Consider the following 72,089-nt stretch of genomic DNA (forward strand, 5'->3'; position numbering starts at 1 on the left):
ATCTCCCAAGAATGTAGTGTGGAGCTTGGATGGCGGTAGAAAAGGAAATGGCTTTATAGGGAGGGAGATACCAACTTGTCTAGAATAGACCCCAGCTATACATCCGGGGGTCTCCAGCATCTCTACCCTGGAGAAGGAGGGACCAAGAAAGGGAGAAGGGCATGAGAAAGGAGTTTCCAGGCTGAGGGTGTTCTTCCTGACACCACTTCAGAGCCAAATGCAAGGTGAAACTCACCTATCCAGGCTGGAAGATGATAGTTGGATTGAGTTTTGAGGTAAAAGTAAGCTCGATAAAGCATTGATGGGTTAGGAGGGGGACAGTGTTAGGAGGGGAACTCAGTTATCCATGATTTGATCATAAAATGCAAAGTATGTGTACTTGAAGGTAAAACAGGAGAGCTAAGCTGGGGACAGACAGTAAACAACTTTATATTACAGGTAAAGAGTTTTACACGTCTGGTAGTTGGTAGTCAATAAAGGAATTTAAGAACATGGTCAAATTACTTTTATTATATTATGTGTTGTTTCTACATACATATTTATTTTTTAAAAATCTCCAAATGAAATTATTTCTAATACTTATTTCAATAATTTAGAAAGAAATCCTTTCCAAACTTTATTAGTCTAAAAAAAATTGGTGTAATTTCCCCCACCTTGATTTTCAACTATACAAAATAATGATAAAGTTTATTTATGTTACTAATTTCAAATGAGTTTGGCTCTTTCAAAATTCAAAACCACTTTAAAAAAGAATATATATCACCATTGAAATTACTCAAACAAATTTCATTCCTTCCCTCCTTCCTCTTCCCATTTTTCCCCCTTTTGCTTATCCATTTTTCAGTCAATGTTTATAAGCAGCTACTTTGTATCAAATTGGGAAGCCCTCATAAAAGACAAGTGCCTGACCTCATAGAGTTTAAAGAGCTATGGAAGAAACAGCAAATAAGATAAGAATGGAATGGAATGAGAACTATGAAAGCAATCGAAGAGGGTGATAAGATAGTAAGTGACTGAAGGGAGAAAAATAATACTGTGGAAAGCTGGACCAGATAAGCTTCCACAGGAGATGACATTTAAATTGAGACATGCAGAGTGGAAAGGAAGAAATCATGCAGACTGCCCAGGTGAAAGATACAGCAATTGCAAAAGTCCTGAGGCAGAAACGTTAGTGTGTTAGAGCATCACAGGAAAGCAGACATGACTGAGGAGAGTGATCAAAGGAGCATGGCAAGAAATTAGTTCAAGAGTAGGAAATTGGCCAACCATGCGAGGCCCTGAGACAATGATAAAGAGTTTGGGAATTTTTTCAAAAAGTGATCGGAAATCACTTCAATGTTTTGAACTATGGAGTTATATGATCTGAATTACATTATTAAATAAAATTTCACATGCTGGGCCAATAATAAACTTGAAGGTGGATAAGAGTCAAATCATGCAAGTCATTTTGGACGTTGTTGCTGTAATCCAGGTTAAATATATTATTCACTAGGACTAAAGAGATAGCTGAGAACATGGTAAGAAATGCAAGTTTGAGATATTCTGAAGGTAGTCCAAATAGACATGCTGTTGTATTGGATGTGGAATTAGGAAAAGATTGAGTATAATTTTATGGGCTTAAGTAACTCATTGAATAGTAATAACTTTCCCCTGAAATGGGAAAACATGAGGGTCAGCAGTTTGGGGAAGGGAAAGGAAATGTTACCTTTTAAATATGTTAAGTTTAAAATGTCAAACAGATGTATAAGTGCACCTCTAAAATATACAGATGAATGTATGAGTTTTGTGGCTGTTAGCCTTGAAAATAGGAATTTGGGAATCTTTGAAGCCATGAAATCACGTAAGAATAGCTAGTGAGAGTTTTTAGGTAGAGAATAAAACGGCCAAGTTCTGTGTTGTATGACACTTCATCTTTTGGGGCTCAGAAAAAGGAGAATTTCACAAAGAAGCTTGACAAAGAGAAGGAATGAAGTAAAAGAAAAGCCGTGGGGCTGAGATTTCTTGAAAGCCAAATGCAAAAAAGTTTTCTAAAAGAAGGAGGCGATAAACACTCACAAGTACTGTTGAGAAGTAAAGTGAAATGGGGATTAAGAGCTTTGGAGCTGGTAGAATGGAAGTTTTTGACAATAACAGTTTTAGTGGTACAGGGTGAACGAAAAGAAAGCCTTATTAAGGACCTTGAGGAAAATGGAAGTGAAGTCAAATATTGTTGATTTCTTTTGAAGATTTTTGCTATAGAGATGGTAGACAAGTAGGGTAGTAGATGGAGAGAGATGTGGGACTGAGGAAATATTTTGTTGTTGTTGACATTTTTTAGCTGTTGTTGTTTTCAATATCTATTATTTTTTTTTATTTTAAATATGGGAGAAAGTAAGGACTGTCTGGATGCTGTTTGAAATCATCCCACATAAAGAAAAACTTGATAATGGAAGAGAGAGAAGAGATCACCGGAGGAGTCAAGTTTGTTTGTTTGTTTGTTTGTTTGTTTGTTTGTTTTTTAATTTATTGAGGTGACAATTGTTAGTAAAATTACATAGATTTCAGGTGTACAGTTCTGTATTACATCATCTATAAATCCCATTGTGTGTTCATCACCCAGAGTCAGTTCTCCTTCCATCACCATATATTCGATCCCCCTTACCCTCATCTCCCACCCCCCACCCCCCACCCCCCTTGGGTATGAGATGCAAGGATACAAGTGAGAAGAAACTGGCCTGAGAGTGGAACAGGAAAAGTCTTTTGCTTTTATTTTAAAAGGCAAAAAAGACAGTGAATGTTGGAACAGAAATATATAAGGAATCAAAGTTGGCAACCTGCTTTTCCATAGTTGTGGACAGAGAACAGAGGGTGCTCCACAGAGAAAAGTATGAAGCACAGACAGAGAGGAGAGATAGAAAGAGAAAAGTGTTTGCATTCCCCGCTGCCTGGATTCCTGATTCTGGTCTGTTCCTGATCCCTATGTGGCATTCCCATGTTTTCCTTCACATTCCCTTTTGTGGTTAAGCAAACTATAGAGAATGTCTGCTGCTTGCAACCAAAAAGTTGTAACTAATACAAATGGGAACTACATGTGCCATTCTGTGGATTTGATTCTTGGAAAAATCTAAATTCTTCACCTCTCTATAAGGTCCCTAGACAGGGCCCCAGGTTACCCCTTCAAGGGGGAGCACGCATAATCACATGTCTAGATTTCCCTTTTTAAAGTGGTTACTTGACAATATTTCCTATAACTTGTCCAAACACTGATTTCCTTTATAGTATGAATATTAAAATCATGTGTTGCTGATGTGCACAAGCCAATTCCCTTCAAGCTTTTACTTTATTTCATTTGACTTCCGTCCATTTTTTTAGACGTGCATGCTGACCTAATTATAGAAATATGACTAGCAGGGCCAATGGCAAACCCAGCAGCCCTATGGTTCTTAAACTATTCGGTGATCCCAAGAATTTTCTTTCTTTTCCAATCACACCAGTGAGATTGTCTTGGCCTTGAATCTGTGAGAACTGGGTAAAATCTGGGCCACTGTAATGTCAGCACAATGCATTTTTGTAAATCATTAAGTTCCTTGAAATTCTTCCACATGAGAGTAAAGAGGCTTTGTTTAGCATGAACAATGCACAGTGAATAAATATGGAGCAAGCTTGTGGTACACACACTAAAATAAATAACTTTATTTCTTTTCCACATTCTTAAAGGGAAGAACAGTAAAATCAGATACTGTGACTTCTAGCTAATTTACTAATAGAAACCCACCTTTGAGTCAATTTGCTCTGGTGTATCAGTTTTTGCTTTGTGTTCCTGGCCAATTTTCACTGAGAAAAACGGGACATTTTATTTTTTTTCCACACAATGCATCCCCAAGGAACAGTCTCCAATTTAATTATCTGGCAAGCCTTAAAAATCACCTTCGGGCTAGAATGCAGATGACAAAGGAAATCTCAACTCATACCTGGACCCCAAATTTGCAGTCATTAGGTTAGCAAGGGTGACTACTTTTGACAAGTAATTTGCTTGATCTGCCTGGAAAAATGATGGATGTGGAAAGTAAAGGAATATGAGTTTCGTGCAACAAGTTTAAGAAAACTTTTTATTTTATTTTATTTTTTTCCTGTTTTCCTAAGAATTCTTGGGGAGAATCAAAGGTCTCCTTTGGGAGTTAGGCCATAGGATGAGATTCAACCTAGGGTCTGTGAAAGTACACCCGACGTCACCTTTGGGAGAATGGTTTGTACTGAACCACAAATCAATGCAACTCAAGAGTATTGATCCATATTGCTCCTATTTCTGATCTTAAGGTCCCCTTCAATTTACTCTGTATTCATTGAAATCCTATATCAGAAGGGCAAAAATGAGTAAGGAATTGATTTAAATTTAGTAAATGTCAATTTGAATTAACAGGGTTTATTAAAATATTATTGTACCTAGTCAACATGCTTAATCATCTTATTTCCTGGTTGTGGCAAAAGGAATGTAAGCCAAGTTGTCCATTTACCTTCCTTGGGCAAATCATCTGAAACTTCAGCAATTGGAAATGGATAGGAGTCCTTTTTCTCCCTCATCACAATGTCAATGACAGGCTATATGTTATAGTGGACAACAGGATTTCGTTGGTCAGCAGGTACAACATTAGCCCTGTATCTTTTCTGTCCCTGTCCTCGGACCTCGATGCCCTCACGAGTGTCTTGCAGTAGAGGCTCACTCAGAGGCACACGTTATGTTATTCTAAACTGCAGGACGTAGACACCACATACTGAAATATTTTAAAAAACATTACAACACAGACAACATAACACTGAAATAGCAGAGGCACACGATAGATATCTGTTGAATGAATAAATGAAAAGAACCACACAAATTGGTAGAAAGTATGAATTATATCTTACAGAATTCCCCAATAATTCTGAAAAGATAAACTGAAAGGCCAATAGGACCTATGTTCGTTCATGGGATTTGGTGGAAATCACTCAGCTAAATGAATATTCATGTCTGATTGATACTGATTGAGGAAAGATGAGCTGAGCTCAAAAACCATATCTCATGCACTGCCCACAGATTCCCCCGCCAGAGCTGTGTACACATGTCACTCTTAATCCACTTATAATAACGTAAACACTAGCCAAAGAGCAGGTCGTATTCAATTAGGCAAACTTTTCGAATCGTAGTTTAATGAGAAGATGAGCAACTGGCTTTCAGAGAATTTTCATATATTCTATTGAGTTCTTAGGAATGTATTATATTTATTCAAATAGTTTACTCTTTTACCTATAAGCAATATTAGAAGAAATGAGATTTCTGTCCCCATGTTTTAATGAAGGTCTTTTCTCCTTCTTTTTAGTCATTGCACTTTGTTTTTTCTTTATTTTCACTTGTCCCCAGGGGGCCTAACTGCTTCCAAGGATCTCTTAGTCAGCACGTGAAAGTGGAATGTCTTTCAGCGGAGGGAGTGACTGAGTAATAATCAGTGCCATGCTTGAATTCAAAGCACTTTCCTCATGTTTTTCACCATAACTTCGTGAAAGTTCCATTGGGGAATCTTTTCTTTGTAAACTGGATGTGCTTTTTCAGTGCCAGGATGACAAAGGTTAAATTAATGCACCCAGCTGTTTCCCACATGCTGGGCTTAAAGGACAGTGTCCAGCTTCCTTCCCTTGCTGATCCCTCCCCCGTACTCTTATCTTTCTCTCCCCACTACCCCTGGAATGACAGGCCCTGGCTTGGTCTCAGTGACCTGGGTGAACTGCCATGAAGCAGGTTTTGATAAGAGACAGGATATGTGATGGTTCCTATCAAACAATATTGGTTTCAAAATGCACCATTCCCTCCCATATACCAGGCGTAGCACATTTAAATGCATGCAGATGACGATCTCACCAACTTCACAATTACCTGTTTAGGGAAATATACCAATAAGCCATGAACAAAACTTTGAAAAGATAAAGAAAGTCATTGTGATACAATTAACAGATGGACTCACGTTAGTAATCAGCTGGTAAAGAAAGGAATTTTAAAGTCAGGTGTTTTTTTTGTGTGTGTTTTTTTGACAACTTACCTTCTTTCCACTTCTCAACACCGTGTCATAGGTAGATAGATGGATAGATAGATGATAGATAGATAGATAGATAGATAGATAGATAGATAGATAGATAGATAGATAGATAGAGCTGAATAATTGCTCCCCCCAAATCCAGTCCCAAATCCCTAGAACCTGTGAATAGCTTATTGTACATGACATAAAAGGACTTTGCAGATGGGATTTAAGGTTGCAGACCTTAAAATAGGGAAATTATACTGGATTATCTGGATGGGCCCAATCTGATCACTGGAGCCCTTAAAAGTAGAGAACTATCTCGGGCTGGTGTCAGAGAGATGTGATGAAAGAGGAAGACGGCAGGGGCAAGTCAGGGAGCTTCCAAAGGTGAGAAGAATTCAACTTTAACTTGCTTTGGCTGGTTCTGTGACGTAGGTGGCCACAAGTAAGGACTAGAAAGAGGACTCTAAGAGATATGGCCAGTCCCCAGCTGAGAGAACAAGAAAATGGGAACCTCAGACCGAAATTCCACCAACAGTCTAAATGAGCTTAGAAGTGGGATGTTTTTCACTCTTTCAAGTAAGGATATGCTGACATACTGATTTTATCCTGGAGATTGTTAGCACCCCAGCTTAAGGAATAATGATGCAGAATTGTTGTAGGTAACTGAACTTTGTCCCCCAAAGCAGACATACTTACATTCCAAACCTAAATCTTAAAATAAACAAATATCTTAGATACACCACTTAACGCTCTGAGTGCTTCCGTCTGCTCTTCACTCATGAAATCCACATTATAATCATCTTTTGGCTAAAAGGGTGGGTATTCAGTAAAATAAGAAATTCATGTAGTTTTGTTTTTTTTTTTCTCTCTTACTGTTTTAGAGATTATTTTTTGTCTTTTTTTTTTTTTTTTTTTTTTTTTTTGTCAGTGAAGCAAAAAATACGCAAATGAAAACTTGAGAAGGACTTTAAAAATCCTGACACATAGCAAAATTCCTGTTTGAGAGCATCAACTGAAGAATCATGATGTGAACTTATCTGTGTGCTTTTGACCTGTCTTCCTCTGGGTATACAACTTCCTCTAACCTAGGTAAATCTGGGAGCACACCCCTTGCAAGCATTTCATGAGGGAAGTCAAAGTTCTGGAAATGTACAAAGGAAAATGAAAAATCTTTGAGTTACTTTTATTCCGAAGCCCTGAAGAGGAATTTTTCCAGTCATCGTCATTGATGTTGAGATGATTGAGCCAAGCTGGGACATTCTGGTCAGGGAGGGAGGGGTGTTGTTGGGCTCCCTCTGAGAGTTCACTGTCCCAATGTTACTTGAGTCCTGAATCAAACTCCAAACGTGTGCCAAGCTGTCCCCACAGCTCAGAGTTCACCAGCTGACCACAGCTGGAATTGTAGGCTGGTGGAAAGCAGGGACGAGAGAAGGAGCCCTGACTGCTGTGTAGCCTGGAGGAGGCCTGCAATTGGCAAGGGCAATGGCATGGCAAACACTCTGCTACTGACACTCTAGAGCCAGCTGTCGTGCCATAATTCTGCCAAATGAGGCTGGAGAAGTTCAAAAAGCACTACTAAGAATAATTAAGGCCGTGGAGGATTGATTTTATAAAGAGAGATTAAAGGAATTTTACATGTGTTGCTTGGCTCTGCAAACATGAAATGAGAATATGAAAACTATCAATAAATACTTGAGAGTTCTAAGTTATTGGGAAGGACATGAGGCTTTAAATAATAAACAAAACAGGATAACATGGCACTATACACCCGGCTAAAGCTTAATATAAGAACCCAAGTCTTTTCAAAGTCAAAGCAAGCACAAAAAGTACAGGAAGTATTAGCCCTTTATTCTCTTATTAAGGAAAAGCTTAGAGGTTACAGTCAGACACTTCAGCTCTTAGTGTCTCTAAGATAGTCTAAAGGATGTAAACATAATGCTGCTTTCAATACAATGTACACATATGTGGGTACACTTTGTGTACAAGTACACTCAGCAGTATGATGGAGATACTTAATGTATTTTGAGGTGAAGCCAATTTATTGTGCCCATAGACATGCAGAGAACAGTCTCCAGTGTTCTCCAGACAAGCTGTAGGCTGACCTTGTCAATTGCCATCAACATCTTCAACAAGCCACTGCTGAGAAAAGTGATCATGTGTCCCTCAAAATGGTGTGTTCCATCAATTCCCCCCAAACTGCATGGCAAAGCAGACCTATTCCTCTCCTTCTCATCCTTCTCCAGTGCAAAGTTCCTCATCCTGATGGGGGAGTAGAGGATCTACTAATATCACGTTTATTTCCTGACTTTCTACAATTTCCCCAGCATGTAAGATAATAGACACATTAGGGCTGAACAGCAAAACCCAAGAGTAGGTCCCCACCACAAAGCAAAATTGCATGAGCACAGGTCCAAAAACAAGTTTTTACCTCTCTCCCTTCCTCCCAAGAGTACAATTCCTTTGGTTATGTCATAACCACTAGGGAGCAAGATGGCTGTGTTTTTTTGGGGGTACTCTGTTCTCAAGAACTTGAAAAATGGTCCTCAAAAATAGCATGCCACACATTATTTAAAATCCAAGAAAAAAATTATTTGCCTTCCAAGTAAAGATAACAGACATAAAATAAATTGATTTTAAGTGTATGAATGTTTATACGGGAATCCATAAAAATGTTGACCCTCAGTGATTTTGATTACTTTGAGGTCCTAGAGTTGACACTTTATGCCACATTTTATAGTATATGTCTTATTTGTGTGACATTCATCAGCTAAGGAGCTCTGGGTTACACAGTCAGTTTCTAAGAATGGTATGTTAAATTTAGCATGGTGTTAACCCAAGGGATTTCACATCCTTCCTTAGTGCACTGCTGTTCTAGTGAAGAAAAGGACATTCAATCAATAAAAACATGGGCAACTTCAAACACTAAAAATAAGAGTAAGTCATTTAATATAGCACTGACTTTAAAACTTAAAACTGACAAACGAATTGTTCATGTCAAGAAAGACAATTTTGATATGGAAAATTGACTTAATCATCTTTCAAGTTAGATTTTTTTTCTTTTTTGTTTACTAAAGTTGTTGCAAATTTGTAGCCTTTCTTTGAGGTCTTTTCTTCCTACTCTTCCACTTGCAGAGAGAGAGAGACTACTTTGGCATTTAGTAAGTGGAACCTGATAGCCACCCTCTTTTCACAAAGGTAAAGGACATTTCCTTTCAAAAGATTCATCCAGCATGGTGATAATGGATCAATATGTTTTCATGTTATTTACATATAAAGGGATGACCTCTTCAGAAATTAATATCTATATTTTTTTACAATAACCTTCCCTAAAAGTTATGTTTTAATCACCAAGCTGCCACTGGAAAATGAATACAATAGACGTTAATTAAATGTGTGACTTACTGTTCAGGTTATCATAACTTGCTATCTCTTATACTCGTTTATCCTATATTTATTTACTTTTCTCCCATTCTACTTCACCTATAAAGTTTATCCTGTCGTGATGCATAAGTTATTTAAAAGCTGTGCCAAGTTCTTTCCAAAGAATTATCTTGTTTCAACACCAGAAATACATATTATGATAGGGTCAGAATTTCAACTGTTATGTCAAAGTATTCTTAACCTGAGACAGACAAAAATGCGACACACAAAATCTCCAGTTACTCTGAAGTATGAGCTTTTGCACATTATTGTTCCTTTCTTCTCTAATTCCGCAAAATTTTTTAATCTTCTTGAAGGTAACAACTGACTCTTAATCTCCTGATTGTACCTGGCTCAGGGTTTGTCAATTGCTTCATTTGTTAAGACTTAAAAGTTATTGCTTAATTCTTGAAATATACCTTTTTGTACTTTTAGGTTATTTTTCAGTTAATTGAAATACTAAACTGAAAACAAGTGCTCTACTAAATACTTTTTAAGACCTTTATCTCCCTTTCCTCTTGATAACTTCACATTGATTTTGTTGTTCATTTTGTGTGTACATGTTGTGTTTCTCACAGCATACATGTGCTACTTACTATCCTTCTTAAATGTCCCATTCTCTACCTCTTTTGGAGAATTTTGAATATTATATGTTTATACATATGAGTCATCACAATTATCACTAATTAATATCCAAAAAATGCATAGTCAAACTGAAGTTCTTTAAATTAAAATTATAAATTTAACATTAGAACACATTTTCTCCATATGCTAAAATTTCTGGAAAAAGAAAAAGCTGAGAACATCATTATTCCAACAAGCTTTTACTGTTTTCCAAAGCTTGTACTTAGAAGATTTGCCAAAGGTATTTTGGATTAAAGTTTGACAATTATTGTTTGAGGGCTAGGTCAGTTTACTAAAGCTTAAAGCATACTGAACTGCGGCATGTTTGTTGAACTTGGTCAAGCCACTTAACTGATTTGTATATCCATTTCCTCTTTGGTAAAAGAAAGGATCAGTCTTCTGACCCCATTTTTGAAATCTATTATTAATAATATTTTTTAAAAAATGGATGCACTGAGTTATTAAAGGAAAGCCATAGTGTTTAAAGTATTTTTTGCCTTTGAAAGTTGTTTTAAATACATTGTAGGAATTTCAGTGGGAAATGTGCCAAATAATATCATTACTATCCTTCAACATTAACCATATGACGAATAATTATTTAATTATAAAATTGTATGTATACAGATTGAGTCAAGTTTAACACATTTTGAGAAAGAGGTACACTGTTAATTCAAGAAGAAATCCAATCAAAAATCCTACCTAAAGCAAAGATAATTCCAAATATGACCACAGTTTATCCAGAAATCCTGGGGTCCTAGGAACTCTGCCAACTTAACAAAAACTTATGTTGGGGTGTAGAGGAGGGTGAATACATTCCTTCCCCAAGTTCCAACTGGAAGGTAATTTTGTTAATTGTTAGTAAGTGACAACATTTCAAAATACATGAAATCAGCTATCTACATTTTGAAATATAATCATAATACCCCAGGTTAAGGGAAACAACCATACACAATAATATCTTAGTACCACAGAGATGGAAATATAAGCCATCACACAACCAAACATTTCATTCTCTTTGTGTAACAGTCATCATCCAGGAGGCTCTGGGCCACACAGCCAATGCAAGAATGTTAGGTTATACCTTTGTAGTGGTCACTACGTTTTTGTACCTCTCATGTATAATAAGATCTTGATAGGTTTTTATTACTATAGTTTACTTTTCACCATCTGATTCCAGTTACATTAAATTGCCCACCATTTCACTAATAAACACAAACCCTGTGCTCCATCTTATGCTATTTGTCCCCTCAGAATGTCAACATGTGTATCATGTTTTAAACCTTCTTGAGAACTTATTTGACTTCTAATAAATTCCCACCCCAGAAAAAGTCATTGTTCTCCTATTGATGACACCTTAGCACATTAAGAATAAAAAATTCTGCAAAGAACAGACAATTAAATAATGCCCTGATTATCTCCTATTGAGAGTAAACAGAATATTAGAAATTTCTAGCTCTTCTTCAGATTATTAAAAATAACAAGTTATTGAAGGCCTTTATATTCTCTTCCCTTGCTCCAAAAATATGTGTGTATATCTCCATAAATAATAGATTGTGTTGTTTTATAATATCATCATGATTATAAATTACAATGACTTACAATTTTCTATTTATATATCCAATACCCTCAAAAGATTGTAAAGATTATAAAGTCAAGTTCCATTTATTGATAATCTTTTGTGCTCAGACATTAGCATATTACATATTAGGAGTTCTATTATAATCAAATAGAAGGATGAATGAATGAGAATGCATCAGTTCCAGGGGTTATTTCTAGATATAAATTGAACTAACTTCCAAGAACCCAAATAGAGATTATCAAATAACCATATTAATTTGTGTACAATATATTAAACAGAATAATGTTAACAAAACATGTACAACCTTAATATTTTCATTAAAACTTACTTCATTCAGTCTGGAATTCACATGGTTTATGTACTTTCCTTTCAAGAGACAAAATAGATATGTTTTGTAGATAGGATACTAAAAGTTTTATAACATTTTCATCATAATTAAGGTTCAATATATCTTAACATTTCCTATAGTCCTTTTCAAGTATTTAGAATCACCATAGTCCTATCTAAAGGGAAAAGTCTACCCAAAAAAATCTATATTGGTGCCTTGGGCCAGGCTCTTTAGAAGTAATCTGTAAGATGAGGATTCATGTGCAAGAGATTTATTAAGGAAGCACTCCCAAGGGAGGCTTGAAGGGACAGAGGAAATAGTACAGGAGAAGAGAAGAAGCCCAAGCAAGTGTGTTTTCAGGCGAATTCCCAGTCTCAGCCTGATCCCACGGAAGAACTCGGGAGTAGGAGCTATGCCTCAGGTTTGTCCTGGGACAACAAAAAGGATTCTCACCATTTCAGCAACAGTTCTTGATTTCCTAAGGATCACACCAGACAGTTCCAAATCACTCTGCTTGTGAGCAAATGGCTCCAGTAGCCTAAGAACTGTAAGAACTGCCTCTGAGGAAGGTTGTGAACATAGGGCATTAGAACCAAAATATAGGAGGAGCATATGAGCTCACATTGCCAGTAAGAAGAATTGGAGAAATTCAGTGTGAAGCACCAATAGTGTTTGCTACAAACAAGAAGCTGTACTTAGTGTCAGCCTCATCATTGTTACCAGATACACTGAATAATACGAAACGCATTGAAGAAATTAAATAAAAGTACATTTTTCATGAGAGTGCAATTCAGATGTTTAAATGATGATGGGAAGGTATTTGGATTGAAATGGAAATATCTTTATGATATATTATGTATAAAAAAGCAGATTACAGAATAATAGGTGTGCTACGATCACATTACATTTTAATTTAACAAGGTAACAGTAGAAATAGAAAAATATTATGAATGCTGACATGACTTGTGTTTTTCATTATTTCTCTTTTATTATTGAATGTTTAAATTTTGTATACAAAATGTAATAGTGTTGCAATATATATTATAATTTGACGTTGGAATCCAGCAAGTTATGTGAAGATTTAGAAACAGATGAAATGGACATGATTTCCACATGTGATTCGATCTTTAAAGGCAGACAACACAGAGGAAGTCATCTAGGCATGGTGAATTCTAAGACATTGTGACATACAATAGGTTTCCAATGCACGTCTCATAAGTACATTAGTATTAGGCAAGTACAGGAAAGGTCTTCAGATTAATGAACCAGTTTAAAGCTTGCAGGATAAATACAGACCCTTTTTTCTGATAGGAAAGATCCCAGCCCCAAAGATAGAGTTTATCTTAGGAGGACAATGGTACCATTACTTCTCTTCAAGAATTTTGTTCAGTGCTCCAGTCTTAAAGGTAGGTAAGCATCCTTAGAAGATTCCAACTGACACTTAGAAAAAAGGATCCATGTAGAGAGCCAGTCCTACAAAAGAGGCGGAGAGTACGGTCACTGTAGAGGAACTGGGGTCATTTCTAAGGGCATCAGGCCTTTTGGAGTGACTTAGTCTTGAAACAATACTGCCATGTTTTCCAGTAAGTACCATGGGGACGAGTGAGTTTTCCAGGTTAAATTAACATCTATGTTAGGCTTTTTTCCATTACAAGTAATATAAAATTCCAATCAAATCACTTTAAAAAAGAAACAAAGACAAAAAAACAAACAACAACAAAAGCACAGGCAGAATTTATCAGGACAGCTGGAACAAAGGGGTCCAATTAAGGCTTTCAAACAATAATTTCAATCTATGTCTTAGCTCTACGTTAGGTGCCTTTTTTCTGTTTGCTCTGTTTTCCTGCGCACTTTCCATTCCTGCTGACAAGGTACCTGCAAAATTATCCAGAAATACACCCTATCTTTTCAGCATCTCTTAGTAGAAAGGACAATTTTCTTTTTCCAACAGTTCTCTAAAGTGTAGCAATTGAGTCTCATTGCATTGGGTTGGATACCATGGCCTTCCCTGAAGAATCACTGTGACCAAGGGGTTTCAAAGTTCTAATGTCAGTGTCAGGGTCACATTATCTCAAATTGATGCTCTGTAGAATCAACTGCATTCAAACCCTGTGGACTGAAAATGTGTGGGAATGGTGAGCACTGAAGGAAAATAAAAACTCTGAGTCCAGAAGGAGAGCAAATGAAAGAGGGTGAGCACACATTTTTCAGAATCTTTTCAAAGATCAAATTAGAACAGAGGAATAACACTGAACTTCCTAGTGACAAACATCAAGAAATCAAGTTGATAAGGCAGAAAATATGAGACAAAGGCATTGTTGACAATAGCTGCTGTTATTTATAAATTTAAAAATATGATGTTATTTTGGTATCAGGGAGACAAATAAGTATATGGGTTTTTTTTGTTTGTTTGTTTGTTTGTTTTTGGCGTTTGTATTCAGTTTCCTGCAGTATGAGTCATTATTTGAGTAAGTTTAAAAGAAAGCTTTCTTTATCAAACATATCTTAATTTTTCATTTCAAAGTTTACTTTAATAAGTACTAGTATATCACCTAGATCTATTTATATTGATCTAGATGATATAGATACATCTTGCCAGGTGTTATACAATACAGGTGATGTTATATTTAATATGAAATACTGGTAATAATACATTTTATATATATCCTATTTATAATAGCAGTGATATTAGCAACCACTTCTGGGGTGGTTAAAAGTACACTTTGATAAAGTTTTCATGTCAGTCTGAGATGGACCTTAAACCTCTGCCCCTTACCAAGTGATGTCATTTCAAAGTTTGAAAAGACTTTAACAGTCTTCTAGTTTGTTTGTCATCAACTGGTGAAAGAATCTCCTTTATGATATTTTTAACTTGTGCTCACCCCATCCTTGTTTGTTATAATCTGTGGAGTCCAATAGACCTGGGTTTACATCTTGGCTGCTCTTCTCTCTAGCTTTGGGGTCTGGCACAACCCTCTGAGTCTGTTTTCCTCACCTAACGGAGGGTAATATAGGCCACTTGACAGGTCTGTGGGGATATGATGAGGTAATACGTGTACATACAACATTCTGATTATAAAGATGAAAAAAATAGTTGCTTAATAAGTACAAGTTTCTTTATGCATTACTGTTAGTTCTTGGAAGCCCATTAACTTCCAAATAAACCTGCTCCATTATTGAATCGGCATGGTTATTAGAAAGTTCTTCTATTACCATCTGCTTTTCTCTTTTCCTCATCTGTGCTTCTCAGCTGTGGCTTTGCACTTCGCAGAAGTAGTCTTTACCTATGTCTCTAAGTCAGTAGCGATTATTTGAAGATGGTAGAATAAACTTGCTATTTTCCAGGCTGTGTATCTTCCATTCCTTTTAACTACTGTTTAGTTGATATAGTTTTCTATACATTTTAACTGCCCAATTCTGCCCTGATGGACAGAATTAAATACATTAATGCCCCAATCCCCCAGCCCCAAACCACCCATATTCATCACCCAGAATTTCTGAATACTACATGTCTATTCATTTATGATTTATTAGATATTTGAATTTACACTGAATTTTCAATCACCTAAAAACATAGCAATTTTAATAGAAGAACTCTCTGGAAACATTATGCAACTTCCTTATCAGAGGCACACAAACCCATCACTACTCCCACATGTAACTCTAAACAGATGTTGGTTGCCCATGTGATTAAAACATCCTCTGAGTCAATAGGATGGAATGTTTAAACCAATTAACAAAATGTATAATTACACACATTTTATCACGGTATATGGTAAAATAAATTATACTTCCTTAAGACATCTTTTTTCAGTCAATGAGCAACCACCACTTCTTTTCTTTGGCTGACTGTGAAAATGACAAGGCTGACCCCGAAAAATAGATATAAAGGTGAGGGACAAATATATAATTTGATGTGTATTTGCATGCAATGTTGTTAAATTGCAACTATTCTGACTACTTTTCCATTAATATCAACTCTACCTGGGTCTGGAGAAGGTATCAATTGTGACCTATTTTTGGTTATTATAGTAAATATGATGTTAAAAGTAGAGTGCACATTTAAACCAATATAGACTCTAAATAATTGTCAATCAAATGGCAATAATTTGTTTTAAAATTGGAACATTAAACCTCTAACACAATGTATTAAAAATATAACACAATTATATAATTAAATAATATATAAATAAAAATTATTCAGTAATGAGGTATATATGTTTTAAAATATGATTTAAATAAAAATAGCATTTCTGAAAGTCCAATTTGTTTTAAAAAATTGGACTTGTGTTAAGTATACTTCGTCTGTTTTTTACAATTAGTATCCATGTACTCAAGCATACTCGTAGATATAGATAGATATGTATATGTATGTATATAGATATATAGATATATAGATATAAATATCTAAATAGTTATATCTCACCAGACTATCCTGCCTGGAATGGACAGGACAGCTTCGATAGGGGTTAGCATTCTTCTAAGGAAATAGCCCTTCAAATGGAAAAGCCATATGAGCTTTCCTTCCCTGCCATCATGGTTTATAAGCTTTGGCATCTTCATGCGTAATGACCCCTCAGCTGAAGGAAGAATCGGAATTAATAGGTCATTCCTCATCTGGGGATTGACAAGAAGACACAATATGCACCCATACTAATTAGCATATACCCCTCATCCTTTTAATGGTGGCTGGCAAGTTCCAACACAAGCTGACCATTTTATCGATAGAAAAGTGTTACTTTTCTCACTCTCATTTAAAGATGAAAATGTCTCAAATTTAAACATATTTAGAGCTGTGTTAGAGACAGTGTTTAATATAATGGACATGTACCTATGTCTGATATAAAGTGAAATTATACAATTTTTGGTATTCAGATTTTGAAATTTCAATAAAGTATTTTTTTGTATCAAATAATCTAATTAGAATTAAAATATACTCAGGTAACATGTTGGGCAGGGTTAACTTCATGACAAACCTGAATGGTGTGCATACAGGGAGTTGAATCAACAAAGGGGACATTATGGGCTAACTAGAAAGTATGGTAAATGTTTTAAAGATAGTTATATTAATTGTTCAAAATTTAAAATAGAAACAGAGTTTTGTTTTTCTTCTTGTAATATTTTCTCAACTCAGCAAAATGTAGTTGGAAGTGCAAAAAGGAAAAAGGAACAAAAAGGGTATTTTCTCATTGTATTTCATGTGGTGTAAAGACAGAACAAAAATCAGAAATAGGAGGAGGGAGCCCCAGGAACACAAAAATGAACAAAGAAAGGAGGTCAGCATGACTCAGAAAGGGAATTGACACTTTTAAAACCTTTCCCTGATGCTACTATGATTTGAAACTTTCTTGATGCATGAAATATGATAATCTATTTTCTCAATGACCCCGCTACATTTATTTTAATTTGTGATGTAATCTTTGTTTATTTTTCAACTACATTTACAGTGGTTAAGACTCAAAGGATATTTCAGCCTTTTAACATTTCTTCATGTCCTCTCTCACTCAGGGAATATATTGGAAGTGGCTGTGCACGTATATCTAACTGTCTTTCATACATTTGCATCTCATCCGATTTTCTCTTTTGTGCAGAACCACAGTTTTCCTTTGCCAGGGGATAACCCTGCCCTTGGGTAAATCAGAACATCTGGATTCTGATCTCATGGTCCTTGGAAGATAAGCAAAAAATAAAATTGTTCTGAATTCCCAATGTCTTCCCTATAAGCATTTCATAAGAGAATAATAGTCTCTTTGGGAAATAGAAAGAAAAAAAAAATGATTGAAATAATCACATTCAACCCTGGACTAAAGCCATAATTAGGAACTATCTGAGAAAGGGAAGCGAGATGCAAATAGTGCAGGAGGCATGAAATTGTGCATTAACTGAAGGAGTGACAGGAAGAATCAGACACAGAGAGATTGAAATTTTGGCACTCAGAAAAATATTTCTCCTTGTAAATTAGCAAATTTTAGTCAAAGCAGTGAAACAAGTCTATTTGGAAAATATGAAAGGCTGGATTACAAAATTTTAACAGATCCATTTTACATGCAAACAAGAAAACATCTGCTTAGCAGAAATGCCTGCAATGTATCCTCATGTTTAGAAAACCTGGTACACAGAGTTGTTCCTTTTCCCTTTAGAAGGAAAATAGCAAATTATTGAAATAACTACATCATGTAAGTGTCTAAGCAAATGTAGCTCGTTTAAACCAGATGCACATTCAACATAGTTCTCTCTTTTTGCAGTGTCAAGCCAGGATATTTTGACAGAGAAGCTATCTGATGCAAAATGACAAGGGACATGTGCTTACTGTTAGGTTTGTCCTTATTAACATTTCTTCCTTTCAAAAAATCTATTTAGACCACATGGCAATAAAAAGTAATATACTTTATACATGTGGTTCGACATCTACTTCTTAGGTTGCTACTTCCATTCTTTCATAATCTTTTCAAAAATTTAAAACTTGATAGCAAACTTTCAAAAGCAATACAGAAAAACAAAGTCTTCCTTATTTCCTGCACCCAGATTCCCCAATTGTTAAGATTTTACCATCCTTCCTACATCACTCAATCTCTCTCTCTCTCTCTCTCTCTCTCTCTCTCTCTCTCTCTCTCTGTCTCTCTCCCCCCACAGACACACATGCGTGCGCACACACACAACCATTGTTATCCTTTTAAGATATGGCCACAGACTGACATTTCTGCTAATGAGCTATAGGGGCTTTTATTCTGGGTGGGACTGTGACTACTTTGAAGATAAGGAAATGGTGGAATTGACACTATGTGACATCTAAGACTAGGTCATAAAAGGCCTTGCTACTTGAGATGGCTCTGTAATGTGTAAACTTGGCTTGGGCAGAAGTACAACTACATATCCCAGAATTTATTTCCCCATATGTTTCTATTTAGGGTGAGCCACAAAGGAGATTTTAGGGAAATTTGGAGTGAGGAAGGACAGCAGAAGCCATTTTGTAGCTCACAGATGCGGTTGCCGATCTTCTGACTCACCTCACTGGCGTAAAGCAGCAGGAAGCCTGCAATTTCTCTACATTCCCATGAATCCTTCAGCTTCCTTGACTCCTAAGTCAGGTGTGTGTGTGTGTGTGTGTGTGTGTGTGTGTGTGTGTGTGTTTAGCGCCATTAAAAAAAAACCAAAAAACAAAAAACTCCAGTTTTTTGTTTTTTTATTTTAGGATACCCTTGTCACCAAAGTCAAAGGTAGCAAGAACCAACGTGGGTTTCAGTTTGGCCTCATGTACTTCCAATTAGTGCTTGTGGATTCTAGCCTGCCTTTGATCTTCCCATTTTACTTCCATGTTCTTTTCCTGACTTCTTGCTCTGTGGACTTCAAGTTCCAGCATCAGATGCAAAGACAACCAATTTATAGAGACTATAAAACCAGCTCCCTCAATTGTGCAAGAGTAAACCCTGTAACAACATTATATACCATTATATAATATAATATTTAACATTATATTTGGTACCAGAGTGTTTCCAGAGGAACAAAATCTTGAAGAATTATCTTAATTGATTTTTCAAATTTTCTGGAGTCTCTGATCTGACTAGATTTAAAGGCATTATTGACCTTATTTCCAGTGATGAAAGGGGCACTAGTGGTTCATGGCACATACTGGCAAACATTTACCAAAATATCATTTGAACATACAGTAAGTCCTCACTTAAAGTTGTCGAGAGGTTCCATGACTTAAATAAAATGATGTATACTGGAAACCAATTTTACCCCAGGTTAATTGATATAAATAAGATTTAGTTCCCTATGGCATCTCATCAACATAACAAAACAACATTGAACAAAATGACATTATTTGAGGACCTGCTGTACGTGTAATCAAGTGTTTTTGGAAGGCATGGATGGCTCTGGGTAACAAAGTATTTGATACATTAGAATGTTTGCTCCAACTTGGTAGCATAATGGGTTTAGTTGGTGTTTTAGTTTGCTAGGGCTGTCATAACAAAAGTCAACAACCTGGGAGCAACCTGAATTGAATTAGTGCTATATGACCCCCTAGGAGTGGAAACTCCTTAGGAGATGGAATTAGAAGCAGTGAGTACAAATTACAGGGACAATGTTTAGCTCAACATAATGAGAAACCTTTTTAATACTCAGAACAATCCAAGGAGAAAATAAACCGTCTTGAAACAAAATTAATTTTCTCACTGAAGATCTTCACACTCTTGGAGGTGGAGGAGTATCTATAATGAAATACATATAAAAATCAGATTGTTGGTGAAGCTACATAAACTTTTACATCCTTATTCTTGACTCTGTGAGTAGAAATTAAGACAGTTACTTAATATTTTGCATTGAAACCGCTTACAACACATAGAAAATAATGGTATGTAAAACTCATTTGGTATTAATATAACTCTGTTATAGCAGAGTTCAAATGGTAAAGTTATAAATATTATACAGTGGTTATAATATATCAGGAAATATTATATATTGTTTTATCCTTTGTACATCTACACGATCAAAGTGTATTACACATGCAAAAATGAAAGATTCTAAGTAAAATATTTCCCAATCGTGGTATTTGCTTTTTCCAGAAACATTATGTGTGTATTAGTTATCCATTAGCAACATATCGTTGAGTAACAAACTGCTCCAAAACTTAATTCCTTAAAACAACAACATTTTTTTGTTTTTTTTGTTTCATAGTTATCTACGGGTTTGGTAAATAGTTCTGCTCCTCTGAGCTAGGCTCCCCTGCTCTCAGCTGAGGTTAGTTGAGTGTCTGTGGTCAGGAGGCAAGTTGGCTGGAAACTGGCTGTCTAGGGGACTTGAGACCAGTGGGCTCTGTCCATATGTCTCATCCTACAGCAAGTTAGCCTGGGCTTGTTCTCAGGTCTGAGCACACTCCCAAGAAAGCAGGCAGAGCTATACAGGCCTCCTGAGGCCTATGCTTAGACCTGGCACCATTACTCCCTCCCTATTCTACAGGCCAAAGTGAGTCACAAGGGCCAGAACAGTAAATAGATTCTACCTCTGGATGGAAGAAGATGTAAAGCAACTTTGCTGAGGATGTGTATACCAACAGTGGAGAAATGAGAAACCTTTAGTAATAGATCTATCAGACTATAAATGTCCCTAGTTTGCAGTCTTTGCTTAGTGGATGTCAAGAACTAGGCCGATATCAAACATTACTCAAGTAAGAACTACAAGAAGGTCATTTTGAATCACTTACTTTTGTCCTATTTTACTGTTAAATGGTTATGTGTTGGCTATATTTACTTGCAAACTGAATAGCAGAACTGTATTAGTTTTCAGTGTCTGTGTAACAAATTACCACAAATTTAGCAGGTTAAAAGGACACTCAAATTTTATCTCAAGGTTTCCAAGAGTCAGGAATCTGAGCATGGCGTAATTGGGTCCTCTGCTCAGAGCCTCATGAGGCTGAGACGAAAAAATATCAGCTGGGGCTGGGGTTTCACCTGAGGTCTAAGATATCTTCCCAACACATGCAAGGTTGGGGGAAAAAAAAAATCATTTATTTGTGGCTTTAGAGCTAATTTTCTACAAGACCTGCAGAAGAGAAGAGTCTCTGACCTCCAAACCCCCTTTGAAAGGGTTCACCTGGTTAGGTCAGGTCCACCCAGGGTCATTTCTTTTTGAGGACTTCAAACCAACTGATTTGGGATAATTACATGTGTAAAAAACTTCAGTTTTGTCATATAATATAACCTCATTATGACAGTGACATCCATCATATTCATAGGTCACAGTTAAGTGGGAGAGATAAGAGTGTGTGCACCGAAGAGGGCAGCATTCTTGGGGGCTGTCCTCAAATTCCACAGACCGTACAAACTGTTCTAATGTTCTTTAAAAACGTTCATCACATTTTTACTTTCTGTCTATATGGTACAAGAAAATGTTGACAAGGTGTTTAATAACATCTTCAGAGTTTTCTAACATTAATGGGTTTTATGATCGATGGCTTAGAGAATCAGTTTCTCTAAGTAAAAATCACTCAGTAAAAATCACTAAAGTTCTAAGCCTAAACCTTAACCCTCTTTTTCTGATATTTAAATCTTTTGGAGATGCTGTCCAAACTATGTAATTTTCATAACTAATATAATAGCACAGGACAAATTCATATATCGATGCTTAGGCCACCACAGATAAAGATTAGTAAAACAATCTGTGTATGCAATATTTTGAAGGCGACTTCTCCATGAAAAGATGCATGTCTCCCGAAGTGGACAGGAGAATAAGAACTAAAGACGAAATCTGTTCAGTGTGAGCTGTAATAATCAGGGTGACATGAGGTCATTCATTTTTTCTAAATGCAAATTTAAAGAAAAGAGTCACAAAAGTATAAGTTTCCGTTTTCCAGATGCAGGTAAATTCAATATGTGGTACAGAGAAGTCATTACAAATAACCTGAGCCAGTAATGTGCAATGAGGTCTAGACAGACCTGATCCATATTAGAAAAAACTCTTGTTCACCCTTACTGGAGAGCCCAAAATATTCTCTCATAGTCTATATACCTTTAAGAAGTTCTGAACAAAGGCTCAAATGTATTTCTGTGTGTGTGTATGTGTATATGTGTGTGTATTTGTGTGTGTGTTTGTATAATTGCATATGCATATATGTTTGTATATTTATGTGTGATTATGTTTGTACACCTGTGTGTGCAAGTGTGTGTGTATGCTTGTGGGTTTGCATGTGTGTTTTGTGTATTTGTGTTTTTAAGCTACAAGTGCAATAGACAAATGCAGCTATCACTGTTACGAGCTACTTCTCAAAGTACGGACATATACATATTACATACAAACAAAACATAAGCGCAAAGTACTTAAAAAGAGAAATAACATCAGAAATTGGAACATGAAAGCCACACATGTAGGAAAAGGCATATTTTTTAAATCCCAGGTTTTGGTTTGTTTGTGCTTTTCCCACTCACAAGGAACCTTAAAGCCCTGTGGGAAGAGGCGTTGCTGTGAAGGAATTTAAGACATTGGGGAGGCTGAAACTGGCAAACTGAGAAAGCTTTCTGTGGCCCACACATCTATCTCTTTGGTCGACAGAGTGGTTTAAGAAAATTGAATTCAATCCTTTTTTTTTGACTGGGCGCGTTTTCTGAAGCTTATCACATTCATCACTCTCTATCACATTACAACTAAGAGACGTTATTTAGTTTCCCTGGCTGTGGCAGAAGGCACCCAAGTTGGCAATCCTTGCATTAGGACACTAAAGTGGTAGCAGAGAGTGGTTGCAGGTTAACCTCTTTCATGAAGATTTGTTTTAAAATTGTTATTATTGATGAAAATAAAATTATACAGACTCCATATTAGATGCAAAGCATAGAAACATTATTTTAGTCATCTCATATAGGCAATCATTCATATTCTACAATTAACTTCAGTGCATTCTTTCCTTCCTCCTGTTGTGAAATGAGAATGCTTCTCAATTCTGTTCTATTGCAGACAATTTGCATGAATTAAGCTCGGAAGCATTTTCTTTTCTTCAGGGTCTGGTCTTCCGTACAATCATTTAATGTCTTTCTGATTATGATTTCAACTTCTGATTCTATCAGAGACATAATGCAGTTGGAATACTTATGTTGGAAAAGAGTTTCCCGTAACCATGTTTAACCCATTCAGTCAGCCTGAGTGAAGTAAATACGTGTCACATCTCCTTGGCTGATTGCAGGGATCAGTGGCCTGAACTTTCCATTCTAAGGGACCTCATGCCAGGAGAGCACATGACCTGGCACAATCAGTCCCTATACAAATGTCTTAGCTCCCTTCCTGTGAAAGGATTCTGAGCAAAGGCTTCGTTTATCTCTCTTGCGGCTGCTTTGGCAAAACCTTTTCTCCTGTGATTTCACCTCCCTTTTCTCTCCCCATCTCCTACTTCCATCTTTTTCTAATTATCCTCGATTGGAATGACTCAAAATCCACATACACTCAAAGTGAAATTCTTGTGGTTGGGGCAAGGAATTCAGAAGTGAATGTACAAGTATTAAAATGTCATGTAAGGGTAACTTGAGGTAGGGGAGGCGTTGCTGAGCTGAAACATACATGATAACACAACCAGTCCAGCAAAAGTGGGAAGAAGGCATTTTAATTTGTTTGGCACCTCCAGACTTTCCTGTGAATTCATACACCACTTTGTCCTTATGGCTGTTTATCCTTTTTAAATATCTTTCACATCCGTCAGCACATGCCTGAACCTCTCACCACTCAGCTCTTCTCTAATCTCACAATGCTCCTCTCTCAAGCTTCTCCTTGCTTTTGAATCCACCTAAGTGTGAATTCACCTACACGTTCTGTAAGTGTGAAATCCATCTTTCTCTGGTCTGGTTTACCCCCAGTTAAGTTTTACACTTGTGTATATTTTTAATAAAATAAAATTGGTAAACGAATCTCTATGGCATTACTAACTTTGAATACTGTTCACTTACGGAGAATTTATTTCTTTTCATCACGTGTATTTGGTGTGTGTATGTCTGTGTGTGTGTGTGTGTGTGTGTGTGTGTGTGTGTGTGTGTGTGTGTTTGTAAAATCTAATTATTAAAAGAATACGTCTGATTGGTGATATTTTCAGGTAAAAGAAGCTCCTTAGGGCCTATGAGATTTTCGACCTTTCTCAAATGATGTGTCTTTCTTTGCTTCCTATGCAGATGTTCAGGGACAATATTTCTTAGGTGACAAAAAAGAAAATACGTATTTGCCTCTAAGCTTCTGAGTGTGTTTCTACAACACCATCATTTTTAGCATTTGACTGCAATATATGCTTCAATTTGGACATTAACCATATCAAGTTTGAACCAAGCTATTCTTCTTCCCATAGTGCGAATACCATAGGTGTTTGCGTTGGAGCCAAGCCAGGTAGGGTGTGGATATGTTTGTGGAGGTGAAGCACGTGTGGGTGGGATAATAAAAACACAACCTTAGTATAGTATACCTTGTGAAAAAGGTGGATCCAGAGAGATAATGCATGGTATAAATTAAAACTGACCTCAGATGGAAATTGTGTGAGTATTATAAGAACATAAAAACAATCCATCTGTCAACAGAGAATTTATGATAATGGAGAATCTCTCATTCTTCACATCTTAAACTGATATCGTCCTAGCATTCTGGAGTACAATTCACATTTGTGATGTTCCCCCTCTATTTTCTATGGAACCAAGGGTTTCGTAAAGAGAATGGTATTAATCATGTTTGTCTTTGCCAATTTTATAACATGAACCAAATTTTAGGGATTAAAACCATCAAACTGACAGATATTTTGAAACCAGTTATCCAACATTTGAGGTTAAAGGCAAAACTGTGCAAAGGGAATTATACACAATGTCTTTATTGGTGTTAAACATATATCTTTTCTTTCTATATTTAGGAACAGAGAGGTAGATACAAAATCCTTCAGAGGCTGTAGGGAAGAGTGAGAAAGAGAGATGCCTTTGGACCATGCAGCTCTGGTCTGGAGATCTGTTTCTGGCACTTTCATTTGGATGAACTGGGCAAATTACTTAAGCAGCCCAGATTTCCATTTTGTTAACTATAAAATCATGTAATAAGATCTATCTGTAAGGGTTGTTATAAGTATCAGGGCTAATATAATCCTTGGTTATTATGAGTCTAAATGCATGACACATGATTATTATTCTTAGTATTATTTATTGTATGGGAAAAAAACTATATATAATCTCATCTCAGCCTTTTGGCTAAGATCAAGTTAATAAATCTGTATTATCAATTTATTGATTCTATGAAAACCACCAGAGAACCTTTTAAAATAGAATTGCATGTGTAATTGTATTCATAAATCATCTGTAATCTCTGTTGGGATTCATCTGTAATCTCTTAAATAGTCATAGCAAAACCATGTCCATTTTAGGAGAAAGTCATCATTTTTCCACATGCGTTCTTTGGCCTTTTTTGGCTCTCACCATAATAGAACAGCAGACAGCTTGCAAGCTGCCTTTCCTAAAGTCATTGCTCCTCCTTAGCAGACTTTCCAGATTGCTGTGCCCAGCTGAGCCAGACCCTAGAGATTTTCTTAAACGGTTTCTTGTCTTAGTAGATTTGACTATGACCTTTGGTTATGATCTCCATGAAAATATGCCCTCTCTTGATAACTGGGACACTGCTTTTATACTGTCCTAGATTCCCCTATTAGTTCAGAGATGGTACAGTGATCATTAAGTGTAAAACTCTTGTCACAGCTCCTGGCTCCAAATAAGTGCTCAATAACTCACATATATTGTAGTTCTTACATCACCATCATCACCATCTTCGATTTCTTTGTTGTCTTTTCTCCTTCCTGACCTATAATAGTAATGATCCCCCAACTATCAGTTCTTGGTCTTCTATTCTTTGTTTACCAGGATCTTCTGAAGAAAAACAGCCACTCACTTAACTATCTTATTTTAATAATATTCAGGTGTAACTCTCCATCCCCAACTACTCACTAAGGTTTTGTTTTTAGATTTGCATCTATTTCTAAGATCTTTACTCAAATAGAATATACGGTCTCATTGCTAGTTTGACATGCATACACTGACCTGGATTCTCTTTGACACTGTCCCATTTCCTTTTTATACCAGCTGTCATTACCTGGTAATCTTCAGGGCACCCTGCTCCTTTCTCTCTCAAAAGACAACTAGTCCTTGTTTGTTTGTTTTTTGTTGTTGTTTTTTAATGTGTTCTTTCATCTTTGCCATGGACGTTCTTTCAATTCAGATAACTCACAATCTTATAATTCTATCAATTTAGTTACATTCTAATTGACAACTAATGGAACATGGTGCCCCTATTATATCCAGGTCTGGTTCTATGGGGATACTGTTATAGGAATACTTTTGGGTGTTTGTTGTTGTTGTTGTTTTGTTTATTTGTTTGCTTGGTTTCTTTTGGCTTGTTTGTTTTTGAGGCTACAAAGTCCAGGGGCTTTGCAGTCCATGCAACATTAAAATTTATTGATATGGTTTTCATGTTAATACTGCCTGAACATGTTATCTACCCCTACTCTTTCCCCAAAAAACTGTTCTGTATGAACATAGAGTTTCAATCAGTCTGGGCCCCACTCTACCACCCCAAAACCAGAGTGGATAACTATTGATTCTTGACCACAGGCTCATGCTTTGACTTCCTTCCTACTTGGAAATTTTCCCTCATATTATCTTGACCTATCTATATTTGTGTTCCTTCAAGACCCAGCTTAATTTTCGTTGACACAGCTTTTCCTTGATAGTTTGGCTATTTTCACTTCTCTGTTTTCTGATTATCGAAACTTTTTATCTACCACATATTTTCTTTATACGCTATCTCTAGTATACCATCTTCTAGGATAGCTTTTATATGACCTTTATAGGATATATTCTTAGTACCCCCCAATTATGATCAATTATCTCTTCCTTCTTTGTAATTCCCGTTACCAATACCAAAGTTCAGGTCCTTGCAACTTGTTCCAGGAATTATGACCTCTGGCATCCTTATATTCAATGTCTATTCCCCCATCTCCCCAAATCACTCTGAACATTATTGCTAAATTTCTGTTTCTAATGTTAAAACTGTGTTCTTTTTAAAATCTATCTATAGCCATAGCGTCAATCATAGCCATCTTTTGTCTATTTTGTAAATATTTCCTTTCATCGTGAACCCCAGATCTTTATTTCTTGTCCTCTAAATATACAAACTAACTTTCCCAACATATATCTAAGACTTGGAATTCCATTCATCCAAATCATCCATCAACAGGCTTGTCTATATATTTTTTAAATCCTTTGATGTTTTCTACTTCTGGGATTTGGTTATTCATATTTCCTTAGTTTCACTTGTTTAGACACTCAGGCTCTTAAATCGGAATTAATACAATTGCCTCGTAAGGATGCTTTGCTTTCCTGTAATATCTTACCCCAGTTCTTCCTGAATGCTACTGCAATAACGATTGTCCCAAATGGCACCTTTTTGATTCTCTTAGGCATTTCCCATTCTGCCTCTCTTCATAGCTGTTTGATTAGATGTTTTTTGCTTCCTACAGGATCATGGATGACTCAGTGGCTATACATGCATCACCCTTATATCTCCACAGACGATGGAGATAGTCTGTTCAAATGACAAAAACTGAATAATCGTTTTCATACAAATGAATTACACAGGCTTTTAAAACAGTCTTCAGCTAAAAGTATATGGTTTCATCACTAGATTGCATATGATTGATCAACCTACCATTGACACTTACTCTAAAACTACTTTTTAAAAATGTGTTGAATAGCAGGCACCATGCAATAAAGACATAATAAGCAAAACAAATGTTCTGCTGTTGAAGAGCTCAACATGTGTTAAAGAGACAAAAATTGCCCAATAAATACAAAATACATAAAATAGGTAAATACAAAAAAGGACAGAGAAAAGAGAAATGGCAGGTGAGGGAGAGAGGGTTAGGTACAATATTGCTTTAGATATGAGTGGGGTCTTGAAAGATGATGTCTCCTCCATTACTCTTACATATTAGCTAAAGATGATCCAAGGATTATTTAAAAATTTTCCCTCATACAAATTCCTTTGTTATATGCTTGCCCCCTCATGTACATTTTAAAGATAAAATACGAATTCCCTTCCTTTTAACTATGTTTGCTTCTTTTGCACATACAAGAAGCTTTCATTTTCATATTCCACTCTTAACTTCCTTTGTCAGCTTCTGAAATTGAAAGTATCCATAATTACAAGTTTCCTTTGTGGCTTCAGTGGCAAGGATGGTCATTTTACATCTTAAAAAAAAAAAAAAAATCATCTGCCTGGATAAATGTCAAACCTCAAATTCAAACTCTAAATTATAGGCTGCCTAAAAATCCCTGTATGCTCGTTTGTTCTTCTCTCCAGCTAACACCTTTTATGTATAGCATTTTTATTTTATTTTTTCTGAACATTAAGTAAATAGAGTGGATATGTGAATACACTGAATGGAACTGATGCTCTAAAAATGCATATTTTGTGGAACAGGGCCACCAAGATATTTCAGATGCTCATATGTGATTCTAATTACCTTCTAGAATGGTAAGTAGATGGTCCAGTGAAGTTTTGAGGGATGTGTCTAAGGAGCAAGCAGGCCTAGATTTGTATTTTACCTCTGCCTCTTGCTAACTGTGAGTTTTGTATAAAATACCCACCCTCTACCACTGTATATTATGCCTAGCTAATAGATTTTGGAGATAAATGGCTTAATAACATTTATATCCTTGCTCATAATAACCATTTACTACATTTAAAATATCTTATTGTGTTCATTTTTTAAAGTTTCTATTCACTAGACTTATTACTCAGACTTTTCTTTAATCAATATACACAGATATCTGAAGTTATACATAGTTTTCCTGGGCTTTTCTTAGTCCTTTCTTCCTTAGAATTAGCTGACACTTTTAGAGCAATGACTAAATAAAATTTCCATGTTTCTCTCAGTAAAATTAGTTTATTTTTACCTTCCACAGACCATCTTATGGCCTATTTCCTTCCATTCTACAAGTAACATGTTAATTTTTACTTTAAATCTACTAATTTATTTTTATTAGTACTTATTATCATTCATATAGAACTCTGTCTTTACCTCTCCTTATTTGTCCCTCTTGCTGAATTGAATGAATGGCCTGAATGAGTATAGATGGTCTTATCTGTATGGTTCATGTAGATCATAATAAATTTAGAAGCAGAAAGTAAATTGTACTTAGTCTTATATAGCAAAGGGCATGTCATGGTTCTACAAGTTAAACACCCTTTGGCACAGATCAGACAATTTACCAAAGGGAAAAATAAAGGTTCACAGTTTCCTTGGATGGCTCAGAAAATACGTATTTTGAAGTACTGTATTTCTGCTGTTATATAACCTTAGACATACATACAAAATTTATATTTTATTTAGGATGATCTAATTTGTGAATATATAAAAGGATATTTAACAATTTTCTTCCTTGTTGCTGCAATTCATTAAAAAATCACCTATCTTGTTTCTCCAAAATAAATATTTTCATCAAAAATGGTGTAATAAAAATGCTGTAGGATGGCATCGTTTTCATGCAATGTGCCAAGTCCACATGCTTTGTAAGCTCAGATGTTTACAGTGTGGTAAGAATGTTAAACCACAACTCATAAAATGAAAGAGCTAACGGAATATTTCACTTGATTTTCTGAAACAAGCCAACTGTTTACACTTACATATTTTAATTCATAAGTCATAACCCAGCATCACATAATTCTGTGCATTACACATAGTTCCAGCAGGAAAAAAATGCAAACATCTTTCCTCATAGACCTTATTCAGAATTAAAAGCAAAGTACACTACGTAATTTTTTTTCTATTAGAAGTCTAATATAATCATTCCATGCTTGAACTTTATTTCAAAAATAATGATATACTTGCTACTCTTAGAATGGATAGCAAAGGGCATCTAGCATATCTATCCCCACTATAATATTAACTAAGACGAAGATTGTTATATGCACAGAAAAAAATAAACCTGAAAGATTATATGCCAATGTGTTAATGGTACTTTGCTCTAAGGAAGAAGATCATGGGGTTTTACTTTAGAGTTTATAAATTTCAGTATTTTTAAATGTTTTTAACTTGAATATATGTTACTTTAGAAACACTGGGGTGGGGGAGGAAGCAGTGCCACTCCTTTTTAAGTGTATTTTATTCTTTTATATCACTTAGGCTGTGTGCACCCAGGAATAGAACTTTAACATTTGAGAGTGGTTAGTACCCATTTAAACCATTAAAAAAATATATTAACAAACAACTTTCAATCAAGCTAGATGTGCTCAAAGACAAAATCTCTGACAAAGACCGATAAAACTGTGGTTAAATTCAAAGAAGTTAAACGTATATTTTTAGCTGCCTTTGACAACATATATACTATTTAGTAGTCTTTTAAAGAAATTATGATTTATTTTCAATCAAAATTGCCTAGGATTTGATTCAGTGCCTTTTTTTTTTAGAACATCTTAAGAGTCTAAATGAACTCTTAATTTTGCCCCTCAAATATCAATTCAGCTGTTACCTCAGTTAGCTATTGCTACAATACTATGAAGCAAAAATAATATTAATTTCTTGCTCACACATTAGTAGGTATGCTCATGCAGCTCTCTTCTTGACTTTGTTTTGAGAGTAGAGGGCCACTTGCTTTCCTGAGTGAACCCAATACATGTGGCTGGAAGGGTCAGAAGCACGATGCATTTTAGGAGCTCGGTCAGAACTGGCACACTGGTACAGGCTGCAGTGGGAAAGTGGAGGGTAAGGAACAAATCTTGGTAAACAGTGATTGAAACTATTGCAGCCATGTCTACCGATATGAGAAATATAAACCAGAGTGTCATGTGATAAATGTCATAAATTAGACATACATGAAAAAATGTAGAAGGAGAAAGTAGAAAACTTAATTTTCTTTGGAGAGTTGGGAAAATCTTTATGAGGTCAATAATATGCATAGTAAAACTAGTATCAGGCCCCAGTCCTCCATTAACAAAGATGGAGTGTGAGAGGAATCCCCACAAACTGCCTGATACTTCTTCCTGCTTTAGAATGTGTAAAAAGCTGAATGGGACAATAAAATGAATGCAGATGACCAAGGTTATGTCTTATAGCTGCAGCCCTATCCTGGAGCAGAGCAAGGCTTCCTCTGCCTCACCTATCCCCCTCCGCTATCTCCAGGCTGTGCAGTCCTGTTTCCTGAAGATTTTCCCTTCCCCTTCCTTCCTCTCCTTTCCCCTCTCTTGCGTAAGGCCTAGATGTATTTTGGCTGTGTGCAGTAATGCGTGCACTTTCATCTTTGATACTAATGAACAGACTAATGGGAAATATATTTCAATGATCACAACACATAAGCTGAGCAGTCACTTATTGCACATGTCTGAGGCACTAGATTTCTACTCGGGGGGTGCACAAAATGAGAAAAACTTTAACCCAGGGAACGTGAATCAGCAAGACGAGCGGGTGAGGCACATTTTCTCACACAGGAGTTCAGTCAGTGAATTCACCTGGCACTTCAACTCTCATGGTCAGAACTTACCATCCTCTTCCCAAAGCTGTGTCAGATTTTGGCTTCTCTTCTTTCAGTTTTATTGTTTTAAGACCTGTTTCTCACGTTTAAGCAAAAGTTTCCACATCCTGCTTCATGAAGACACGCCTTTGGAGATAATAACTGGAAATCACAGTTATTTCGTGTCATCAATCTTGATGTTGGATGTATCGGCTTTTTAAATTTTAGGATATGCTAAGCAAAAAGAGGTAAATGCAATGACCTTTCGTAGTTGGATGTGAATTTTGAAATCAAATATGAAGTATTTAGATTGATATGTTCTTTGTTTTGAGTTTCATATAGTTGCATTTTATATATATTTGGTGAATTAGACCCTGCAATTATTCATTTAAAAGGCATCACATTGCATGAAATTTCGGCCAAGCAAGGCAGAGATCAAATGGTTATTAAGTGTGTCAATCATAGTATGAGGTCCCAAGTTCACTTCTTGATTTGGAATAAGTTTAACTCATTTTTTAAGTTCAGAAAAAGTACCTCATAAGTACCAAGAGGCAGAAAATGTGTTTGAACTCAGAGGTCTGTGGGTCTCCATAAAGGCTTTTTCCTCTATAGCCTGTTCTCTTCTTTACTTTCAAAGATGAGTTTTAACAAAGTGCAGCAGCTGTAGCTATTGTAAATGTGGGCCAACATTAAAAATCAATTTGACATTCATTAGATGTTAAGCTTTGTCCAGTATACTGATGGAATGCTTATCTTCTGAAACACTCTGAACACTCAATTGTGCTAATACTAGGAAAAAAACATACACCAAAAAAAAACTAAAGTGCTAAGTCTGACTCTGTCATTAACTTACTGTACCATTTTGGGCACACTTATTTGCACAAGATTTCGTTTGTTTATGACTAAAGGAGGGGACACAAATTAACTTCAAAGCACTTCTAGATTTAAAACTCTATTTTTAAGACATGTAATCTAATATTATTTTTTCATTTTGTTTTAAGCCTTAGAGTAGCAGAAAACGTGTTTTTAAGTGCCTAAAAACGTTTTCTTAGGGGTAAAAGTTATATCTTATATCTGGGGCGTGGCTGGTTGCTTGGAACACAGTGCTGATAAAACCAACTTTGCCGGTTCGATCCCTGCATGCGCCACACTGTGAGCTGTGCCCTCCTTAAACAATCAAACAAAAAAAGTTATATCTAAAATGAGAATCTTCTCCTGTGACAAGAACATCAGTGTTGTAATTATTCTACTAATTACCAATGCTAACTTGGGTGGTGGGAGTAGTTTAAGGACCAAGAGTGGAAATTTTGTAAGGAAGATTGCTGTGCCAGGACTCTTCACTATTCCTTCCAGAAAGGCAAAGGGTGAAAGTGGGCTGATTGAGAAATCATCCTGAACCTAGTGAGAGAAGTTTTAAACAGGCACAATTGGTGGGAGACAGCGATGTGATCATGCCCGCAGAAAACAAAGCGTCCTCGGCAGCAGAGTGGGGAGCTGCAGCTGGACAGTCACCGCACCTCCAACTGGAAACAGGCAGGTCAAAGTGCATGAATTCCAGGGACTGGAATTGACACCTGCAAAAGGAACATTAGCCTGAAGGTCATTCAAAATGACCCCTGCCCAAGAAGACAGTCTCCTGTCATCAGAAGATGAAAATCTGAAGTGACTCCTGGAGGCAAAAGTTAAGGGCAACTGAAAGGCATCACTGCATCACTCACACCATGGAAACCACAGTCCCCAGGACACCAACAAGTCATCTTCAAGGAATCCACAAAGGACCCTGCATGAGAAACCTCAGCTCAAAATATCTGCTAGGCACAGAATGCATGAAGCCTGCATATTAAATAGCACCAATCAAGGAGGAACTATCTTAGCCTCCTTTTCAGGGTTCTTTCCTTTCATACCAACCCCAGAAGGATTAGAAATAGCATCTAGCACTGGGGTGAGAAGTGAGTGACAAAAAGAGTGAAGTCTGCTGCTATTCATCTCTCTGATATCCAGAAGCCTTCCTGAGGCCATCCCTAGCTGGTCGAGGAATAGGAAGGCAAATTACTTGAATAAAGATGAAAATGCCAATTAATGTGATTGGACACTTCAATTTACTGAAATAATGAGATTGTGCTTACAACTTAAAGACTGGACCCTTTAGTTTACTGAAATAATGAGATTGTGTTTGTAGCTTGAAGGGACCAAAGGGTTTTATACTGTCTAAAAGTGACTAGGAATGCCTGGGATCCCCATCAAGCTTTCTTCCAATGGCAGAGGGAAAATCTTCCCCTGTGTATAGATTCAAAGAGACAAAAGGGAGACAAAAATAAATTAGCTCTCTATTACACGTAATGAGTCTGACTTGGTTAATGTAGATTACAGGTGTAAATTTACTCTTCTTCACCGTGATATGAGAAATCAATGATTAAAAAACTTTCAAATGTTAACTAGGAAGGAAGGAAGGCATAGTGTACATGAACATACATACACACATGTAATTAGCAAGGGGTTACCGCAACATCCAAGGCAGTATACAGGAGGGCTCTCTTCCATGGATATAAATACACCCAATCCTTTGACTACTACATTTTTGGTTAGTGTTTTACTTGTCCCATTTTATTAGTTACATGAAGCATATTTTTGGAATTTGTCAAAACCTCCCATCTATTAATATTGCACTGCTTATTTTCCCTGGCTTTCCCTCTCGCTGATGATCTTCTTGCTGTTCTGGCCCTAACCATTAGTCATTTACCTACACCCTATGCTGGGATCTAATTTCTGTCCATCGTACTCCAGATCCACTCCTGCCCCATTAAGCTCTCAAATGCTGAATCAATCTCACCATTTGTTTTCTAATCTTCGATGCCCTTGAGGCTGAGCAGTGCTTGGGAATATATCATCAGCTTGCTGGTTGGCATCATTTCAGGTTATCAGTCAACCTTTGCTGCTGCCTCAATATTTCTGGACAAGCTATCTTTTGCAAAATTTTAATCATATCCTTTATCAAATCATTAAAAATTCTCTAACATCAAACCATCCTCTCATTTTTTAATTGTTGTCCTAGTTTTAATTTTCTGGGGACAAGACAGAGGTCTTTAGTGAATCATATTCCCTCACCCAGCCCATACCTTTACTGCTCTTCCTTTTGTCATTCTTCTCTTTATCACCTTCTAAAATTGACTTTCTTTGTGTTATTTCTCCACAACTTACATTTTCTAGGTTTTTTTGTTTGTTTTTGGTTTTTTTTTTCTGTGTGTGTGTGTATGTGTGTGTGTGTGTGTGTGTGTGTTTTCATTGCTTTATTTCCCTGAAACAGTGCTTTTCAATTAAGGACAAGGGGAGCAATTGTTGCTTCCAGGGACATTTGCCAATGTGTAGAGACATTTTTGATTATCATGAGTGTTACTGTCATCTCATATTGGAGGGTCTGGCGATGCTGCTAAACATCAAAAAAATGCACAGGACAGCCAGCTCCTAAAACAAGAAACTGGTCAGGTCCAAGAAGTTAACAGTGCTGATATTGACTGAGGAGCCCTATCCTGCGAAAGTGGTGTTCATAAAACTTCTAATAAACAGACACATAGATGATAGGTGAGAAAGAGAGCGGGGCGGGGTGGCGGGTGCTCTCATTGGCAATGTTCCCCTATGCAATTCTACCCCACACCCCTGTTTTTTGTCACTTTCAAATTTGTTAAAAAATCACAGTATGCAGTTTATACTTTTTATTTTATATATGATAGCATTAATTCCACTAAACTTCTTTTTAAACATTTACCAAATATGGCTCCAATTCCAAGTTGTCTAACTACCCATTGAAGTATTTGACATAGAAAAACTCCTTCTGCCTGAAACTCTCAGCTTACTTTCTGATGAGATAGTAAAAAAAGCATGAGATTTGGTACTAAGACATACTTTCAAACCCTGGGTATCAACTTTATTGCCTGGGTAACATGGATCAAGCTGTTTAATGTCACTAAACTTCATGTCTCATGTCCTACTCCCTATGGGTTCAAATCATATACTGTTTATTTGTATATCTGTTCTCTTCCTCCCAGTTCCTATCACTTTCCTTGGCTGATAGTGAGTGTTCAATGACCTGAAGAAATTGCTGAATGTACATGTGGGCACAGATTCTATATATTCATCCCTGTCCTGTCCTTCCTATTGCTATCCTTGAGCTGTCGTTTCACAGCCATTTCTAAGTAGTTCTGAAAGGTCACTTGCCCCATTCTCCTTCAACTTATCCATGCTTTCTTGCCAATATTGCAACACATCAGCATTCCTCCCTTGAATTTTGTTAGGTGACATTAATATTTATTCTGTGTAAGTCCAGAGGACAGAACTAAAACCAGCATTTTAACGTAAGAAAAATATTACAACGAATCTGTTCAAAATGGGTAGTATGTGTTGGTTGGTGAGCATCCCATTACCGGAAATGGATGAGCAAGGCTTAGTAGTCTAGACTGAATAACTACAAGGGAATCATGAGATACTACCCCGAGTACTGGACTCAAAGGATGCAAAACAGTTTCAAGTTCTTTTGCCTTAATCTTTTACACATTCACCTTGATCAAGTTATTTGTCTTATTTCTCTAAACCTCAGTTTTTTATCTGTTAAATCATATCATATTGATGTCAGATTTTGAATAAAGGAATAGGAAAATATGTTGTAATCTGTAAAGCACTATTTTTTAAATCATCATGACTTCAAGGATTTATTTTCACATGTGAATTCACTGTTTCAGTCATGACAGCCATATGTTTATATAAGTAGTAATACATGAAAATAGATATCTGTCTGCATACATATGTGCATGTACTCATCTTCATTCTCATATTTTCATAAAAAATATGGAACAGAAATTTAGCTATTTTTTCCAAAAATAATACTAGCAATGAAAACAATATGACAAAAGTTTATTTTAAATGACTATGGTACATTTCGTAAATAGGATGTTTAAGCACCAAAAAAAAGTCTCCTCTAGCACACTTGCTTATTCTCATAATCTCAAGTTATCATGATTATTGTTCTAGAGAAACAGCTTATGAATCACAGTCTCTTTAGATTTTGTAACTTCCCACTGACCCTCTTACCTTTCAAATAATTCATTAAAATTATTGCGTTTTGTTTGATTTAATTACAACTATATAATAAACTTTAATTAAATTTTTTCTGAAAATATAAACATTAAAAAGCAGACCAAACATTAATCAAGAGAACACAAAAATTCAACTATGACACTCTAACAATACTCTGACAAAAAGATGTGGAAAATGAAGATTTTTCTTTTTTTCCTTTTTGCTGTTGTTTCCTACTATCCCTTCCCAGTCTCCCTTAGCAGATTGCAGGATCATCTGGCACTGTTCTAGCATAATCTTTTGAGAAAAACAAGAACACAGTTTCTATCTCAAGTTTGAGTTTTCCAGGATCTGCTGTTGCCACATCCCTTCTTGTTTGAGTTAATCACAAGGGTGGGGACCCAGGCCAGTCGGACTTACAATTACTCCTTCTGCCTCACACCCATGGGACTGCTCTTTTTAGATAAAATAAGCATCGGCATCACCTTGAATGTGCCTGTTTGACCATCCTTGGGAAAAGAAAACGGCAGGGGACAGAAACAGTTGGGGTCACTTGTTCTTTATAATGCTTTCAAAAACTAAATATGCATTGGATTTTCATAAGCTGTAAAAAAATAGTATCATTCTTTAGTTTTCATTTTGAAAATTAAGCAAGAAATAAGGAAAAGGGTTTTCCTTCAATGAAAAATGTTTATTGTTGTCCTTTTTGTCCAAGAAAATCCCCTCCAAAGAGTTCACGCATCATGGTTTCTATGAGAAAAATTATTTAAAATTTATTTATATATATATAAATAAAAACAACAACAAATATATATATATATATATATATATATATATATATATATATATATATATATATTTGTTGTTGTTTTTATTGCTTATTGACAAGCACATGCTATTAAATTAATGATCCACTCAGTTTGGGAACATTTCTAGTGTATTATTTTCTCTCTTGCAGGTTCTGTGTGTTTGTCTGGAATGCCTTTTCTAAGCATTGAAGTTATAAAAGCTGTGTGGATTTAGCCAGCCTCTAAGCTTGAGCAGATGACCAAATCAATTTGAGATGTGTCTTATTCTAGGGAACTGAAATCAGATCACTATATCTGTCCTGCTTGGGTTCTACTTCTCCCATTTAACATTTTTCTTCATTGCCTTCCCTATAAATTGTTATGCTTATACAGGTACTCATAAAACTGTTTTATTTCTTTTGGCACTCCATATTCATGTAGGGTTGATTTTTCTAAATATATATTTCAGCAATTTTTTGCTTTAGTTTCCCATGAAAGTTTCCTATGATTGAACAATGGGTGAATAAAAACAAAATTGTGGGTTATTTTGCATATACATTAGACAAAACAAACTTTTTTTAAATTAAAATTTATTGGGATAACATTGGTCAACAAAACTACATAGGTTTCAAGTGTACATTTCTGTAATACATCATCTATATATCACGTAGTGTGCTCACCACCCAGAGTCAGTTCTCCTTCCATTGCCATATATTTGACCCTCTTTACCCTCTTCTACCATCCCCCCTCCCTCCTTACCCTCTGGTAACCACTTAATTGTTGTCTGTGTCTATGAGTTTTTGTTTCTTCATTTGTTTGTCTTGTTCTTTTGTTGTTTTCAGTTTTATATACCACATGTCAGTGAAATCATATGGTTCTTGACTTTTTCTTTCTGACTTACTTCACTCAGCATAATAATCTCAAGATCCATCCATGTTGTCTCAAATGGCAGTATTCCATCTTTTCTTATGGCAGGGCAAAACAATTTTTTTGCCAATAAATTGTTCTCTCTATTTTCATTTAGTTTCTAGAAAAAAAAATACTTCTGAATGCTTAGGCTTCCTCCATAAACACAGCTCATGTTTGCATCATTGAAGCTAATTAACCATGCTTTGATCAACATTTTGATTAAATGGATCTTGAGAATTCTCATCACAAGAAAATAAATTTTGAAAAAAAATTATAGTCACAATAAGACTTGTTTTAAAACATGAAGTAAAAGGTCATATGTTGAAACTTAAAAGGACACAAAAGAAAAGAATAAAAAGATACATGACACAGATTAACAAAAAATTAATAATGCCAAAAGTTAAATCATTTATTTAGAACGTGAAAGAAACTGACGATACTCCTCTTCAGGGTACAACCAGAAGTCTTTGTCTTTCTATCTTCATTCTATCTACCATCATCCTCTACACCTCCATGCTGCCATTCCAGCCTTTCTGTTTTGGAGATTTTGGAATAAATTGAGAAAGCTGGGGGTATAAATTAGTCTTTGCCAATGATTTTATTGATAAGTTACTTTTAGGTTTTAGGCAGTTTATTTCCTCCTTGTATATCAATGATCTCTGTGGACAATTTAAGAGTAAATTAGTAGATTGGATTTAAGAGATAATCTGGCATGCTAAGAAAATTTAATAAATCATAAAAATATGAAAAAAATAATCTTATTTAACAAGTAGCCGTTTCATCTACATAGGCAAAACAAACCTTAAGTATCTGCTGCATTTACCTTTAATTGAACAGTAAGTCCATTCACAAAACACATAAATCAGAAGCCATATTTTTCCCTCAAAATGCTAATACAACTTCTTACCTCTAACTCACATCTTTTGACTGCTAGAAAAATCCATTGAAAAATGGCACTAATGAAGTCATGCAACCCTCTTCAAATTGTTTCCAGTTTTTGTATACAATGTCTATAGATAACATTCTTATGTTAATGAAGTTAGTTATAAATATAGATGAAAATAACTTCCTTTACTGTTTTTTTGTTTTGTTTTGTTTTTTTTGTGTTTTTTTTTAAATCATTTATGGCATAGTTTTCAGACCTTGAATCATATATCTCCTTGGGGTAACAAGTCACACAATGTTTTCTGCAATTTCCCCCAGTCTGAGCTAAGTGTCCTTCATATGACTTGTCATAGAAATCTGTGATAACATAACACTTCCCTCTCCATATTGCCTTTTCTTTTTTTTTTACTTACATGTCTCCACAACTGGAGGAAAGGGTCTCTGTCAGTCAAGTTTCAACCAGAGGACTAGAATCAATATAACCTATATATTAAAGTATTTATTGCAGGTAATTGGCTGAGCTGATTTTGGAGTCTGGCTAGGCAAGTTAAATTCTGTAGGGCAGGCATTCAGAAAGCACAGTCTGGAACTTTAGGGCAGAAGCTAGTACTTCAGTTACAAGCAGAAATTCTTCTTCAGGGAAATCTCAGTTCTGCTGTTATTAAGCCTTTCAACTGATAAAACAAGTCCACCTAGATTCTTTAGGATTATCTCCTTGACTTAAAGTAAACTGATCATACACATTAATCATATCTACAAAACGTCTTCACAGCAATACCTAGATTATTGTGCATGATTAAATACCCAAGTGCTATAACCCAGCCAAGGTGATGAAAAATTTGACCATCAGTCAGTCTATGACATTTTCCCCAGCTCTCATAATACAAAATTTCAAACATGCAGAAGAGCAAAAAGAAACATACAAGAAACACCCACATACTCCCCTCATATTAAAATGTGTTAACATTTTGGTGAATTTGCTCTACATGGGTATATGCATATATTTTTGAAATTATTTGAAAATGTATTGCAAACATCACACATTGTATCTCTAAGAACTTTAGCATGCCTCTCCTATGAATGACATTCTTCTGCATGAGCAAAATTATGTCATCCCCACAAATAAATTACCAATAATCTTATAAAATCATCTAGTAAATATTTCGCATTCAAAATTTCACAACTGCTTATAACAAGAAAATAAAGAAAGGAATGGAGAAATGAAGAAAACAATAAACAGGAATGAAATCTTGAGGTTTTCTTCAAAGAAATGTAGGTTAAGGGATGCATGTATCTAAACCATCCTTTATATTATATTCTCTGAGAATCTGAGTTTAATGTTAGGTAAGAGCAATGTGGAATAGATCCAATATAAAAATAGGATGATGCTTCCAAACCTGACACACACATCTGAATTTTCCATAGGCTGCCAACTAATACATTTATTACACCTAAATCTGAGACATATGCTTTGCTATCACATGCTTTTAAAGTTCTAAATTTATTTAAAGGTAACTCTTTTGCTAGAAATCAATTGTTAAGTCCCTATTATATGTGAGGCAATGCATGATAATGAGGGGGTCAAGTAGATTACATCTTAATAGGTTTAATTATGTTCTATACCAAGCAAAATTATAAATTTATTATTAGATTGTCTACTTCAAGAAGAACATTACTTGTGTAAACAGGGGTCTTTTAAGTAATTTGGATTATTGAGTAGTCTTCTCATTATTTACAAATATGCATATTGTTACATTTATATGCAGTTATAATTTTGAAAAAAATAGTAGTAGTATCATTTCTCTATTAATGACAATTTGAAAAGGTGTGAATGTTTAGATTATTGTTATTCTTGATACTATGAATATGTCATAGATAATATCAGAAGTAAGTTGTATTTAATGCATAATTATATTTGTTCTTCGTTTAAAAAAATACTGAATGACTATCAAGTAGTTTAATAGCATTCAAAAATTAGTGTAAGACAGTCTTTATAATGAAGGAAGCTAGGCAAATTTTGGGTTAAGAGAAATGGAAAGATGGAATAAAAAACAGACCATGTAAAACTTGGTGAATAGATATCACATTTCTGTATCCATTGGTCTGTTTCAGCTCCTTTCTTCATTTAAACTTGCTTCTCACAAATCCTCACCCCCCCTTTTTGCCATGAGTTAGGAATTACGTGGTTTAACAATCCTCCATCTAGATGTACTGGCATTTTGAGGAGGAATTTCCCTTACACATTCCTTTAAAGATAAAAAATGTATGCATGACAAAATTCATTTTCCCTGCCATCCATTTAATTTCACAGGATGTTTACCCACTTACCCATTATATAAATCCAGTTTGAAACAGGATTTGAGGAAGGATTACTTCAAAGAATGTTTTCTAATACATTTCAAAATGGTAATTGATGACAGGGATATTTGCTTAGCTAGGCTAGGTTAGTTCTCCAGAATGGAGAACATTCTGTTCCTAGGAGGTAGTTCCAATATATAGCAAGTGCTTAAGAAAAATGGGAAAAGAAATAAACATTCCCAAAATGACTAACCTTGTCTGACTTTAAATCAACCTCAGAATTTTGTGCCAGGATTCTCTACAAGATACAAATAAGTTGGATTTGGTTGGCATCCTTCATCATTTGAGCAGTTTATTGACTTTGTTAGAAGTTCATTTTGAGGCAAAGTGGCCTTGCCCTGAGCTCCTGCCTGACCTTTCCACAATTAATTGAGGAACTGATACATGGCCATTCGTGGCAGCACTGTAGCGTGGAGGCCTTTCCAAGGGCTGTAAATATGGAACCATTGCATTCCTACCCCCAAAACTGCACTGCCTCACAGCCTGCATGGGGCTGGATCAATGGAGTCCTTGTTTTGTCAGAGCATGAGGAAGTAGAGCTTAGGAAGTGTGGGTAAGAAAGAGTGAAGAAAGATTTTCTTGATGGGACAGGTCTATAAAACAGTGGCTTCAACTTGAAATACTTAATCATAAGTATTGTCCATAAGGGGCTTAACATGCATCACAAAGTTTCTGAATTCAGGTCCTAGGCTAAGGTTAACAAAACTGCATTGAGTTTGATAATTTTTGACATATACTTCCCCATTTTTTTGCCATCTTATATGTATCTTGATCTTCAAAGGGAACTGTAACTCAATCCTTTCAATTCAAATATGCCCCATATGCAGTTTGAAATGCTCCTTAGTGTTGCCTATAGCTGCCAAGCCGTTTGTTACCCCACGCTCTTCCCAGGATTTCACAAGGGAGTGCCTCAGCAAACTGAGGCCCAATGGAGAGATATCGGAAAAGCTCCTTTGAGGGGAAGTCTCAGCAAACTGAGGCCCGATGGAATCATATCGGTCCCTCCCTTTCAATGGATTCGTTGGAGTTGTGTGTGTGTATGAAGGCAAAGTACAAGTTGGAGCACAATGGGAACTTTCAGAAAGATAGCCAGCAGGCTACGTAACACACAGATCTTGAGATTAACAATCTTTTACCTCCTTAGAAGTTAACCAATAAAAGCTATGCATTGGCCCGATTCGGGGCTCAGTCCTTGAGGATTGAGACCCTTGGCCCCGCTGCACTCTATTCTTGGCTACTGTCTTTTCTTCACCCTGCACCACCCTTCTCCCTTCCCACAGCTTGTGTCGCGCTGGACGTGACATCTTAGTTTGGAAATAAAGTCCCACAAGAATTTTGTGTCTCTACAAAAGAGCTACATTTCCCATTTTATGAACTTATCTAGGACTAACTGAATCCATCAGTTGTTTTCACATACTAGTTAACAAGACTGATTTTAAGCATTTGAAGCATCTTAACTTCTAAACTCCTTTGGTCAACAGTTCAGTTTCTCTCTCTCTCTCTCTCTCTCTCTCTCTCTCTCTCTCTCTCTCTCTCTCCCCCTCTCTGTCTGTCTGTCTCTCTCTCTCTCTGGTAAAAATTGTGTGTTCTGTGCATGTATTGTTTTTGTGTGTATATGAGAGAGATTCTGTTTTGTTTTGATAGTATAGTCTTCTAAGCTGAAAAATAAAATGTAACTTACTGTATACAGTGGAGCAATTTGAAATAAGATATATTTATTAAGCTATCCATTGGGGTAATAATTGTCTTTATGGGCTTCACATGGATGTTGTTCCATTTTATCTAACAATTATTGCTTGCTGGAAAATTGGAAAAAAATATTTTAACCTATTTTGAAACCATATCTGAGTTTTCTTCTATTAGGAATAAGGTAGAGTCAATGAATATTGTCATAAATGAAAATTTGGTGCCAAGCACCATCTTATTACAAATTTCATTACTTCCTCTATTTGTGGCCAAGACGAAATTTTTTTCCGTGAAAAAAATAAAGCTGAAAACTGAAAGATAAGAACAAGGCATTTAATTTAAAAAAATTATTAAAAAGCTAATAATTTGGATTGTATACATATAGACTGTTAAATAACTGTACTATAAATCAGAAATATTGCAACCACTAATTAAATGTAGATAAAACTTCAGCACTAATAATGTTGCCTCCAAAAGTATTTCTGCTAAAACTCTAATTCCTGATGTGCACTGGATCTCATCTATTCTATCTACACACTTTCTCTGGATCTCATCTAGTCTCTCGCCTTGAAATGCAATCTACCAAGGAGACCCACATGAATAGTAACGATCAGCTCCCCCTCTCTGAACTTCAGAAGGGTACACCACCTGCCCACGTGACACGTTGACTTAGTTCTAATGAACAGGTTAGCTTCCGCATACCACTGCTTCACCCTTTTATCCCTTCATGATAAATGATAGCATCATCTACCCAATTCCTTACGAAAATCTTAGAAGTCATTCTTCATTCCTTGTGTTCCCTCATTCTCACTTGTAATCTATAGGCAGATCTCCTGCAGGCACTTTTGCTAACTCCATCTGCTACCTGTTTACTATTGTCTGCTATCATTGCAGTACCCCAAGTTCAAGCCTCCATATTGTGTACATGGACAACCATCATAGACCTTTACTGCACTTCCTGCTGTAAAATCCTTTTCTCCAGAAGCAAACAGTGTGATTTTCCTAAAATGCAAATAGACTCATGATATACCCTTGTCTAAAACCTTTCCACGGCTTTCCATTTCGCTTATAATAAAAGTTATACCTTTACCATGGCCAAAGTCATAAAGGAGCTGGCCCCTGACAAACTCTCTGATTATATGTTATACCAATTATACTTTGCTTACTACAGCTACTCTGGCTTTCTTTCTAGATGGGCAAACACATCTAGAAAGTTTGTGTTTCTACCTGAGGTTGGTTTCTACCTAAGGGCTTTTGTACTGATTGTTTCCTTCAGTAACCTCCACATGGTTGGTTGCATCTTGACATAACAGTTTCAGTTTAAATGTGATTCCCTCATTATAACCTGCTGTATTCACAGTTTGAAGGAACTCCAATGATGACTTCTAAATTACATTACTCTCTTTTATTTTTATCATATTATCTACATCTACTTAAAAATATTTATATTTATCTCCTTATGAATAGAATAGTATACTGTCTTTTTTTCAATCTGATTGTACTAGAATCTTAACAATCTGTGAATATCAGATTTGGAGTATTTAAAGAATCCATTCCTCAGCTTCTTCAAAAATGAGGGAAAAAATCTTGAGCTCTCTCACCAGATTATTATGTCAATCATGTCAGGTAATAAAGGTGAAAACAATGCTCAATAGAAAAATTGCTAGACACTGAGAAATAGCATTATGAAGTATGAGCCTGGAAAACATCACAGATCCTGGGAAGTCTTTTCCTATTAGACTTTTTCATGATAAACTCTGTAGACCTTTGTTATACCCCAATCATCACTCAATATTTAATCTAAATTGCTATATGAAATATTTTTTGAAACTCCTGTAATCCGTTGACCCCAAGTCAATGCTTAGTATCTGCACTCAAATGATAACCCTTAAAGATGTTGAATCGATTCAAAATATTTCATAATGCATGATTACCCTAAAAAAATAAGGCTGTCAAGAACTTACTCCCCTGTGCTTTCTTCCTCAAACATATTTTCACAATCAACTTGACACTGATAAGAAGTACTCCGCTCCAACAGGGAGTGGATGGAGACATTATTGTCTTTAAACTCTATTATATTAATCTACATAAATGGATAAAAAAATCCTCAAACACGAATAATAATAAAGCTCTTGTGTCAGTAGCAGAAGATTCTGGTATACTGACTTCTAAAATAAAATCTACACAATTATACTCTCAACATTTTTTTTTTAGATGTCTCCTATTCTACCATAGATTACATGATTTAGGACAGTTGGCATTGGTTCTTAATATTGATCTTCATAAGTTGGAATTCCAAGAATGTTAAACAGCTGCCATTCATGCAGATAAGCCTAAAGACTGTAAAGCTGGAAGACATCAATGTCTAGAAAAATTAGTTGCTTTAACAACAATATAAAAGTACTGAAATGTATCAAATAAGATAAAAAATAAGACACAGAGTACAAATAGTTGCTAGTTACCATTCTCTGCCTGTGGACACAGATAGTCTCAAAGGAGATATTCTAACCAATGACATCTGTAAGCAAGGAAAAACTATGAATTCTTAAGCCCTGACACACACACACACACACACACACACACACACACACACACACACACTGTTATAAGCACATTAGGTATCTTTTTTCATTAGATTGTCTTATCTAACATATTTAGAAGTGAAGTGCCAAAATCTTTTCTCCTGTATTCTTCACATTCGTTTCTAAGACTGTGCTGAATTTTAAACCTCCTGCAATCCATGTGTTCCTTCACCACACAAATCACTTCAATATAAAGCTAATAATGAAAGAAAGTTGGCACCACAGGGCAGCTGAGCTGAGCCCTTAGTATGTGACAAGTATAAATCAGTGGGCCACTAGGCAGTCCAGCATTATAAACACGCCTCACATGCTGACCTTGCAGCCCCTTGGTTCTATTTCTGCTACTTCCAGCTCCTATTTGAAAGAACTGCAAATCCTGCAGTTGTGCCAGTGTTTATTTTGGTGGTCAGCAATCAAGTGGAATTAACAAGAAACAATAAAAAGTGGGTTTTATACTATTTATACTATTGGCTGGATTGTTCAATCTTGCAAGAATTTATTATACTTTTCTGATAGCCTTAAATATTTTTATTTTGTCTTCATTTTGACAAGTGGGAAATAAATTCAGGAACCCTGAATATTACTAAATGGTTTATCTGGGAATCCCAAAAATGTAGAGATTAAACCAGCTATGGTATATATAGAGGCAGAGATGCCCAGTGGAAAACTTAGTTCTCTATTGTGGTAGATTAATTGTAAAAATATCTCCAATTATTCCCTCTCCGCTGTCCACACCCCTGACAATGTGACTTTTCAAAATCCTTCTCACTAAGTGGTGGAGTCTATTTACCAGGCCTTGAAACTATACTGGCCTTGTGACTTACTCTGTCCAAGAATGGAGCAGCTCTGATGCTATGCCAGTTTCAACGTGAGGCCTCAAGGGGCCTTGTATAATTCTGCTTACTCTTTTGAAACTCTGCCTATGTGATTTGAAGAAGTCCAGACTAGCATGCTGGAGAGTAACAGAACAAGTTGCAGGCAGCCCTCTTCCGATAACCAATGCCATTCATACTAGCCTGCCCCTGCCAACCTCCAAGCACGTGATCTAGCCTGACCAAGAGGAATAAACTGCTTTCCAACTTGCAGTTATTGCACATCCATGGGTGCTGTTCATTCCCAACTGGCCAAGATTCATAAGCAATAATTAATGCTCTGCAGTGAGTTTTACTGTGCAGCATTATTATGTCAATAGATAACTGGTACATATAAATACAAGGAAAGCAAGTCGTAGCTTCTCTATAGCATTTTGGCTGTTGTATAATGCAGGCCCAGAAGTGTTAGGAGATGTACTTCTGAGAATTGATGTAAGTTGAGACTAGGTGCATGATTCCTGTATCAACAATCATTACTGAGGACCCGTACAGTGTCTAATACAAAGTGAGTATTTGATAAATATCTATTGAATTTATTAACTAATGCATTTCTAAACAAGGTCAAAATAAAAAGTTTATTTAAGAAGCTGAAATTGGCCAAATGCCTATGTACTTTAAGGAAAGAGATATGATTATTCTTTGCATTTGCCAACTGAAAAGCATGGTAACAGAAACAGCCTTCTTTTTTTTTAGACTATGAAAGGGAGTCCCAACGCTCTAAGATACAAGAGAAGCCAGAACCTTGGTGCAAAACTGAGCTCTAAAAGAAGGAGAGCAAATAGCAGTATTGGAGGAGGTTATATGAAGAGTGAGGCTGGAAATATCCTTGGAAATATGAATGGGCTATTGTAATTCAAGTTGGTAATAATGGTCCCCATTGCAGCTGCTCTGCTGGATATATTTTCTTGGCCTGTGCAGATTCACATGGTCTCAGATACCTGGAACACACAAAGTGTAGCGAATGTGTTCTTTTGATTGCTATCAAGCAGTAGAACAAGACACAGTTATATTCATATGGTAGGGGCTACAATATATATTTATCGTTTTCCTTTTAGGGCTCAGTTTACAACCCAATCTTCCGTCATAATTGAATCCGAAAGTTCTTGATCTGTCAGCACATTCCACAGAACATCACATTGATTCACCATATTGGTGACATCATGTGAATCGCACTAGACAAACAAGAAGTGAGAATTTGTTGAAAGCCAAGGCATATGCTCCAGAGGGTAGAAGATATAAGCGACAGTGATAAAAGATGCTACCACATCAGTGAAGAATTAAGGGACCAGTGATCTGGGACATACTAGGATAGACCCACCAAAATCATGGATTAACTGTTGCACTTCTAACCCCTCACATTTAAAAAGAAAATACGGTACCTGATAGGCTTCCTTGGGCTCTGAAGGTAACATATCCCACACTTGGGACAATAACCCCAACCCATCTTCTGAATGGCACGTGAGGCTTACAGCTTTGAATGGGGCCAGGGAAGAAAATGGATCACCATCAGGTCCAGGCTGTGATGAAGGCTGTTCTGACATTTGAGTCACATGTTGTAGACTTTATACATTAGAGGTATTTTTCATAGGCAAACAGTTTTGCGATAAGCTTGAGTCTCAGAATTACAACAGAGTATTCTGGGATTCTGGATCAAAACCACATCATCTGAGTCTGCAGATTGAAAAAGCAGCTCCCAGTTTGTAACCGGGTTCAGGTAGATACAGAGCACCTGAGCATGGGACATAAGTGACCATGTGACCTCAACTGCCCATCCTGTGCTGGGTGTGTTGTAGTTACAAAACTACAAGATCAAGAAGGCTTAGAGCAATGCGTTTTTAAGAAGGAAGCAATATATTTGGGATCAGGCTCAAGGGCAAAATTAAGCTGCACAGCAGGTGTACCAAATTGCCATATCATTCTTTATTATTGAATCAGCATTCTTCTTTTAGTTCACACTTACAAAAGAAACCTCTTATGACCCTCTGACAGAAGAAAAAGGCTGAGCTTGCTTCCCATAGGCCCTGGTTTAGTAAGTAGGTTCAAGCTTAAAATCAACCATTGTTTAACAACAACCCCACTCAGAAATGGCCCAGAAAGACAGCAGTGATTTTAAGTTCACCCAAAAAGCAGATTTTTTAATGTTGGACTTTGTTATCTGTTTTGCATGAATATAGAAACGGTCCATGCGCAGAGTATGTACAGACACATATGGGCAATAGCTAATGTCTTGGTTGGTTTGATAGCGGCCTTAAAAGAACTATTGGAAAATATGGGGGGAAAATGGTTAGGGAAAGAAGCATGTGGATAAACATATAGTCCTTTGTATAGCGTTTTAATACTTATCAGAGTGCATTCACAAAGGAAGAGGCATTAAACAATGCAGATTTAATAATAGCCCATTGGCATTGGCCAGAATATGTGCTCAGCCATCCCTTTGATGCACGATAGACTGAAGAACAAAACAGTTATAGTGGCAGAGATGGAGCCATGCACGGGCCAGACAACATGGAATCCCACCCAATAATGCTAATTGAGCTTCTTCTCTAGTCAAATGTCCAGTATTCTAGCTACTGAGAGAAACTGTGAGTCCTTGATATCAAACTATACTTCAAGGTCACTGACCAGGCATTTCGTGGCAAGTTGCTACACTTGGACTTTTTTGACTCCAGAAGGGATATGATTCATCTTGACTATAATTGACATATATTCCAGGTATTGGCTTCCCTTTCCTGACTGCAGGATCTCAGCCAGATATACCACCAAAAGGCTTACAAAATATTTGACCCTTTAACACACGATTCTGCATAGAATCACATTGGATAAAGGGAACTATTTTTTTGTTTTTTTCATATTGAGATAAGGGAGTGACAGCACCACTTTGGGATTAATTTGTCTTATCACATTATGTGATATTCCAGATGCTGTCAGCTGACAGAACAGTGGAGTGGTCTTCTTAAGGTACAGCTAGGGCACCAGCGTTGAGATGCAGTCTGCAAACATGAGTACCATCTTCCAGGATGAAGCACATTCACTAAAGTAACAGCTATTATATGGTGCTGTATCTTTAATGGTAGAGAACATGGGTCTGGGAACCAAAGGGTGAAAATAAAATCATGCTTGTTTACCCTTACACCCATGATGCACTTGGGGAATCTATGTTCTGAGAACCCTGTCACTGTACGTTTTAAGTATCTAGAAGTATGTGTTTTCAGTGGGTAAATAGTTCCAAGAGGGGCAAAACAGAGTCCTATTAAGTTTTAGACTCTGTCACCTTTTCATTCATAATCCTTGAGCCAAGAAATCTGCAGGCAAGTAAAGGAATTGCAATCTTGGCACAATGAAGCCAGAGAAGAAAATATTCGGCATCCACATGATCCACAGGGGTGCCCTTGGTATCTTGTGCCCATAATTGATAGTGAGTGGACAATATCAGCAGCCACACTCTCAGAAAAGCATGGCAACAGGAGATGGGGACCTCTTAAGGTTAAGCGTCCAGGCAATCCAATAAGATAAACCTGTATACTCTTCAGGGAACATAAAAACATAGGTTGGACTAGTACTACAAGTTCTACTGGATCCTGAATGTCTGCCTTTTCACTAAGCAATTCCAATAGAGTTGACTCTAGGAGACAAAAAGAAAAGTCAAATTCCTAAAAACTGCATTCAATGACACACACACTTAATTAAGATGGTGACATTACTCTTAAAGTCAACTAGTACTGAAATTTAAGAAAGAAAAATCATATTGAACTAAATGAAAAACCTAGTGTGATATAAAACATAAGCTAGATAATAGCAGAATAAACCAATAATAATATTGATGGTAAAAAAAAGAAACATATATAAATTTATTTACCAAAGCTTTATAGTAAATTCGATCTTTACAGTCAGACTTCTTGGAATGGGTAAAACAAACAAGCAAAAGTGTTCAGCAATATTGTTTGAAAACTATTCCTAACTGTGAAGATAAGCATTACTTGATTGCTTATTAAAAATAACTGAACACACACACACACACACACACACACACACCACTGTAAAAAAATTATTTTTGTCTCAAGAATAAATATTTCTGGGATCTATTTTTCATGAGTATTGTTTAGAAATCATTTAAAAGAACAGGAAAATAAAAATTTCCTTTCTTTTCCAAAGTATTGATGTAACTATACCAAGTGCCATATGCAGAAATTATAAAACATTTCCAAAGGAATTTCTAAAAACAAGTCACAACCTTGGGTGAGGCCTAGATTTGACCTCCAGAAACATGAATCATAATATATATATATATATATATATATATATATATATATATATATATATATATATATATATAAAGAGCTTTATATAGTATATATATATATATATATATATATATATATATATATAATCTCCATCAAAGTGAAAATAAAACAATAGCAAAATGTATGCTCTTGAAAATATACTGTTAAGGAAATCAAAGGACAAACCACAGATGGGGAGAAAATATTTCCAGACACATGTAATAAAAGGCTGATATAAAGGATATAGAAAAACTCTCACAGCTTAATAATAATTATAAAATACTTCAATTAAAAATAAGCAAAATATTAGAACAGGCACTTTATCAACAGCATGCATTTATCAGTACTTAATATCATTATGTATTAGGGAAATGCAAGTTAAAACTATAATGAAATATCACTAGCCACTCCGTAGAAAGCTTTAAAGTAAAATTATCAGTATCAAATTATGGTGAGTTTGCAGACCAATTAGAACTCTCATACAAGGTAGGCAGTAATGTTAAATGATACAGCTACCTTGGAAAACAGTTTGATAGTTTCTTATAAAGTTAAACATGCATTTACCACACAATCCAGCAATCTCTCTTCTGAAGGAGAAATAAAACATATGTTTGTACAAATACCCATACACAGATGTTTATAACAGTTTTATTTATAACAATCCCAAACTAAATCCAAATGTCCATCAACTAGGAAAAGGTATACACATTATGGTTACAATGGAATACAAAAACCAGTGCAACAGCATGGATGAATTGCAAATGTGTAATGCTAATTGAAATAAACTGAACTCAAACGGCTACGTACAATATGATTTCATTTATATGAAATTCTGAAAAAGTCAAAACTATGTGGACAGAAAATTGTTGCTAAGGTTTAGATACGGGAAAAAGGATTGACCACAAATTGGCACGAGGGAATTTTCGGGGTGATGGAAATGTTCTGTCTTGATTGTTGTAATGATTTCCTGACTGTCTGCATTTGATAGAATTCATAGAACTATGTAACTTAAAGGGGTGAAATTTACTGTGAGTAAATTATATCTCAGTAAACTTAACATAAAGAAAATTAATTCAGTATCCCAAGCAGAACTAAGGACAATTTCAGGCAACTAGAAGCATGTGAGAAATTCTAGTTGTTATCGTTACTATTATCATTGTTATTATTTTTGAAATAATGAAAACATTTTTCAACAAGTGAATTACTGCAGTTTTTATAATATAGGTTGATGGGGCAATGCAGTTTTATTCAATTTTATCATCCAATTTTAAATGATCAGATAAGTTACTCTGTAGAAGCACAAATAAGTTAAGCAGAATATTTGCATTTAGAAATAATACAAATCAATCATTGTATACCTTTTGCTTTTATAGCATTCTATCTAAATTTCTGAGACAGATTAAAGTTTCTGTGTATGCATTTACCCATACAATATTTGCTGATCATCTATCATGCATCAATCCTTTGCTATGTATTGAAAATTGTCTGATTTTAAAAAATTAGTGATAATCCTGACCCTTATGCAAACTAGTGCATTGCATAATCAAACCACGCAGTAATTGTAAAGTCAAACATATTTAGAAAAAACTTTGGGGTGGATACCCAGGAGAGTGATTTCTGGGACATATGGGAATTCTATTCTTAATTTTTTGAGGAAACTTAATTTTTTCAGTCAAACTAAAGACTTAGTAGAATGTATCCCTGCTACATGGTTATTGAAAGTCAAGACAAGTAGAGCAATTGAAGATGAATTATGTATGTTTTGCATAAAAAATATTGTATAAAATACACTGACAGTTTTGAGTATTCTTTTTACTTTTTAGAGACATTTTTTTTTTCTCAGCTTACAAAATGTTAGTTCAATGTTTGCCAATTTGAATACTATTAAGGAAGCCCAACTGGACTAATTTGTCTTTTGGGGAATGGCTGAGATGAGAAATTTGACGCATTCCGTACTGTTATTCTTTCCCTGACAACATCGTTCTACGGGTTGAATTTAAAGTCACAGAATATCAGTTTACAATGACTGACAAATGTAACCCCCATAAATTGAAGAAAGTTAAAATCTTACACAAGAGTATTATGTAATCTCCATATGCAATACATCCTGATGTGTAGACAGCACATTATCGTGGCAATAACAAAGGAATGCTCAATATCTTTTTGCCGGTATCCTTTCTTGAGGTTGCTATGTCCCCATTCCCTTCCCTTTTTGGAAGACTTAATAAATAGTTTGGCAGAGACTGTTTACTCGCTAGATCTGTTTTATATTCCAGAGTGGTAGAAGAGAGAGAGGACCGTGAGTAGCTCTAGCTGATGGAATACAGGTGAAAATAATGTAGATCATTCCATTAATGCACCTTGGTTTCTTATTTGATGTCCAAATTCAGGGTATTACCAGAAGTTGCCAAGATTCCAGAGGACTTTGAAACACTTGGCAACAGTGGACAGTACTAGACAGAAGGGGCCTCACTCCTTGAATCACCACTGGGAATAGCCCTACTAAGGATTGGTTACCTTCTTGGACTTAGTGGAACAATGGTAAATTTTACTCTCTGCTGAGATCTGAGAGGTTGTATTTTACATCAATTGGCATACCCTGATAAATAGAGCTGGTATTGTGGGACAGAAGATAAGGTTTGAAAAGGTTTGTCTGGAGTCTCAATGCAAGTATGGAGCTGAAAATCACTAATCCCATGTGAGGAGGAGTAGCAAGATTTAAATAAGTACAAATGAAAAATGGTAGTGTGATAGACTTGGGTTTTGCACACACGAGAACCTCTCAGGCCCACCAGCTCATCTACCCCCACTTTCCCCAGTCCTGAGCTCTTGCTTATGTCCTATGGGACAGGCATGATGATAACTCACAGGCTTCCCAGGTCCAGACTTGATCTGTCACTTTTAGATATTGGGGCAACCCTTATACTCTGCATTGGCTAATGAGGAAAGGTTGTCTTATCTTTACATTGGCCAGACTGGACCCAGTGAATATATGGTACTTCTGGATGCCCAGAACGACCAAATTACACAGCCTGAAAATGTGGGCAAGTCAATGTTTTATTGAGCAACTTTGACCAATGAAAACCAGGATGTCAGATTTCCTTCAACAAAATATTAGCAATGCAAATATATGAAAAACAGTTCACCCAAATTAGGCAAAAATTCTCTATAAAACACTCAGGTTTTCTTGCAGGTAAATAGGTTAAGTTGAGGAAATGGCACTAACATATAAAATCAATTTCTTAGTGAATCAAGGCCGATTATCTCATGAATAAGCACTTTGAAGTTGGAAATAATGTGAATAGTCTCAAGTTGAAGTGGGCAGGTGCAGTTTTATACTTCTGGTAAATACTTGGCTTCTGTGCTTTTAAATTAACATTGTAACTTTGAAACTACATTTTGATTTAACCCTGGAATGTTTGAAAAACAAATCATGGCCTAGCAAAGTCATAATTATAGAGAAGCAGTTGTGTGTTAGGCAAACACATGAAACATTGAAATATTCTGTATTGACAATAGTAAAGCATTCTAGTTTACTCAAATAAAACACAGCCAAATGATTATGAGTGCAGTCATGAAAGTGTTTGTATATCTTCAACCCTACCAGAACTTTGGCTGATAAATAATTCACAAAAAATGTGTCCTAAACTTCAGAATTAACTATCTGTTTGATGTCTGCTTTTGCTACTTGACTGATCATAAGTACTTAAAGTTAGAAACTGTTATTAATATATTTTTATTTTTTCAAACATTAACATTGTGCAAAATATCTCTTAAATAGTAGGGAATAACTAAAGATTAGTGAAGCTAATTCAAGAACAAAGATAACCATTTGAGATGTGAATTAATTACTCAAAACAGAAGTATTATGTGAAATAACAGGGACTTGACAATTCATTAATTCTCTACCAATTTTTTTTTTGTACTATCAAAAGTCTTTCAGAAAAAAATATGCAGGGATATCACACATAAAACAACATATTTAGAAACATCATATATTGATTCCAAAAATATAATTCTTATGCGTAAAATGATTTTCATCAATGTACCATAAACTTTCATGGGAATAGGATCACTTGAGGACAAAGAATATTGGATTGCTGCGGAGCCATAAATTATAAATTCCAACCAGTTGACAGATTCAGCATAAAAAGAGGAAAATGCAAACTCAGAAGTTCAAAATGTAAATAGGTTGCCCTGGACCATTAAAAAATCAGTCTGCATAATACTTTCAAAGCTGTTTTTCAAAAAGACTGTTTGTTAGGTAGACGGTATTGCTTACCCTTTGAAGCTAGTTCCCAGGGAGAAGAGGCTGCCCTTCTATTCGCTATGAAAATAAAAGTAAAAATGCAACGTTTATTTCACATTACTGCTTAGAGTTGCCCCACATCTGCACTAAAGCTATCTACTGAATGATTCTAAACTTTTCTGTATAAAGCTATTGCTGTGGAAGAATCTCTTTCTGACTGGTAAGCTCACCATTATAAAAGCATTCATCTTTGAGAACCATATCAATGGGATTTAATAAGCAAGACCAGAAGATAGCACTGGCTCAACAGATATGCATTTTTTTCTGGCTGTGAGATAATCGATGAGGCTCTGTGAGCTTCTGAGTGTGATATCATTTTGGAACTATTTGCCCTGTGCTTGTTATTGAGTAGTTTTATAATCCGATTTTGGGAGAAATAACCACATATGACTTTTACTCATTTATTGTTGTAAGATTTTGTTATAGAGCCCTTGTTTTGTACAATGCTACATGCTAATAGGAGGGGTTGGAGGGGTGTTTGGTGAAAGGAGAAGAAAAACTTATAGACATGGACATAAAGGGACCTGCAATCTCATAGGGAAGATGACACGAGTCCAATTACAAAGGCAATTATAGACCATTGACATCACTCAAGGCTCACACTTCTCTTTTACCTCTGTACATCTGTCTCTTCTTCTCTTAGCTCAAAATTCTATCACCAGCCCTGGACTGTCAGAAGTTTCACACATACACATCTCATTTCAACTACAACTTTCTCCCTTTCAAGTTTCTGTGTTAAACTACCCCCACTGGAACTCTTTTTCAGCTTTCGTTGAATTCCTTTAAATCTCTCTACTACAGCTTTACTCAACTGTTGTTTCCTCTTTATATTACATCCTACTAAGCTTAGATTTCATTATCCAATCTTTCAATTACTTTTGTAGCAGTACTCAATCTCTTTGAATTCTTACATTTCAACAAGTCTGCCAAAACCCCAACCCAATTCAGACCCAAATAACCACTTTCACTTTGCTTGCACCTATAAAGCCAAACATCGTGTATTGGTACCGATGTGAAGTTACCTACTCCAATATTGACAAAGTTCAGCCAGGCTGACAATACTACATTGTTTTTCTGGTTGGTAGCCAAGAGCCCCCTTAAATTTATCTTTTTATCCAAAAATAACAGTCCCTGGAATGCATTTTTCCTACTACATCATTCCATTTTATGTCAACCTACATCTACCTAATTACCTAAGTCAGAAATACAGACACCACCAATGACTGACTGTTGTCTTCCTTACTAGACAATTCCAATTAAACATGAAGTTGAGTCAATTTTGGTGGATATACCCGTCTACTTTTCTACAACTCCACTGTTAGCTCCTGGTCAAGCCACCATCATGTTTTTCATAAATCATTAGAACAAACTCTAACTTCCTGCTTCTTGCTTCTTACCAAGGCATCCTATGCATTGCAGCCTGACGGACTAAAAAATGCAAATTTAATCATTATTTTATTTTGCTTAAAATACTTCAATAATTTCCCATCCATTTAGGAAAATGTCAGATCTCATTATGACTTGCAAGGTACTCTATCATTTGGCCATGCATACTTACCAGGTATAATTTCTTCTCATTCTCTTCCCATTTGCAGTCTTTATCTGGGAATACTGATTTTTTTTTTTTTTTTTAGTTTAACTTCTTAGAATATACCATGCCATCTCTTGCTTCTGAATTTTTCTTTAGCTTTTCTTTGGCTAAAAAGTACTTTCTTCTTCTCTTTGACTAAGTTCTATTTAGCCTTCAGATTCTTGAAGGCTTGCTAGAAGTGTATTGTCTTGTTATCATTATACTGAACATGTTTGATTCTAAAGTGTTGCCTAATAGCCATGCTCTTCACTAGACTATGGTGAAGGCAGAGAGTGTGTCTGTATTGGCCTCTTGTTTCCTGTACCCATGTAGTGCCTATGAGATGTTCGATAAATATGATGAAAGATAAATGATGAAGAAGTTCTTAGGAGGAAAGTTCTATTTAGATGGTAGCTTGGCTAAAACATGGGTTAACAAGTGTTAATGGTAGTAATAAAACAGAAGTAGTTAGAGCTTACAAACATTAAAGAATAACAAGAGCTCTGGTATATATGGAATACTACACAATGGAATACTACTCTGCCATAAGAAAAGATGAAATAGTGCCATTTGCGACAACATGGATGGATCTTGAGATTATTACACCAAGTGAAATAAGTCAGACTGAAAAACTTGAGAGCCATATGACTTCACTGACATGTGGGATATAAAACCAAAAGCAACAAAGGAACAAGACAAACAAATAAAGAAACAAAAACTCATAGACATCAACAACAGTTTAGTGGTTACCAGAGGATAAGTGGGGAGACGAGTGGTAGAAGAGAGTTTAGGAGGTCAAATATATGGTGATGGAAGGAAATTTGACTTTGGGTGTTGAACACACAACACAATATATAAATGATGTATTATAGAATTGTACACTTGAAACCTATATAATTTTAGTAACTAACGTTTAACAATAAATTTAATAAAAAAGATGTCACGTACTGAATGATTCAACTCATACCACATAACTGTAATGACAAAATTATAGGAATGGGGAACATATTTTTGATTTCCAAGGGGAAGGGATATTAGACGTAGAGGGCGATGGGTGTGATTACAAAGAGGTAGCACTAGGTAGGTCTTTGTGGTATTTTGATTGTGGTGATGGTTACACCAACCTATCATAAGTGATACAATGACAGAACTAATTATGTGTATTATATTAATGTAAATTGTCTGGTTTAATATTGCATTATAGTTACATGTTATCTTTATGCAAAACATGGTTAAAGGTACATGGAAGTTCTTTATATTATCTTTGTAATTTCTTGTGACTCTATTTTAAGATAAAAATGGTAAAAGTAATATAGTAAAATAAAACAATTTTCTTTAATCTGTAGTGGAAGACTATCTTGGGAAAACACAATAAAATTAATTACTAGAAAAGTGAAATAAAACAAAGATATGCAAAATGCAAACCCATTTATTTTTTTATAATCAGGAATATATTTCCATTTTTCAGAAATATAATCAGAACAAACATAATAAATAAAAACTAAATTTAAAAATAATATATACTGCTTATTGAAAGAATGTACATAGGCAGTAAATATAGAGAATTGCTGTTACACTATTTGTCTTTATACAATCCCAATTAAAAAAAACTGTAAGTGAAGTGTACTTTCATATAACAAATACATATACACACTTTGAAAATAATCTTTATATAAGAATTTAAATATTTTTGACATGATACGTGCATACACAGCCTGTTTCTCCCTTGTTAACATGTCTAACCTAGGTTCCATTGACAACATTGCATGACATGATCACCATCTGCATTACCGTCAGATTTGGTTTTAATAATACTCATTGTAGAGAAACCAATCTCGTAGACATGCACTCTAAAGTAATTTCAGCAAGTTCAGCTGATTTTTATTTAACTTATATCTCAAAATGAAGCAAGTGATGGTGTGTTTTCAAAATTCATCTTCAGTGTTTCATTAGTAGCTGGTTTTATCAATTTATACTTCCACCATGTTTGAAGTCATTGGTAGGCTACATAGAGACAGTTTTTAATGGCTTCCACTTTACCTTTCCCAACATAGCAGCTTCACTGCAGAGGTCAGGGAACAAATGTGGGGATTGTGCCAGCCGATAAATATACCTATGAGTTACACACTTTGGAACTGAAGAAATAACCACAGAATGGGTTTGGGGCCCACTGGACCCACTGTGAGAAGGACCAGAGTAAAACTTCACTGGTCATCGACTTCATTAAGGCCCTCCTCTGACTAGTGGACCACAATGATGTTTGGAATCGCCTGAAATTAGTGTCAATTTAAACCCAGTAGTTCCCCAAATGATATGATATCCTTTTCTCCAATGCACAGTTACTGTGGTAAAAAGCCATAAGTCTTATGAGGAAAGGCTGGGAAATTATTAATAGTATAAATATTTAGTATTATACAGGGGTCTGTCCTCAAGGGAATTTGGCCTCCCCTTCATGCAAAGAATTCTGGGTTTGTAAACTGGTTCAAATTTGGGAAGTGATGGAGGGGCTATGACTCTTCTATTTATGATTCAAGTTCACTTGACCTAGAACTTTCTGCTTATACAGATCAAGTAAGAATTTAATAGGCTTCCTACCTTTTTTTTTTTTTTTTCTAGGAACACCATGGTTAACTAGCCAATGCCATAATTCTGCATGAGTCAGGCTATTCTGATTACTTCTTCGACTAATTTCCATTATGGTAATCGTACTCTATCTTTGGCAATGGACTGCTGCCACTTGGCCCCTGTCACCCCTGAACCCAATTACTCCCATTCCATTTTGTTTTTCCAATTGAGTGGTTATAGTTCCCACTGTAAGGTCTGGCCCACAGGGAAGAATAGATATGGAGTTATTTCAAGGATTCTGGGTCTCCCTCCACAAATTTAGTTCTGAAACTATTAGTGAAAAGTATATCTCATGGACCCTCCCAGTGTGGATGGATATGTTTTAAATGACAAATCCATTATAACATTCCCATCTCCTTATACATTTTAATCTCTTCCTCTACATTAAACTAAGGCAGGTCAGGCATTTCCATTTCTCCCAAGGTGGGACATCTTTTGGTCCATGTTTCAGCCAAAAAATTAAATTGTTAGAGCTCTTTCTAATTCCCCAAGCTGCAACATTAAATACAGAATCTCTGCTTAGTGGGCCCATATCGATAAAGTTGGCCTTGTCCAACTTAATGTTCCTTCCACCATTATCCCACACCCTTCGTATCTGTTCTCACACAAGTTCCCTGGATTTCTGCTTTTATCAATTAGAAAAGTCAAGTAGTTCTGAACTGTAGCAAACTTCCTCACAAGTCACACTTTTTACGTCATCTTTAGGGTCCCATGGGGACATGTGTCCAGTTATAGATATTGAAGCACAAGGGGTGATGGATCCAGAGAAGAAACAGCATGGTCTTGAGAGACAACTGCCTTAGGTGAGGTCAGTGCTGTTTCCTCAGGCAATGAAAGGTTAATCCCTTCAGACTGAAGTGGAAAGGCCACCACCGAGTGAAGATATCTTTGCCACTGGGGGAGGGGAGACTTCTTCCACTGGCAAAGAAGACTCCTCATAATTCGGGGACTCACTTTTTCCCAACTTCATCAGAGTCTTCCAACAAATCCCTTTCCCATTTATGAAATCCTGTCTTTCCCAGTCAATATCTTCACTTTAACAGTAGAAATCCTGTGACGTTGGGAGTTCAACAGGAATTTCAGCCAAGTACAGGATGTTTTTGATTTTCCGCAATTCAGGCCCTGCAGCTACAAGAGATCAGGATCTCCTGGGGCACTCATAGAAGCTTTGGGGTCATTTACACAGCACGTCAACTGGGAGTTCAAATCCCTGAGCCACGTTCTTTCACCACTTTGTTCAGCAACATTAGGAGCAACTGACCAATGTCATTGTACATCTTAGATCTCAAAATCATGTTCGAAAGTATACTACTATATAACTTAGCTCCTTGTTGCTTTTGAGTGGTTGATTAGGGGTGTTCATTCTAGATATTTTGTGTATCTCTACAAGCAGTTCACTCCATGTACTATCAGTGCTCTTCATGTTACTGCAGACTCAAAGGGTCCACTTGCCTGTATGCATCCAAGCCAAAAAATAAAAAAGACAGGAACAGAGATTATAACAAACAAAGGAAAGTAAAGGTTTATTTAAGGAGTTGGCACCAAGCCCAGAGACACAGGTGAGCTATTACTCTCAAAAACCTGGCTCCCTGATGGCCTCTAGTGGCTACGTTATGTAAGGGAAAAATCATTAATCATGGTTGCTATGGGAGTTGGAGTCGTGGTCTCTACTGGTTGGTAGGGGCTCAGGCAGGGGACATTTGATGGTGTCTCAGGTCCTGGTGTCAGTCATGACGTTGTTCTGTCCAGTTCCCATGGAATGCTGTCCGTGGGGCTGTACCTCTTTCATGAGTCCAGAGTTCAAACATAACTGAGACCAAGGTGTAATCTTTGACTAAAACCTTATTCTATGTTGAGGTTTGTTTATTCTATCCTGATCATGGTTGATAGACATGAAGCTTTATTCTTTAGTGAATTTAACACTGACCAGAACCTAACGTCCTCAGGGCTTAATGGTTAAAAAGAGTGGACATACAGTGTATGTACAGGTAGGAGGATGTGGGGAACGAATGCAGATGAGACATAGCTCTATCTGGCTAAACAAAGTGAGCTTGGATTGTAGCAGCATGCATGCTAAAAGGTGAAGTTCATGTGTGGTTACATTTATTACTGAAAATAAAATCATTAGCATCATTAAGTCTAATCAGATTAGAGAGCCAGTTCTAGAAACCCCAAACCAATTCAGAAAACTCATCCTTAAAATGCTGCTCCCCTAAAACTACTCTCAGTCCCAAAATCTGTATTAGTCAGGGTTCTCCAGAGAAACAGAACACATGGGATATATAAGTACATAGAAGGAGATTTATTATGAGGGGCTGGCTCACATGATACGGTGGCTGAGATGTGCCATACATGAGCTGCTATCAGCCAGCCCGAGGCCCAGGAAAGCTGGTGGTGTTGCTCCTATCCACACCCTAAGGCCTGAGAGCAAGGGGATCTCACATGTCAGTCCCAGTTCAACTCCAGAGACCCAAGAACTAGGAGCAGTGATGTGCAAGAGCAGAAGATGGTTGCTCCAGCCCAATCAGAGAGGGTGAATTCGTCCTTTCTGGGCCTTTATTTCTACTCAGGCTCTCAATGGATTACATGATGCCTATTCACTTTGGTGACACTGATCTTCTTGATTCAGTCTACAAATTCAAATGCTGATCTCTTTCAGAAACACCTTCCAGACACACCCAGAAATAATGTTTTACCAGCTATTAGAGTATCTCTTAGCCCAGTCAAGTTGACACAGAAAAACCATGACATCTTCCATTAAATTTTTGGCAGTAGCCTTCTCTTGCTAGTGTGAAACAGTAACATTAACATCCAGTTCACTGATAATTGTTAAGTTATTAACTTTATAAAAAATGTATAAAACGTAGTTTTATAAATCCTCTGTTTGATTTTGCCCTACAATCTTATCTGCCATTGAAAAGCTGATTTCATTTCTACCATATCTAGCAGTATTAGTATCATCAAATATGCACAAAGCATCATATAAACAAGCAATCTTGGCTATCATCAAAAAACTTTAAAATGTTGGAACCAAACTGGTTTCTTATCTAACTGAAATATTAAGAGGTCTTTTGTTGTTGGTGTTTCTTTGTGTCTTTTGTTTGTTTGTTTTTCAGTAATTCAAATGTTTTCAACAGAAGTTTTCCTCCCCATAAGCATCATGCTTCTCTATGTAATAATGTGTTTATGATCAGCTTCTGTATTGTTTTTTGATAAAAAAACTAATCTCTAATTCAACGTATTAGCATTTACTTAATTCGCAAATGTTAACATTCTATAAAGCATTCTGTTTATGTAAAATGACATTTTACGTAGAGCGAGACTTTTTTGATAAAGTAGTTGATCAGCATTTTGGTGCCAGCACCATATTTGCGGAGCTAGTCCAGAGTGTTTTCTGCCATAAGTATTGTGCTACCTGACCATAATCCTACACAAAGCTTGATTCCAAACTACATTGGTTAACCATTCATAGTTTTATATGGTTCGTCTAGCCATTTTAAGTCAACAATGAAGAAAAGAATTCCATCTATCAACATCATGTTGAAAATGTTATATGCTAAAAGACTCTGCATGTTAGCAGTGTTGGTGAATTAGTCTACTTGCAATTAAAAACACTCTGCTAGCTTTAATTATTCTGCAAGTTGGTCTTCCATATTATCACTCTGCCCTGAATATACAAACAATATCATTGGAAAGTGGTATTTGATTGACCTCATATCACAGATTCTTCCAAGCAATTATCATTTTATCAAGCAAATATCTTTAATCCCACATTTCACTAATGTGTCAGCAATTCTATGTTTTATTTAGTCTCAGCAACCTAACGTGCTGTTTTACAAGAAGCCCACAAAGCACCAATATTTACATGTAAAATGTTGAACATCTGTTTCTGTCCGCTTTTTAATTCAATAGTCTTTTTTACAAACAACTTTTAGGTTTTGAACATATTTATTTATATATTTTATGTAAATACCCCTTAAGTTTTGATGGTTCCATTCCTAAATTATCCAGTATACCTCCACAAAAAATACATACTGTGGTTTTAGCACATTCCCATCAATTATGGTTAAAAGACTGATCTCAGTATACTAGGAACTATACTTCTAAGTAAAATGAGTGTGAACTCTTGGTTTTCAGCTCTTCATAATGACTTCCACGCCATTATTTGGCATACAATTACTATACCGTTCCCTTTTAATGAGCCCATGTTTCTCCCTATATAAATTAGGATCAAAAATAAATAATGCAATTTTTATTGTCTTAAGATAACATAATATTAAACCATAATTTGAAAAGCAGCTATCATTTAAAACGTAAATGCTTCTTAAAAATAATAAATTATAAAAACATGCAAAAGCTTACATTTTCTCAAAATTTTCCATTCACTTGGGTTATAGTGCACAAACTAACCTTAAAATGTCCCTTGTTGCAATGTGGCCCAACTACACATGACCAGCATGTATCTTGTACCAATATGACTCACAACACCATAATTGTTTTATATTCTGGTCAGAAACAAACCCATTGATCACAAACCTGGATGGCCTGGCAATGTCCAATCGCTGCAAACATTTTGAAATGCTTACTCTCAATGCTTATCTTGCCCCAAACTAGTAAGAAAGGGTCTTCCACTGGCTCCAGTCTATAAGATTACACTTTGAGTACTGAAGTCTAGAAGGCAAAAGAAGCATTAAAGTGATGATGATGATGATGATGATGATGATGATGATGATGATGCAAATGTATATAGTTACAGATTTTTATATGGTTATAAAGGAAAAATACAGGGTGATGTTAAGAAATAAAATAGGAATCTTATTTATATCAAAGGGCCAGGAAAATCCTTTCCAGGGAAGGATGAATGGAGGAGGGAAGCCCAGAGCCTGCTAGAAAATGAGGAGACATCAAATTGCATAGAATTCAGGAACTGAAGAGAGGCCCGAGTGGCTGTAGGTTGTGAGACAGCAGAAAGTCTTAGGAAATAAGCCAGGCGAAGGAGGAAAGCCCAGAGCCTGCAGGGCACTCTATATTATGATAATGAGTCTGAATTTTTCCTAAAGGCTATAAGATGCCTTTCAAAAGAACACAGCTTGTGGTTGTGGGTCGTGGTATAATCGATTTGCAGCTAATGGGCCAGATTGGAAACGACTCTGAAGGAGCCTGGGATCCAATGTGAGTCTGGGTGTAGTGCACAGGTGTGAGAAAGAGGCCAAAGATGAGGTCTTTTTATATTTGACAATTTGTTTGCTGTGCTTGTGGGTTTCTAGTTGTGCTTGTAGCATATTTTAGGAACTCAGTAAATATCTTTCAATGAATTAATGAATGGATTTATTTTGCATGCTACATAAAAGTATAACTTTTTTCCTAATATAGAATTTTCTAGTAGAAATAAGAATTTAAAGTATATCAATCATTCATAATGTTCTTGAGAAAGTATACACGTAATTGTGTTAAATTAAATTATAAAACAAAGTTCTAACGATGATGCCCATCTTCAAGTCACTTTTAAGAATCACTCGCAGTGATACAGCATTATTGTTGATACTTAAAAGCTGAGCCAGCTTTTCTTAGATACTTACGGGATGATTTTGTACATAAAATATAGGAGTAAATATTACTGCTAGATTGTTTTACTGCAGACAGTTATTCACTCTTCTTTCCTTGTAACAGAGTTATAACTGCTGCTCACTGCCATAGAGTTCAAGGGGCTCATTATGGAAGGGCGATATATTCCCTATGTTATTGACATTGAGCCTGGCCATATAATGTGCTTTAGTCAATAAAATATAAATGGACATGCTGCACCCTGCATATAAGAGGTACTAATACATTTTTCCAGTCCATTTGTTTCTGTTTTCTGTCTGGGTCCTGGAATGGAAATATATGGGTAAGGGTTGTAGTTGATCTCAGTCTATATGAACCTTGAACAAGAAATAAATGCTGCTTCACTGTTGTAAACCACTGAGATTTTATGGTTGTTGTTTTTTCCCTCAGCTAATCTGTTATAATAATCTCTACAGTTTGGCTACATGAATTTACTGTGTATGGCAGAGACCCATCACTGTTTGTTCATTGCTGAGTTTTCAGTGCTTGCACAATACTAACATATAGTTAAAACTCAATGTAATCTTGTATAAATTAATAGAATGGGGAATTTAGCGAGTTAAATAAAAGGATAATCATCTCCATTACAGGGCACACTTTGCAACTCAAAACAAGAAGAAATAGAAAATAAGGTTAGACATAGAATGGGATTGCATTGAGAAAAGCCAGGTATAGCAAATCAGTCATCTTAGATGCAGTGCAAACTAATTAACAGTTATTGATTTTTAATTATTCATTAACTTATTTCATTTTGCCTTCTTCTTCTACTAGTCTCCCAAATGTCCCCCCAATACAAATATTTAATAAAATTTCTTCTTTTTTGTCATTGGATCAGCTTACAAACATGTTGACCAACCACATTTTTTGAAACACTTTCCCTCTTCTAAAATGAGCCACACTCACGGGTTTCTACTCACCTCTATATCCTTTTAAGGAGTTAAGTGTTGACATTACTCACACCTTCTTTCTAAGCCTCTTTCTTCAGACTCCATACTAAATTCTTGGATGATTTCATCAGCAATCTCAGCTTCAGTTACTACCTAATCGGGGATAATTGACACAATTACATCTCTAGTGTTCACCTCTAAGCTGAGCTTTAACCCTGTAGAGCCAACTCAAAGGTGTCTTAGACATCTGCAACTGGATTCCCCCAGGACAGGGAACAAAGTCAAAGGTATAAAATGCTTCTGAGAGGTTTCATAAGATTAGAAATAAAACATGCTCACGAATTTAGGTCCCAAGCATTAGCACGAATTGCTTTAGTGAAATGATAGAGGTAAAATTCAAAGAGGAATAAGATGAGCAATTAACTTGATAAAGAACTTGAAAGAGCAAATATGAAAAACCTTGGTGAAGTTTGCGATAGAATAAAGAGACAGATTGGAGCTTCAGGAGAAAGTGAATATTATTAGATTCATGTACAGTTCACATTTGTGTGATTGATAGCAGAATGTAAAAACTACAATACTTCTTTTATAAGAGGTCAGTCGTATGTTTGAGGAATAGTAGTCATAATATTGGCATGCACTTTAGATTCTTTTCCCCCCACGTTCATGCTGAAAACAAGATCTTGCCTATTTGTGAAAGCAAAAATTCGATAGAGTCAATTATTACTTATGTGTGTAATATACTGAGGGCCATTGCCATTCTTTTTACCTGGAAATAAACATCTAAATTGATATACTTGAGATTTTGCTGGGTATAATGGTTAATGTTTTGTGTCAATAGGCTAATTTTTGTGTTGACTAGGCTACGGTACCCAGTTGTTTAGACATTTAGGAAGAGAAGTCCACGAAAGGGCTAGAACCCTGCAAGCATGAGCAAGACCTAGCTGTCTACAGGCTGCAGTCTCTTTCTCCCCCAGGGTAGGCTTAAGCCTTCTTTTAAAAACTTTCCAAATGATTAAGCTAGACACCCCCGAGAATAAACTGTCTAATTTATAGCAGTTTATTAAAAATATTACTTAATCTGCAAAATACCTGCATGGCATCATCAAGGTTAGTATTTGACTGAATAACTGGGAGGAGTTATGTTTGTTACAAAATGGCTGCTGCTTGCCTTCCATCTTCCCCCTCCCATATGAGACAGTCTCTTATAGCCCATCCTATCCAGAACTATCCTAGAAAGGGAATACTGGGAAATATAGTTTAGTGAAGCCAAGTTCTTATATCATCAAGATATCATAGGGAGAAACAAGAGAAGCAGAGATGCCACTTAGGATAAATATCAGAAAATTCAAGATAAGAGATTATGGTGGCAGAGTGGGGAAAATGTTAGAAGATAGGGAAGTGTCAGGGATGAGCTGAAATAGGACATGTACATTTTGGTGGTCTCAAGCCTACATGGTGGTGACACCATGAGTGTTAGAGATAGGGGACAGTAGGGCTTCTCCAGGAAGCCATCTGGTCCCGGACTTTTGCTTTTGGGAAGGTTTTGGATGACTGATTCAAGGTTGGTGATCCCTCTGTTTAGATTTTCCAGTTCTTCATGGTTCAGCCTTGAAGGCTATATGTTTCTAAGAACTTGTCCATTTCTTCTAGGTTGTTGAATTTGGTGGCATATAGTCCTTCATAGTATTCTTGGATGATCCTTTGTATTTCTGTGGTGTCCGTGATAACTTCCCTTTTATTTCTGATTTTGTTAATCAGTGTCTTTTTATCTTAGTAAGTCTAGCCAAGGGTTTGTCAATTTTGTTAATCTTTTCAAAGAACCAGCTCTTTGTCACATTAATTTTTTCTATTGTCTTTTTGTTCTCTATTTCATTTAGTTCTGCTCTAATTTTTGTTATTTCCTTTCTTCTGCTGACCTTGGGTTTTACTTGTTCTTCTTTTTCTAGTTCTTTAAGGTGTAACATGAGGTTATTTATTTGGGAGTTTTCTTGTTTCTTGAGATAGGCCTGTAATGAGATAAATTTCTCTTAAAACTGCTTTCGCTGCATCCCAAAAATTTTGGTAGGATGTATTTTCATTGTCATTTGTTTCTATGTATCTTTTGATCTCTCCTCTAATTTCTTCTTTGACCCAGTCCTTCTTTAAAAGTATGTTGTTTAATCTCCATGTATTTGTGTTTTTCCGCTTTCTTTTTACAGTTGATATCCAATTTCAAAGCCTTGTGATCAGAGAATATGCATGGTATGATTTCAATCTTCTTAAATTTGTTGAGACTGATTTTATGTCCCAATATATGGTCTATCCTTGAGAATGTTCCATGTACACTAGAAAAGAATGTATAGTCTGATGTTTTAGGATGAAGTGCTCTATAAATGTCAATTATGTCCATTTCATCTAATGTGTCATTTAGGGCTACTATTTCGTTATTTATTTTCTGTTTGGATGATCTATCCATAGCTGTCAATGATGTATTTAAGTCCCCTAGTATAATTGTGTTTTGGTCAATTTCTCCCTTTAGTTCTGTTAGTAGTTGCTTGGTGTATTTTGGTGCTCCCTGATTGGGGGCATAAATATTGATGACTGTTATGTCTTCTTGTTGTACAGTGCCCTTCACCATTATGAAATGTCCATCTTTGTCTCTTGTTATCTTTTTCACCTTGAAGTCTGTTTCATCTGATATCATTATGGCTACACCTGATTTTCTCTGGGTACCATTTGCTTGGAGTGTCAATTTCCACCCTTTCACTTTGAGTCTATGCTTGTCCTTGTAGCTGAGATGTGTCTCTTGGAGACAGCATATGGTTGGGTTTAGTTTTTGATCCAATCTGCTACTCTGTGCCTTTTTATTGGTGAGTTCAGTCCATTTACATTTAGGGTGATTATTGATATGTGAGGATTTCCTGTCATTCTATCTTTAGTTTTCTGGTAAGGCTGTGTCTCCATTGTTTCTTTGCCTTTTTGTTGTTGTCTATTATTTCTGTGTGGTGGTATCCTATGATGTTTCCCTCTGTTTCTTCTTTTATTTCAGTATATATTTCAGTTCTGGATTTTTTTTGAGTGGTTACCCTTAAGTTTATGTAAAAGAAAGTTTGATATTTAGAGTATTCCATTTTCTTCAGCACGCTTACTTTCTCCATTCCCATATTCCGGTTCAGGCCTTTACTCTCCCCCTTTTTGAGTTTTGGTTGCCACAAATTGTCCCTGTTGATGGTGGTCAAATAGCCTCCTTTAGTATTTCTTGTAGTGCAGGTCGTGTATTAGAAAATTCCCTCAGCTTCTGTATGTCTGGAAAGGTCTTTATTCCTCCTTCATATCTAAAGGATATCTTTGCTGGATATATTATTCTTGGCTCATGATTTCTCTCTTTCAATAGTTTGAATATTTGGTTCTACTCCCTCCTGGCTTGTTCAACTAATTAGCTAATACATAGAGTATCTCCAATTGTTTTTAATTTTAAACTAATTTTACTTAAGAGATAAACAGATATAGTCTCCTGTAAAATTACTAAAATGTAAAATAAATGTCCACTATGTACATTTTAATAGACTTTATCTTTTAGAGAAATTTTAGGTTCACAGCAAAATTGAGTGCAAAATACAGAGAATTCCAATACCATCCTTACCCTACACAGACACAACCTCCCCCACTATCAACATCCCACAGCAGTCATATATTTGCTACAATCAATGAACCTACATTGACACATCATTATCACCCTAAGTCCATAGTTTACCTTAGAGTTCACTTTTGGTGTTGCACATCGTGTGGGCTTAGACAATTGTAGAATGACATGTATCCACCATTGTACTATCAGACAGAGTAGTTTCACTTTCCTAAACATCCCCTGTGCTCTGCCTATTCATCCCTCCCTCCTCTTAAATCCCTGACAACTACTGATCTTTCTACCATCTCTATAGTTTTGCCTTTTCCAGAATTACATATCATTGAAATCATATAGTATTTAGCCTTCAGGCTGATTTTTTTTTTCTTTCTTTCTTTTTTTTTTTTTTTACTCAATAGTAGCATTTAAGTTTCCCCTATGTCTCTTCATGGCTTGATAGTCCCAATATCCCATTGTCTGGATACACTACCATTTACGTACCCATTCACCTATCAAAGGACATCTTAGTTATTTCCAACTTTTGGCAATTATGAATAAATCTGCTATAAACATACGTATACAGGTTTTTGGGTAGATATAAGCTTTCAACTCAGTTGGGTAAATACCAAGAAGCACAATTGTTGGAACACCATCTACATTTTATTATTAATTCAAAAAAGCCTTAGTATTCTCTTAACTTTCTTACATACAGAAGTTTATTTTTACTAATACACTCATTTGACAATTACCTGAGTCTTCTAATAAATAGTGGCTTCTTATCAAATTATCAAATAATGAATATAACATATTACAGAGTATTGCATAGAGCCTTCATTTTAAATTGACATTAATTAATCTTTTTTAAAAACAGTATAATGAATTAATGTGACTTTTATATATATATGGTAGTGAAATGGGATGGGAAATAAAAGCATGCACAACCAATTGCGGCATGTCGGCAATTTTCCAAGAATTTTCATACAAATAGATACAAAATTTAAATAGTCTTATTTTTTTCTTTAGAAATGGAGAAACTCAGAAAGGTTGAATAATTTGTTCAAGTGACAACCCTCTAATTCCTTCTGCCTGACTCCAGGCCTATGCTCTTTCCAGGACACAATATTCACAATTGTGAGGAAAGGAGATTTCTGCTTTATTAGTTTATCTCAGCTTATTTTCCACAAAGAGCTTTTAAACTACAGTGCCCATGGGACACTCACATCTGTGTGATTTTTCTCTGTGGAAGTTCAGGGTAGGGCTGCAAATGATTTCATAATACACAATTCCAGAATCTAAACCATATGGCAGTATTCTATGTTTGCACAAATAGATCATGCTATCTCCACACAACAGTAGCAGAACATGTGTAATTACATACTCACACAGTAGTTGTTACAGCAAGCGTCCTTGCCCTCCACAAAGAAAACCATAACAGTGCAATTATTTAGAAATCATATGTGACACCCATCTACATTTTTTCTTATAACATAAAAAAGTAGAACTATAAAAATGTAGGTTTCTTGGGAATTAAAACTGTGCTTCAAATGCAAAGTATATTCATAATAATAAACATTATACCAATTTCTTTACAAATGAATAAATACACTATGTTTAAGAATGTCTCCTTAACAATACCCTGTAATTTATATTTTCTTAAATGCTCAGCCAAAGTTTCTCTACTGCTACAGCAGTTAATTATGCTTCTTTAGGAAAAACAAATGCTGCTATGCTCTTTCGATTTATAAGTCACTGCAGCATTCAAATTTATAGTCACTTGAATAAATAATCGCTAATGTCAGAAATATTTGTTAAAATTCTTTCAATCTTAGCTAAGTAAAGAAAAAGCTCATCTCAGAAAAAAACAAAGAAAATTTTCAATACCCGTAGGTGTAGTTAGGCAAAGGAAGAGGACTCCCTAGGAAGACCCAACCCATGATATGACTCAGTGAATGAAGCTTAACTGACCTCACCTGCAAAACAGAAATGATAACTCATATCCAGCAGTGTCCTTCGTGAATACAAATCACAAAGTAGGGGTTTCTTCCAACAACATGAGATTTTTTTTTTCCTAAATAGT

Source organism: Rhinolophus sinicus, linkage group LG01 (assembly GCF_036562045.2).
Source record: "Rhinolophus sinicus isolate RSC01 linkage group LG01, ASM3656204v1, whole genome shotgun sequence".
NCBI classification, from domain to species: domain Eukaryota; kingdom Metazoa; phylum Chordata; class Mammalia; order Chiroptera; family Rhinolophidae; genus Rhinolophus; species Rhinolophus sinicus.